The sequence below is a fragment of the Manis pentadactyla genome, chromosome 5 (assembly GCF_030020395.1).
Source record: "Manis pentadactyla isolate mManPen7 chromosome 5, mManPen7.hap1, whole genome shotgun sequence".
Lineage (NCBI taxonomy): Eukaryota > Metazoa > Chordata > Mammalia > Pholidota > Manidae > Manis > Manis pentadactyla.
This window is the reverse complement of record NC_080023.1, coordinates 63,369,050-63,441,138: the sequence shown is the minus strand read 5'-3', so window position 1 is coordinate 63,441,138 and position 72,089 is coordinate 63,369,050. Positions and strand designations below refer to the sequence as shown.

Sequence of the window (72,089 nt, the reverse complement as noted above, 5' to 3'; positions counted from 1 at the left end):
AAAGTCCTTTGTTTCACGGACCTTTTCTATTGTCCATTTAATTTCTATTCATTTATTACTGCTCTGATCTTTACTATTTCCTTCTTCTACAATCTTTAGGCTTAGTTTTTTTCCTAGTCATTGAGGCATAAAGTTAGGGTGTTTATTAGAGATGTCTCTGATTTCTTAATCTAGTCATTTATTACTATGAATTTCCCTATTAGAATTGCTTTCACTTAATCCCCTAAATTTTGGTATGTATTTTTCCATTTTCATTTGTTTCAAGACATTTTTTTCTTTTTATTTCCTCTTTGACCCATTGGTTTTTCAGTGGCATGTTGTTTAATCTCCACAGATTTGTGACTTTTTCCAGTTTTCTTTGTAATTGATTTCTAGTTTCATCCCATGATGGTTGGATAATTATGTAATTTCAGTCTATTAAATTATTAAGACTTGTTTTGGGGCCTAACATTTGATCTGTCCTAGAGAATGTTTCATGTGTTCTTGAGAAGAATGTATAGTCTGCTTTGGATGGAATGCTGTGTAAATGTCTGTTAAGTCCATCTAGCTACAGTGTTATGTCCAGTGTTTCCTTATGGATTTTCTGCCTGGATGATCTGTTCATTGTAAGTGGGGTATTGAAGTCCCTACTGTTAAGGTATTGCTATCTATTCTCCATTTATGTCTGTTAATGCTTGGTTTATATATTTAGGTGCTCCTATGTTGGGTGCATACATATTCACAAATGTTATATCCTCTGGTTGGATTGATTCCTTTGGCATTATATAATGACTTTTTTGTCTCTTTCTACAGCCATTGTCATAGTCTATTTTGTATGATGTGGGTATTGCTACCATTGCTTTCTCCTGGTTTCTATTTGCATGGAATAGCTTTTTCCATCCCTTCACTTTCAGTCTGTGTATGTCCTTATATCTGAAGTGAGCCTCTTTAGGCATCATAGTTGTGTCTTACTTTTTTTATTCATTCAGCCACTCTGTGTCTTTTGACTGAAGAATTTACTCCACTTATATTTAAAGTACTTGTTGATAGACATTGACTTACTATTGCCATTTTGCTAATTGTTCCTTGGCTATTTGTAATATCTTTGTTCCTTTATTCTTTTCATGTCTTACTTTGTAATTTAATGATTTTCTGTAACAATATCCTTAGATTCATTTATTTTTTGTGTATCTACTATAGGTTTTTGCCTGCAGTTACCATAGACTTATATAAAACATCTTATCTTTATAACATTCTATTTTAAACTAATAACTTAAGTTCAAAAGAATACTAAAGCTCTGTATTTTTACTCTCCCCACCACTTTTTATGTTTTTGATGGAACAGTTTACATCTTTTTACCTTGTGTGTCAATTGAAATTATTGTGGTTATAGCTATATTTACTATTTTTGTGTTTTAATTTGTACTTGATTTATAAGAGACTTACCTTCCCACCGCCATTACATTAGACTATTCTGAATTTAACTATATATTTATTTTGCCAGTGAGATTTATACATTCACATATTTCTGTTATTAATCTGTGCCCTTTCATTTCAGCTCAAAGAAGTCCCTTTAATATTCCTTGTAAGGCCAATCTAGGGAAACTCTTTCAGCATTTTCCTGTCTGGAAAACTCTTTATCTCTCCTTCAATTCTGAAGGACAATTTTGCCAGGTAGAATATTTTTGTTTGGCAGTTTTTTTCTTTCAGCACTTTGAATATATCATGCTATACCCTTCTGGCTTGTAAAATTTCTGAAAAAACTGATAGTCTCACAGGTGTTCCCTTATACATAACAAGTTTTTCTCTTGCTGATTTTAAGACTCTTTCTTGTCTTAACCTTTGTCATTTTAATTATAATGTACCTTGGTGTGGGTATCTTTAGGTTCATTTTATTTGGAACTCTGGGCTTCCTAGACCTAGATGTCTGCTTCCTTCCCCAGGTTAGGGAAGCTTTAGTAATTATTTCTTCAAATACATTTTATGCCCTTTTCTCTCTATTTTCTCTTCATGAGACCCCCCTATAATATGAATAATAGTCCACTTCACTTTGTCCCATAAACCCTTAAGCTATTTTTACTCTTTTTCTTTCTTTTTGCTGCTCCAATTAGAGGAATTCCTCTGCCCTGTTTTTGAGTTTACTGATCCTTTCTTCCACTTCATCTAGTCTGCTGTTGAACTCTGCATTGAATTTTTCAGTTCAGTTATTATATTCTTTAACTCTGTGATTTCTATTTGGTACTTTCTTATATTTTCTCTTTGTTGAAATTCTGTTTATTCATGCATTCTTCTGACCTTGGTGACCATCCTTACAAACATTACTTTGAACTCTCCCTCTGTTCCCTCGTTTTCTTTGACCTTCTGTGTTGGCTTATGCATATTACATAAAATAGTCACTTCTCCCAGTCTTGAAGGAGTGACCTCAAGTAGGACATGAACCTTACTGGCTTCAGTTCTTGGTGTCTCTCAAACCTTTGTAATTGTCCAAGCTACCTTCTTTGTCTTAGTGGCTCCCATTAGTTGAAGTGTGCAAAGACTTATCAGTGTTCCAAAGAGGAGGATCTCATTCATTGTCTAGATGCTGCCTGATTGGAAGTTAGACCCTCAGGCATCAGCTTTAAAGTATGCAAGTAGGGTTCTTTCAGAGAAAGACCAGGAGCTGGGCATTTCTGTCCGCTCCCTCTGCACTGAGCTCTGGAGAGATAGCTAGTTAAGAGATGATTCTTTCATTTGCTGCAGTCCTGTGGAATCTGTGAACACAAAGCTACCAAAAATATTCAGATTAAGGAGTATATCCTCTGGGCAGCTGCCACAAAAGTCAGGGCTCCAGATGTGTGCACAGCTCCTTTCAATGAGGTAACAGTGACCCATATTAGGGCAGAGGGAGAATGTGGAGATGGCTCCTGAAAGCCTCTCTGGTCTCTGTGGAGAATAGCAGTTGTCCCAGATGTGTGCTAAATTAGGAGGCTGACCTTCAGAATACCCTTTTAGGATATACAAATAGGCCTCTTTCAGTGAAAGACTGTGAGATGGGTATTTTTGACAGCATCTCTGTGCTGAGTCCTGTGGGGATAGCCATGGGGAGTACTCAGAAGCCTGTTAAGAACTGTTTCTTTGTTTGATATAGTCTGGCAGATCTGGTGGATGCAAGCCCCATTGGCTTTCACAGCCCATTTAGGGGCCTATCCCTGAGGTAGGAGTTTAAAAGTTGGGCATGAGATGTTGGGTTCAAACCCTCACTCCTCAAGGAGCAATTGGCAGTTGGAGTCCCCTTCCAATTGTATGTCACTGTGCCAAGGATAGGGTTTATGATGGAGACATATGTCTCAGCCTATTTGATGTGGGTTTTTTCTCATTTACCTGATATGCAGGAGTCACTCAGTTAGTTTCTGGATTTCTTTCAGAGGGAATTGTTCAGTGTGTAGCTATTGATTCAGCGTGTTTGTGGGAAGAGGTAAATTCAAAATATTAAGTCATCTTGGATCAGAATCCTTTGCACAGGATGCCAGTTTTTTAAGGCAATCTCCCTCAGCCTCTCAATCATAATCACCAGATAACTTATATCTCTCTTACAATCAAGGTAAAAGTTATCCTTTTAAAGAATAAGAAAAGACCAGTTCTGGAGGCCAGCAAAGACAGGATGGGCACCAGGAGTCATTGAGTCCTTCAAGATTAAAATGAAAAGTTAGAGGAAAAAACACTGACTGAGGAGTCATGGCAAGGCTCAAACCACACAAAGTGTGCAAGATATGTTAGAAGCCAATTTTCCTATTCCTGCACTGATGGAGGCAACTTAAAACACTGAATGAAATTTCCCTGAAGTCAAAATTATCTTCTCTTCTGGTCTCTTCTTTCATTACTAAATTGTGCCTTACTGTGGTTTTACAGATTATGATATACTTTTCTCTCACTCACCTTTTTGAATTATGGGGTTCTTTTTCTGAGTGACCCAAATCTCCTTAACTTAGGTCCTGCTCTTAATTTGGATTTCCCTCAAAACAGAGTCTGAAATACGGACTTGGAATTACCTCCTAAATAAATTGCCTGCACACAGGAAACAAGTGAAAAGGGATAAGCATGACATAGGGAAGGAGGAGAAGCCGGTGTGAATTGCAGTACTGACGTCTTCACTCCACCTTTCCACCTGCGGGAGGGGCTATATACTTCTCAGATTTGCCCAGGAACAACTCCTCATCTTTTCCAAGCTGCACATAGAAAAGCGCATGAATTGGCAAAGCCAAGCCCACTAAAAGAGGTTCGGTGCAAGTCTGAGAAGCTGCCAGCATGAACAAGACATAAATGTCTTCTACAGGTGTGACTGAAGGACATACCAGGGACATCTGGAGAGTGCTGTAGCCCATTTGACTCAAACACTAAGTATTCAAAATAAGTCATTTCTTTGGATCAAAACCATTCCGTTTAAACAAAACATAAGGGATGCCACATTGATCCGAATGTGGGTTGCCCCAAAGTCTTAAGGAATCAGAGGGAGTTCAACAAGTTGACAAGTTAGGAGACACCTGAGAACAGGGTATTATGAAAACACTGATTTAAAGACCTTTGATAACATATTTTACCCAGATCTGGCCCCACCATACCGCTTTCCAATGTAACCACCAGGACACCCCCAAAGACCCTTCCAGTCACTAATTTCATGACAGCTGAAAACTTCCTTACAGCCTTGGGGGCCAATTATTTTGTCCCATGATCTGGCTCTCTGCCTAGTGCTAGCTTCTCCCCCAGGGGGGTTTTCTGTTTGTTTTCTATCTGGCTCTGAAACACAAATATCTAAGAAGGCCAACATTGATCTTGCATCTTGACATTAGGAGAAAATAGCACCTACCGTTAGCATTGCAATATTTTAGACAGACTTCAAGAATGATTCATGTTCTGTAGTTGGATGTCTGGAGGCATTCCTGATGCAGAACCACAAGCTAGTAAGGGGGAGATGGAGCACCCATTTCTTGGGTCCCAGATCACCATCGGGTACTTTATCATAAAGGAATGCTCTAGAAGATTTACTAATGTTCAAAACTCCTACAGTTTGATGTGTAAACCTACAGTAAAAGAGCACAGAGGTGTGATTTCTGCTCACACAAACTAGATTTATCATGGTGTTGGAACAAAGTTCACTGGACTACATCAGCCCTGGGATCCAAAGCTGGTCCAACTCTCAGAACGGAGTTGCCTTGTGAAAGTAATTTACTCATTTGAAAGAATGTCCCCCAGTAAGTCACTGAGTACTAAATGAAATGATATAAAAATCTTTTAATAAGTATAAACCACTATTTCAAATAAGTATTAATATTAGTGTTATATTATTATGACCATGAGACAAAATAAAGGGAACCCAAGGCCATAAAGTATGTTTTTAATAAGTAACACTATATTCAATAAATATTTAAGACCACTGTTTTGTGAGTATAAACCACTCTTCTAGTAAATTATTTTCTTAGATATTTTAGCTTCTGGGCAAATCACGGAAGTTCACTAGGCTTATATTTTAGAACAAAATTTGCTATAGTAATACTGATGAACTTATTTTCTTTTTGTGGCACATAGTATCTCTTGTCTCATAAAAGCCCTACCCTCATCAGCACCATTTCCATTCTTGTAGACTCCAAATCACATTTAAGCCAGAGACCATCATGTTTTTGGCAAAATAGCAGACTCCAAAGAGGGGGGACCCACACAGGTGGGAGCCTGAACCACTGTCAGGAGCACCCTGCCCAGGGCAGCTGGAAGAGGTCGGGTGCCTTAACCAGAAAACAGTGATCCAGGACAGCGTGGACCATCTGTGTTGTACCTACCTGCTGCCAGCTATGCTAGCTCAGTATATGTTTGGAGCATAATCTCTTTATTTAGTGAAGAAGGAGACATCCACAGAGCCACAAGCACTAGTGTCTGAAATGCCGTCACTAAACTCCCCCACTGACAGAGCCAGTCTTTTCTCTGGCCTCCCTGGGATTGGTTCTCTTCTGAGACCTACACCTGTTGGTCCACCTCTGGCTTCTCTGGTTTGTCTTTGTTCTGCTCTAGCCCTGCACCATCTCTTCCCCTTCTTAGGGTCTTCTTCCTGCTGATCAGCCTCAGGTCAGGTCAGTCTGCTTGGCTTGCCCATTCTCCTCCCGAGAACTCTCTTCACCCACACAGAACCCAGATGCCCCTCCAAGACTACTCAACTCAGCCACTGCTGGTCATTTCTTCCCAGAAACCCTCTCAAGCTCTGTAGTTGTGCTCCATCGAGGCAAGGGGCCTCAGGCCCCAGTGAGCTCTGCCGTGTGATTAGGCACTGCCATCTCCTGGTCAAAACACCAAATTTGGTCCTAGCTGTTCTGCCCCAGCAGTTCACCCTTGGGTTTGTCTTCAATCCCCACATACACTGCCAGCCAGGGTTGGAAAGATGCTCCTGACCATCCCTCCACCATATCTATCTTATAAAACATAGAATTAGAGAATTAACTGCTAGTACTGCCCCATGGGCCCACCTAAACACCACACCTTCCTCAGAGTCCAAATGCATCCTCTCCATAGAGGGACATCAGCTCTGGATCCTGAACCTCATTATTTTGTCAACCTAGCTGGTCAAATGAATCATCTGAAAGAAAGAAATTTACAAAGTGCTGTCTTAGTTTTGGATGCTTACTTCACAGAGACTTCTAAGTAATTTCTACTAGAAACCAAGGTCAGGTTGGATTTCTATCCAGAAGCTTTTTGAGTTAGATTTCTGCTGGATGATCCCATATAAATATAAAACAGGCTCTTGTTGAGTTGCCAATCTGTTTGGTAGATGAAATCCAGCAGGTATAAAGAGCCTACTGCTATCTCAAAAGAGAAACTGGCCGAATGACATATTCAACATTTTTATCAAAGGTAAGGAACTGAGACCAAATGTGCTGACTCTGCATTCCAGTCAAAGCGCTAAGCTGACCCTATATTATCCCCTCCCGTTCCTCATTCCAAGATCCCAGTGGAACACAGGGATGGACCCTCAGGTGGAGCTAGCTCTTGCCTGAAACATTTCCCAGGACATGTGGAATCACTGGCTCTGCTTTCAGAATTTTCTCAAGATCACAAAGGGAAAGATCTCTGTTGCTCTGGCCAGAAGTACCCAGATGCCAAGCATAGGCCCTGAAAAAGAGGTGAGCCTCAGGACTTGAAAGAAACCGCCATGTAGGTTTCTAGAAGTGAGTAAAAAGAGCCTATAGCCTAAAAACCTAAATGTGAGGAACTTGGCTCTAGCTTATAATCAAGTATTCAGTAGACGCGGGATGTTAAAAATGTCCAGCTTCCCTCACGTGGACCTGCAAGGCTGTCCCTAAACAAAAGGCAGATGGAGATTCATCTGGATCAGAGGCCTTGGCTAAGCAACTTAATTGTCATGATGTTGAATATTAACTTTACCCCATGCTCAGTTGGCTTTTTTAAGTATTGGATAAAGTTTGAACAAGCAAAACAATTCTCTACAGCCTTAGAGAGATTAATTTCAAATTCTGCTGCCTCTTTCCAAAAGACTAATTGAGAGAAGTGGTGTTTGTGAAGAATTGATTGAACGTCATGCAGCACATCCAGTTCTTGTTATTCCACATTCCATCCTTAGACTGATCAGGACCCTCGTGAACTTGGACGATATTTTCTTGGCCTCACACACAGTCCTGTTTGCTGTGTTATATTTTGGTATTATACTTTCAGCTTTAATCAAGGGATGCTATTAAAAAGAAACAGGCTAATTAAATCCATTATTCTCTTTGTTCTAGGAACATAGAAGACATTGTCCACTACATCCTTCAGGTCTTGTTCTAGAAAAGCCCTCATGAAAATTTTCTGACAAAGTTGGCTGCTAAGAAAGGCTTTGTATGAAAGGCTTTGTATCACTTGAGCAACAGCATAATTTTTCTTCAGTTGATAAAGAGGACAGTAACTCTCTCCTCTGGAACTTAGAGCCTTATTCAAAGGTCAGAGATTCAGGATCCAATGGGAGGACATGGTTTATTTAGCATTGATGGAGTTACTTACTATCCCCCAGACCCAGGAGGCTAAAACGTCCTGCTCGGGGCTGCCCAGAATGAGATCTCAGTTCATAAGGCTTCTGAACTAAGTTGGCCAGTGGAGATTATCTCCAGTGAAGCTTTCCCTGCCAGCTGATGATGATGTCCCTGAACTTGGGGCTTACATAGGGTGATCTATCAAAGAACCTAATGTGTAGCTGTTGCTACACTGCCTTAAAGGGTTTGCCACAGGTGTTCTTTTGTTGTTGTGTTTTTGTTTTTGTGTTGTTTTCTTTTCTTTCGTAAAACAGGGTAGGAAAGGGGATACTATCTTCTGGCTATTTGCAAAGATACCATCTCACATGTACCCTGGAATGGCTATCGCAGATTTTCCTATTCCTACCTCCTCATCTGGCCATTCCAAGCTCCTGCTTTCTGTTATTGATCCTGATGAGTTCATCACATGTCATTCTTCTGGCACAGCTCTCTAGTGGGGACCCTCACTAACATCCCCCTTTCAAATTCAGAAAGGAAAGACTGATAACTACACGTCAAAAGTGACAGTCTTGCCGCTCAGTAGGAGGACCAAAACTCAGACCTGCTGCCTCGAGTTGGGAGGCTCATCCTAGAGGCTGCCTCCCAGATGCTCAGGAAGGGGTGGTTCTACAATGCCACTGCTGCCACCAAGAGGACATTGGGTGTTCCCTCTCACTCCTGTCTCCACATGGTGCTCACCCCCACCAGCAAAACTAGTCCAAGCCTCATCACTTCCCCTAGTCCAAAAATGCATTTCATTTCTTACCCTGGAGCCAATGTGGCAATATCTTTCCTCAATCCTCAGGATTCATGTTGTCATCTCATAGGGTTATTTATTATAATGTGGTCTTGTGGTCTTAGTGGTACTTTGGTATATTTCCCAAAACCTGCATCATTCCACTTGGCTATGATCAAGTTGTTATCCTACAAAGGGTCTCCTGGGGATGGGTCAGGGTTTTAACAAAACTGAACCAGTTATATATAAATAGTCCACATATAAATCCATGTTAATACTCCTAGAGTCAGTATATCATAATGTCAAAATATTATATGATCTTAAAGTGATGATTGTACCAACTACAATTAATGACTTTGTTTACTATGTCAATGTACTAATTTTAAAATTAGAGCAAAATCGAATTGTAACACAAGAACGAACAGTATCACTCTCCTTCATAGTCTTGAGTGCATGATCCCTCACTAGAGGATCCTTCCAAAGATATACTAAGTCTATACAATTTGATTTATGAGCCTTTATTAAAATCCTATAAATTTATGAGAGTTATGGATTTTCTGCAATAAGGCTTAACTTTAATATCTTGGAATGAGATATTTCCTTAGCAGGAATAACTAATGTAATCATTGGCAACCAGCTTGTAAAACCATACAAATATTATTTATGAATTGGCCAGTTGTGGTAGCACCCTCATTTAGATACTCTTGGTCTTACAGCAGTCTTCCTGATTTCCTGCTTTGGCATGCATTTCCCAGAAAATTAAAGTCTTCTTTAACTTACCCTCAAGCCTTGATGATCAAATAAACAATAATCATAAAATACATTTGATTTATAGAGTTCATCCAAAAGAAGAAGAATGTTCAACTTTATCTGGACTCTAATGTCTCAAATTACATAACATAAAACAACCTGGAATGTAATTTTTATCAACATTTTGTTATTGCCTGAGTAAATCTCAAATAAGCAACTAGATTTAAAAAGATTCCAGATGATGATTAAAAGCAACCCCCACCATCTAATGAATTCCACCACAAGGTTGATTTGCTCTCAAAGTATATGGGCAAAGCCAAGTCAGTGATGGAGATATCTTATTCTCACTCTCTGGAACAGATAACTCTTGGTCTTCCTTACACTGGACATTCCGGAAGGACAATCAGGGAAGTGAGTGGCTCAGGGACTCTGGGGTGACCTTGCTAAGCTTCTCTCTGAATAGCACTTGTCTAAGAAACTTCCACTCAGCCTTACTTCTTTCCACCTGAGGTTAGACATACATTGCAGCCTGATAGCTCTCTCAGCCTCACCTGGCTTCCCCTCCATTTCCTCTGATAAGCATTTTCTCTAATAAATTTCTTGCATATTTAATTGTGTCTTGGCATCTACTTCTCATGTGATACCAGAAATTATTTGAGGAAAAATATGATAAGAGTGATAAGAGGATTTGGAATGGACTCAACCCCTGGCCAGACGGGCAAGGAGGACCCCATCCTTGGTAGATGGGGCATGAATAGAATCTGTTACAAAAATTTCACCAAAGGAAGCCTAAAAAATGCCCTGCTGGAGGGGGATGCTGCAAGCGCAATGATGCAGGCTTTGAAAATACAGAGGGAGAGAGTCTATGAAGCCACGAGAGTTGACTACTTACTGTAAAGTTGTACTGATGTCCTGTAGTAGGAAAGGGAGAATCTGGGTCCTGTTAATAAGCAATTTATGGATAAATGTGAGTCATCCAGCCTCTGTGGTAGCTTACAAAGAGGCTCAGATCCCCTTCAGTGGAAGGGGCAGACACAACTGAGCAATAGTTTGCAAACCTAAGTTAGAGTGACAGAGCTCCAGAGACACTGGAATGTTCAGCTAAGGTGTTTTTATATGCAGAGATAAGGCCCTAGTGGGGAAAAGCTGGAACCTTAAAACATGGGATCTAGACATCTGGATGGATGCCCTTGAAGATGTTAGTTCTGTAAGAACCTCTGGGTTTGCAGAGGTGGCCCCCCTTCCCTAGGAAGATCTCCTCATTTGGCTGTGCTGGGAGATGCTGCTGATGTCTCTTCTCCATAAGACAACTGCCCCCAAACTCCACAGCCTCTCTGGCTACCCCTACTTCCTTTCCTGCCTTCTAGGCTGGTAATTAGAGTTAGTTAAGCATCAGCATAACCTACCTGGGGATGGGCTGGGCCTGATAAGGGAGGAGGAAACTATTCACCTATTGTAAAAATTAGCTAGCGTGCACCATCAGGATTCAGGAGAATACACCTGGGTTTGGATCTTGAGGGTGCCTGATTGAAGGGTGCTAAAATGTAAGCCTAGAAAACCAAGAATTCATTGATTTCAGGGCACTCTCTTAGGATACCAAGTCTAACATACTGGCAAGGATCCCAGGGGAGGGAGCAAACACATTGTGAGTGGCAATCAGAAGTGTAGGAAAGGTAGCAGGCAGTACCCAGTGAAGTGCAAAAAACCTGAATCATCCAACCAGAGGGTAGAGGAAGGAATATAGAAGCTAAGGGAAGTGGGCATGCTGGAGTATCCACTACCACTGAAGTCCTCAAAATGTTATTGATGCAGTAGATCTCTGAATCTTTCATTTATCTCTTACTCTCACCCGTAAGCATGTACCTTAGCAAGGTCTTCAAAGTATTAGCCAGTGTTTTCTCATCCAGTGAGATCACCATGATGTCATCAATGTAGTGCACCCCCGTTGTGTGCTGCAGGATGTCCTCATGGACAGGCTCCAAACCAGCTTGCAATACTCTGGCTGCAGCTGTGATCTTGCTGCTGATTACAGTGCTAGTGTCCACTTGGCTTCCGATGGTTATGCACTCTCCATTCCTACTGTTTCAGACTCTGATTGTCCCCTTTGCTTTCAATGTTCCCAGTCCTGTGATGGCATCTCCTGCTGTCAGCTCTGAGCTACAGACCGCTCTGGGTGATGCGGACGCCCCTCTCATCAGCACAGTTCGTGTTGCTTTGGTAGACAGTGTCTCCTCTGTACCCTCCTGTAGAGCAGTTTCGGACAGCTGGAACTCTTCAAAGGATCAATGACCTTTTTCTTCCACTCCATCCTTTGGTTAGAAAGGAACCAGATGCTGCCTTGGGTGTGATCTGAGCCAAAAACACAAGTGCCACAGTGATGAATGACCTGGAGGCCTGGGCATTCTGCTTTGCTCGTGCTTGACCTTGGATGTACCATTCCATCTAACAGTGGATTATTGCTGGGACTACTCAGTCTAACTGGGGTCTGATTTAACTCAACTTATGAAGCATAGTGTTGGCTGCATAGTCACTTGGTTTACCATCTTCAGTTGTTCCATCTGCAACAAGGCCCAATCACAAGCCAGAAGCTGTTTTTCAAACCATATATAATTCTCTGTTGCAAATGATATTGCTTCAGAATCCTAGAAGTCTGCATTTTGATTCTCCCATTAAGGTTTGTGTAACTCTACATAGCCTCTGTTGGGGTATAGTCCCTTACCCCTAATCAGCCCAGCACATGCCCAGCTAGGTTATGTTGTGACTGAAATCCAGTTATTGACTGAGCCTAGATCTGGAGCATGGGGGTGGGATGGGGTGGGAGTGGGGAGCTGCACTGTTATGAACAAGGAGACCATTAATCTTTAGTAGGGAAGACTGGATCTGTTCTGCAAACACATGGTTTCCGGGGGATCTGGGGATTTAAAAGGGACCCCATTCTGTCCCAGCCAGGACCCTGGCCTTGCCTAGCTGAAAACAACCTTCTATGGAGGTCTGCTATGCTTGTAAGTCCAGGGCATAGTCCGCCGTTTACTTTGCCCCCTGGCTGAAGGAGATAAGAGCTTCTTTACATGTTGTAAAGAGGGCCTCTGGCTTTCACACTTAGCTTTTAATTACTTATTTAATACACTTTACTTTTTGTTTTTATCCAATTATACTTAGCAAGAGCCCCCTGTTTCTACTGTACCTACGGTTAGCATTTCCCCATATTTCTCAAATGCCTGCGCCATGCACCTGCTGGCTCCTTTCCTTCCAGTTCACCCTCAGGGAACATTTTAACAATTTTAACCTTTTAATAACTTAACCTGTACTAGGCATTATCAGTACTGCCTGCCATTTGTGGTGGGGTCTACACTAGTTTCTGAGGGCTGCTGTAACAAATACCACAAACTAGATGACTTAAAACAACAGGAAGTTATTCCCTCACAGTTATGGAGGTGAAAAGTCCAAAATCAAAGGGTCAGCAGGACCATACTCCCTCTGACGTCTCTGTGAAAGAATTCTCCCTTGCTTCTTCCTGCTTCTGGTAGCAACGGGAGTTCTTTTATTTGTGGCAGTATCACTCCAATCTTTGCCTTTGCCTTCACGTGGCCTTCTCACCTGTGTCTCCCTTTGTCCCTTCTCTTCTTGCATGGACACCAGTCATTGGATTTAGGGCTTACCCTAATCCAGTATAACATCTAGATCCTTAACAATTTCATCTGCAAAGACCCTATTTCCAAATAAGATTACACCCCGAAGTTCTGGGTGGACATGGATTTAGAGGGACTATTCAACTCACTACAGGGTCCTCACTGCCAGCTGGCTAGTAACAATCAAGCTTAGGAATTCCAGAATTCCAGGAATTATCCAAGAAAATCAGTGCTAACTATTGCAGGTTGGGTCCCCAGAAGCCAACTCTGAGACAGAGACTAGCATGCAGGAAGTTTGTTAAGTGTTGCTCTTAGTCTGAATACATATGGAAGGAATGGGTAGAAAGCAGGATTTGGCAGGCGGGGATGTCTGACTACCATGCAGTTTAAACAAAGACCTCACCAGACCCCACAGGAGTCCCTGAAACTGAGATGAATCCTTACTGTTGTTCTAGTTGAGTTAAGGGGACAGAGGCTTCAATGAGATAGGTTAATCAGTCACTGAAGGTGAACTGTCCTGGGAAGGGGCTGTGCCCTCAGGCAAGTGCCTCTCTCCCTCAAGCAAGACAGAAAGACTGACAACGAAGAATTCTCAGCAAGGAAGAAAAAGTACTTTACTCCTGAGGAAGTGTCTGGTGGCACAAGACACCATCCACTCTACTTACCATCAATCAAGGCTGAAAATTAGCTTATTTTTATAAAACTCAAATATTTTAGAGAGGTCACTTTTTATTCCAGAAAGATAAACCAGAGGGAAAATATAATGCGTAAGAAACATTAAAAGGAAAGAAATCTTAGTTGCATGAGATTACTGAGGGGAAGTTATGAGATGTTCACTTTGGAGGGTAGAGGGAATATCCTAGAAGTGGAAGCTCCTGGAGGCTGGAGGCTGCACTTGGGTGGTGGATGGATTTACAGCAAGAACATGGGAGATGCTTCAGCTCCTTTCTCTCTCTGCTCTATCCATCCATAAGGAGAGCACGTGTGCTCATCTGTTCTGCTCCTCCATGCCATAAAGTTTTCAGGGGCTGGGACTGTGTTGGGGAGGCCTGCCAGCATCCAGCTCTGTCTGGGCTGAGTGTATACATTTACTTTTGAGTCCAATATTTGCAAGTGTTTTTTTACCAAAATTCTAAATTACATTTCTCCCAACGGCTTTATCATCAAAAAAAGAAGGTTTTTTGATCTTCACATCACTGACTTCTACCTCTATGTCCCAGACTGTTCTGAACTTAAGTGGTTACTATTCATAGGAACCTGTTCACACACCAACCGGGTCATTGGTATTAGTGAAGTTAAACACTTTTACTATAGTAACATTTTAGAGTTTGGGAAGTGAAGAGGAAAAGGAAGTGGCATCTCAGTCCAATAATATCAGTAACTATTTACTCATAGTTCAAGGACAGACAAGAGAGCCTACTCCTGCTTGTTAAAGCAGAAAGGGATTTTAAGGGTGTCAAATGGCTCATAGAATAATGGAGGAAACAGACCCTAGAATAAGCTTCCATGTATGACCTCCAAAGCCACACACAGAGTTGAATTGCTAAGGAAACTGCTTATATTACAAAGTTGTAGATCGGATGTTGCCTGCTGATTTGTGAAGTGGTCACTACATCTGCTGGATATAGGGTTAAGCTGTTTCTATCACAATCAATACCAGTAAAATTTGTTTTCATGGGTATTGAGAATACACAGGGCACCTAACCTGGACAACAAGGCTAGCTGACAAAAGGAACAAGTTTAGTAAGTGCTTATAAATTTGATTACATAAAAATATATTTCTGAGGGGCTAATTTCCCTACTTAAGCAGCTTCTATAATATTTACTTTCTTTAACCTCTAAAGATCTTTCTTTTACCCACTACTCTATATGAGTTTTGTTGTCAAAAGAAAGCTCATTACAAGGTGAAAAATCACAATGAGCTTTGGAATTTGGAATTTGATAATTAATAAACTGTCATTTCAAGACAGTTCATGACTAAATGTATTAGTTCATAATTCATAATTTCTACTTTATTTTATGGAAGTGTAGTTGACATATTAGTTTCAAGTGTACAGCACAGTGATTCAACATTTACATGCCTTACAAAGTGATCACCACAGTAAATCTAGCTACCATTTGTCACCATGCAAAGTTATTATATAGTAACCATATTCCCTATGCTGTCCATTGTATTCTCGTGTTTTATTTATTTTATAACTGGAAGTTTGTACCTTTTAATCCCCTTCCCCAATTTCACCCATCCCCTCACCACCACCTCTTTGGCAACCCCCAAACTGTTCTCTATACCTGTGAGTCAGTTTCTCTGTCTGACTTTTTTGACTTAGCATAATACCCTCTAAGTCCATCCACATTGTTGGAAAGGGCAAGATTTCATTCTTTCTTATGGTTATGCAATATTCCATTATATATATATTATAAAAATATATAGAATTATATATTATAGAGATTGATCTATTATAATATATGAGAGATTTTGAGAGAGCAAGAGCAGGCATATGCCAGAGCACTGTCTTTATCCATTCATCTACAGATAGATACTTAGATTGCTTTTGTATCTTGGCTATTATTTACAATAACAGGGGTATGTATATCTTTTCAAATTAATATTTTCATTTTATTCAGAAAATATCCAGAAGTGGATTTGCTGTGTCATATTGTAATTCTACTTTTAATTTTTTGAGGAACCTCCTTACGGCATCCATAGCGGCTGTACCAATTTACGTTCCCAAACAACAATACACAAAGGTTCCCTTTAACCCACATCCTTGCTAACACTAGTTATTTCTTCTCTTTTTGATACTAGCCATTCTGACTTGTGTAAGGCAATAATCTCATTGTGGTTTTAATTTGCATTTCCCCAATGATTTGAGATGTTGAGCATCTTTTCATGTCTGTTGGCCATCTGTATGTCTTTGGAAAAATGTCTTTTCAGGTCTTCTCCCCATTTTTGAATCAGTTTATTTTTTATATTGCATTGTGTGAGTTCTTTATATATTAACCTCTTATAAGATACATCTTTTGCAAATATTTTCTCCCATCCACTAGGCTACCTTTTGGGTTGTCGATGGTTTCCTTTGCTGTAGTCCCACTTGTTTATTTTCACTTTAGTTGCCCTTGCCTGAGGGGACAGATCCAAAAAATATTACTCAGACAGATGTCCAAGAGCTTACTGCCCAAGTTATAGGAGTTTGATGGTGTCTAGTCTTATATTTAAGTCTTTAGTCAATTTTGAGGTGGGTTTTTTTGTGTGTGTGTATGGTATAAGACAATGACTAGTTTCATTCTTTTGCATGTAGCTATCCAGGTTTGCCAACACCATTTGTTGAAGATGGTGTCTTTTCCATTGTTCATTCTTGCCTCCTTTGGGTTATATAAGCATGGGTGCAGTTCTAGGCCCTCACTTCTGTTCCATTGATCTATGACTCTGTTCTTGTGCCAGTACCAAACTGTTTTGATTACTGTAGCTTTGTAGTAGAGCTTGAAGTCAGAGAGTGTAATCCTCCCAACTTTGTTCTTCTTTCTCAGGATGGTTTTGGCTATTTGTTCTTCTTTTTCAGGATGGTTTTGGCTATTTAGGGTCTTTTGTGGTTCCATTTGAGTTTTAGAACTATTTGTTCTAGTTTGTTGAAGAATGCTGTCAGTATTTTGATAGGGATTGCATTGAATCTGTAGATTGTCAAAATAGCCATCCTGCCTAAAGCAATGTTAATTCTTCCTATCCTTGAGCACGGGATAGGTTTCTGTTTATTGGTGTCCTCTTTAATTTCTCTCCTGAGTGCCTTGTAGTTTTCAGGGTATAGGTCTTTCACCTCCTTGGTTAGGTTTATTCCTAGGTATTTTATTCTTTTGGATGCAATTGTAAATGGAATTCTTTTCCTGGTTTCTCTTTCTGCTAGTTTGTTGTTATTACATAGGAACACAACAGATTTCTGTGTATTAATCTTTTATCCTACAACTTTTCTGAATTCAGTTATTATTTCTAATAGTTTTTTGATGGAGTTTATATTGTTTAGTGTTTAGTGGAGTTTATATTAATAGTGTTCAGTGTTTAGTAAATTATCAGTGTTTAGATGGAGTTTATATTAATAAAACTATTAGTCTAATATATTTTTGGTTGAGTGTTTAGGGCTTTCTATGTATAATATCATGTTATCTGCAAACAGTGACAGTTTAACTTCTTCCTTACCAATTTGGATGCTTTTTATCTCTTTGTGTGGTCTGATTGCTGTGGCTAGGACCTCCACTACTATGTTGAATAGAAGTGATGATAGAGAACATCCTTGTCTTGTTCCTGACCTTAGAGGAAAAGCTTTCAGCTTTTTGCTCTTAACTATGATGTTGTCTGTGGGTCTCTCATATATATGGCCTTTATTGTGTTGAGGTATGTACCCTCTATATCCATTTTGTTGAGAGTTTTTATCATGAATGATGTTGAATTTTGTCAAATGCTTTTTCAGAATCTATTGAGATGATCATGTGATTTTTGTCCTTTTTGTTGATGTGGTAGATGATATGATTGATTTATGAATATTGTACCAAACTTGCATCCCTGAAATAAGTCCCACATGGTCATGATGGGTGTTCTTTTTTATGTATTTTTTAATTTAATTTTCTAATATTTTGTTGAGTATTTTTGCATCTATGTCCATCAGGAATATTGGTCTGTAATTTTCTTTTTTTGTGGTGTCTTTGTCTGGTTTGGGTATTAGAGTGATGCTGGCCTCATAGAATGAGTTTGGAAGTTTTCCCACCTCTTTTACTTTTTGGAGTACTTTAAGAAGGATTGGTATTAGCTCTTTAAATGCTTAATAAAATTCTGCCATGAAGTCATCTGGATCAGGCATTTTGTTCTTAGGTAGTTTTTTTATTACCAGTTTGATTTCATTGCTGGTAATTGGTCTGTTCAGATTTTCTGTTTCTTCCTGGGTCAGCCTTGGAAGGTTGTATTTTTCTAGGAATTTTTACATTTCTCTTCTAGGTTGTCCAATTTATTGGCATATAATTTTTCATAGTACTCTCTAAAAATTCTTTGTATTTCTGTGGTATCTGTTGTAAGTATTCCTTTTTCATTTTTAATTTTGTTTGTCTACTCTTTTTTTCTTGATAAGTCTGGTTAGGGGTTTGTCTATTTTGTCTATTTTCTCAAAGAACTAGCTCTTGGTTTCATCAATTCTTTCTATTATTTTATTCTCTATTTCTGCTCTGATCTTTATTATGTCGCTCCTTCTACTAACTTTGGGTTTCATTTGTTCTTCTTTTTCTAGTTTCTTTAATTATGTGTTTAGACTGTTTATTTGGGATTGTTCTTGAGGTAGGCCTGTATAGCTACGTACTTCCCTCTTGTAATTGCCTTTGCTGCATCCCCCAGATTTTGGACTCTTGTGTTTTTGTTTTCCTTTGTCTCCATGTATTGCTTGATTTCTGTTTTAATTTGTTCATTGACCCATTGATTATTTAGAATGTTTGTAGGATTTTTTGTTGTCTTCCTGTAATTTATTTCTAGTTTCATACCACTGTGGTCTCAGAAGCTGCTTGATAAAATTTCAATCCTTTTGAATTTATTGAGGCTCTTCTTGGGCCCTAGTATGTGATCTATTCTGAAGAACATTCCATGTGCACTTTAGAAAAATGTGTATCCTACTGCTTTCGGGTGGAATTTTCTGTAGATATCTGTTAAGTTCATTTGGTCTAATGTATTGTTCAATGTCTCTGTTTCCTTACTTATTTTCTGTCTGGTTGATCTGTCTGTTGATGTAAGGGCATGTTAAAGTCTCCTAAAATGAATGTGTTGCAATCTATTTTCTCCTTTAATTGTTAGTATTTGTTTTACATATTTAGGTGTCCCTACGTGGGTGCATAGATATTTATAATAGTTATATCCTCTTGCTGGACTGCGTCCTTTATCATTATGTAATGTCCTTTGTTTCTTGTTACTTTCTTTGTCTTGAAATCTGTTCTGTCTGACATAAGTACTGTTATTCCTGCTTTTTGCTCCCTATTGTTTGCATAAAATATCTTTTTCCATCCCTTCACTTTTAGTCTGTATGTCTTTGGGTCTGAAATAAGTCTCCCATAGGCAGCATATAGATGGGTCTTATTTCTTTATCCATTATGCTACTGTATGTCTTTTGGTTGATGCATTCAGTCCATTTACATTTAAGGTCATTATTGATAGGTATGTACTTACTGCCATTTTATTGTTTTGTTTTTGTAGTTTCTGTTCCTTTCTTCTTCTCTTATACTCTTGTTATTTGATGGTTTTCGTTAATGTGATTGGATTTCTCTTTTTTAATTTTTTTGCCTATCTATGAAAGGCTTTGGTTTTGTTGTTATGAAAGTTTCAAGGATAGCTTCCTTATTATACAACAAAGCAATCATCAACTTAATATAGACTATTTCAAAGAGTCTAAAAGTACTTTTTTTCTTCTTCCTCCTCCACACTTTATGTATTAGATGTCATAATCTACACTTTTTTTGTATCCTTGACTGATTTTGTGTAGAGTTGATTTTGCTTCTTTTATTTTAGTTTTGAACTTGCTTGGTAATTAACAGGTTTATTTCCACTGGTGACAGCTATTTAAGCCTTAGGAACATTTCCATCTACAGCAGTCCCTTTCCATCTCCTGTAATGCTGGTTTAGTTACAAATTCTTTGAGCCTTTGTTTATCTGGAAATTGTTTAATCCCTGCTTAAAATTTAAATGATAATCTTGCTGAGTAGAGGATTCTTGGTTGGAGGTCCTTCCATGTCAGTACTAAATATTTCATGCCACTCTCTTCTGGCCTGTAACATTTCTGATAGCCTGATGGGATTTCCCTTACAAGTAATCTTTTTTTCTCTGTCTGACTGCTTTCAATATTCTCTCCTAATCCTTAATCTTTGCCATTTTAATTATTACATGTCTTGGTGTTGTCTTCCTGGGGTTCCTTTTGTTGGGCTCGCTGCACTTCCATGATCTGAGTATCTATTTCCTTCCCCAGATTTGGGACGTGTTCAACAACTATTTCCTCAAAGAGACTTTTTATACCTTTGTTTCTCTCTCCTCTTTATGGTACCCCTATTATCAAATATTGTTTCATTTGGATTAGTCATACAGTCCACTTATCATTGTTTCATTCCTAGAGATCCTTTTTCTCTCTGTTCCTCAGCTTGGTTGTGGTCCTGTTCTCTAATTTTCATCTCATTGACTGTTTGTGGCAATCTACTATTCATCCCCTCCATTGTATATTTCATTTCAGTTGCTGTATTCTTCAGCTCTGACTGGCTCTTTTTCAGGTATTTGTTGAAGTCCTTCCTGAGATCTTCAATACTTTTCTGAAAATCAGTGGCCATGTTTATGACTTTTACTTTGAAATCTTTATCAAGATTGGTGATCTCTGTTTTAGCCCTCTTTCTGGTTCCTTCTCCTCTAGTTTTGTTTGGAACCTATTCCTCTGCTTCCTCATTTTGTCAGGGTTTCTTCCTTTGTATTAGACAGACCTGTTATGCTTCCTGGGCTAGAGAATAATAGCTTTAAAATGAAGGAGGCATCTTGTGGTGCCCAGAAGTTCAAGACTCTTTACTCTCTGGTGTCTGATTCTATTTTGCGGGCACCCCCATTGATGTTGTGTGTTGTGGATGGGGCTGCACTTCTGTCCAAGTCTGCAGTGCTGGAAGATTGCCTCAGCTACCTTTGTGATCACAGCAGAGGTCTTTGCTCAGATCCTGTGGGCATGGCTGCCCTCTGCCCTGCAATGATGGATCTTCAGGGTTAATGAGGTGAGTGGACACTAGAGGGGAGGGAAGGCACTCTCGAGCTGGTTCCTGCAGGCACCTCCCACACCAGGCTTAAACAGGGCCAAGGAAGCTGAGTCTCCATCTGCCTAACAGGCAGCAAAGTCTGATACTGCTGCTGGGCCGAGTCAGTTGGCTCACAGGCATCACATGCAGGGAGGTGCCTCGGAGTTGAGTTGACAGCAAGGGGAATGGAGTGTCTGGGGCCCTTGGAAGTTCCCGAGCTGTTGGGCTGAGGGAAGGCTAGGAGAAGTATGTCCACCTGCTCTTTCTCCTGGGGAGAGGGCTCCATCTAACTCTTGGCCCTCTGGCACCCCTCCCACTGCTGGCAAGTCTTTCAAACTGCTGCCTCTGCTTTTAGTCTCAAGACTAGTGGAGTGTGCCTGTCCTCCACAAGCAGCTGGAGTCTCAGCCTTCCAGAATGGTCCACCTGTCCCTGGTGTCCAGCCCCACTAATCACTGTGACCCAATTAATGTGGACTTGTAATCCCAAAGCAGATCTCCAAGGCCAGGTGTGCAGGGATCCTGGGCTACTGTCCCCTCCCTGCTCTGTTCCTCTTTCTCTAGCCTGTAAGCTGGGATGGGGCAAATCTGAGGTTCCGCTACTTTACCCTTTTCTGTGTGGTCTTCTCTTCTGCTCCAGGTGTATGTGGTCTATTCTGCAGTCTTCAGGTTATTTTTGGGTTTAGTTGTATTTGCTATAGTTTCTTCCTTTATGTGTTTTTGGAAGGAGGTTTCTGCCTTGCCTACCCACTCTGCTATCTTTTTCTCCCTATCCTATAAATGTTTGCCAATATCCTATTTTTTATCAGAGATCCTCCCAAAGGAAAAAATGGCAGGCTTCTGTGCTATAAGTTCACCAGACACCAACTTGAGAAAACGATCAAGGTTAACACCAGCAGTGGTGGGTGGACCACTCTCATGTGCCTTCTGAGGTGATGCACTGAGAAGAGCACAGCATTATTTCTGGACAGTAGTATTCATTCTATCAGTGTTGATAACCTCATTTGGATGGTTGCACTACGGCTTTATAAGAGAGGATTTTTGTGTTCCAGAAACACACATTGGAGCATTTAGGAGTGAAAAGTATGTTAGCAATTTGCTTTCAAGTGGTTCAGAAAGCAAATAATGACAATGGATATTTATAAAAAGAGGTTACAGAACAAATTATTAAACTTGGAGAATCTTGGTATCTTTTCCATAATATAAAATGGCTTGATTGTTATTCTTCCAACCCCTTGCCAAAATGCCAAGCACATAGATTTCTGGGTGGGAAGGTATAGAAGTACTGTTTGTTATGGAAGGCTGTTTGTCATCATATTTTAAAATGCATCTCTCTTTGACCCTGTAATTCTACTTTTAGGAATTGATGCTACAGATAATATAAATCTATGAATATGGGATAACCATAATACCCCCCAATCTCTCAAATCTGGATTTTTGTCAGTTGAATGTGGTAGAACTGAGTGCTCTGGTTCCAAGCCTAGGTATAGACTCCTGCAATTGCCATGATAATGTGTCCAGGGAATCTGATTGGAGGATGAAGTACACAGAGCGAGAAATTACAGCTAAGCCCATCCTGGACCAGCCAACACCCAGCCAATCATCAGAGTGAGCCTAGTCTAAAACCAAATGAACTGCCCTGCTAAACTCAGAAGAACCAATGGACCCGTAGTCTTGTGAGCATACTAAATGGTTGTTTTAAGCCACTAAACTTAAGGCGATTTTTAATACAGCATTAGTGTAGCAATAGGTAACATACACGCAGCATGAAATCCAAAAGTATATTTAATTTTCCCTTGTTCTTTGGCATGGGCACATGATCTAGGTTCAGTTAATCAAATGCTGATGTATTTTGAATGCTATTGAATACACTAGCAAAAGTTTCCAAAATCTCCAATGTCCTTGTTTCTTGGTATTGTTTGCTCCAGATTCGTTGCCAGTGGCATTTCCAGCTGCATTGAAGTCCTAGCACTGACGCCTGTATCTTCAGTTGATCCTTGTGTTTTTGACTCTGCCTCTAATTAATTACACAGTTTCTGAAGCCTCATTCTTCTATTCCTGACAATTCCATGAGCTTCCCAATAGATTCTCATTAAATTTATTTTCTGTTTTAGAGGGATCAGTGGGACATTTTGTTTTTAAGCTGAATGTCACTTATTTAGAAAATCTTTAAAACTGATTAGCCAAGGATTTTCTGGTGTGGACAGTCCAAACTCTCACATTGGTCAAATCAAGGGAAAGAAGGTAGGGGAGAATTTTGGGAGTGGGGTTGTTATTAATGTATCTCTGCACTATTTACCTTTTAAACATGAGCAAAAAGATAAGCTCAATATATTTCAGTCACTATGCTATAATACAATCAAAATAGAGATCATTGTTTGTGTGCCTTTGCATTGGGAATGAATTGAACCAAGACTCAAGTCCTAGCACCCTTTTACATTAAGAATGACCAGGATTCAAGCTTTTAACTCTTCTTAATCCATTACTTCCTTAGGGTTGTAGTTTATAACTTTTGACTGGTCTCACACTGTCCTGAAAAGAAAAATAGAATCTCAAGTTATTAGTGGTGTGCTTGAGTGTCTTTACTTTCTCTGAAAAAGTGTCTTGGATATGGAGCTCAAATAACTCAGGGAAATGCAATGAAATTGGAAAGCTACCAATTTCCCCATCTCTTGGCTGTCAGTTGTCTCCCAATTAGTTTGAGGCTCAACAGAACAAGGGCCCTGGATAAGGTTCAGCTGGCATCTGTTCCATCTTTAAAATCCATCATGTCTCCTTCCATAGTTTAGACCCTTATCTAGAAGCAAGACTGGAGGCAGGGAGACCAAGTTTATAACAAAGGATAGGCCTTCTGTGATTTGATTCCTGCTTGCTTCCTACTGCAACTCCTGCTAATGCCAGGATAGAAAGTCAATACTTGCCTGATTATACCAATTTTCAGAGCACATGCTGTTCTCTGATTAGAATGCCCTCCCTACTTGATAAATGTCTACTCCTCCTTCAGTTCTCACCTCAAGCATTACCATGTTAATAGCCAAGTACAGCTGATCTTTCACCTACTTTTGCAGCCCTACTATCTATTTAACCCTGTCTCTACCTCAATTTCCTTGTTGTCTCTCCCATTGTTCAGAGTTCTTTTATATGTCCATGCCATAGGCTATTATATTACAGAACTCAAATTATATCTATGAAGGCCTTGGAGAAATAGTGACTATAACAGCAAAAGAATCTGAAGTCTCTATTCTACAAACAAATGGTAAATGTTCATCCTGCCAACAAAATTGTCCCCTGATATTTAAGAACCATACTTAGAAAAAGTGACAAGATTAAAATGCATGGCAATTACTGCCTAGACTTTCAAACATTTCTCTCAAGAAATCTATCAATCATATTAATTAACTCTTCCTTGTTAACTATATAAACTGAAAGGATGGCCGGATTTCATGGAAATTATGATCACTGGTGTCAGAAGTCATGGCTGAATCTGGACTTAGATAAACTTCTTGCCCTCTGAATTTCAGTTCTTGAATTAAAAGGATTGCATTGCACTGCAAGGAATCTTTCTTATAGATATACTCACATTTATATCCTTATACAGTTTTCCAGTTAACAGGCTTTTAAAAGTCAAAAACTGAGCACAACTGATATTTTTATTACATAGGAAAGGTATAAAAAATTATGTCTATACCATCCAGTCTCATGCAGCATTTTAAAAAATACTGAGTTATACACAGAAATTCTCAATCATAATATAAGTTGGTCATAAGCCAATGATTCTGTAACATCTTCCTGTGTTGACAGATAGTACCTGCACTAGTTGGGGTGAGGATTTAAGAATAAGGGTAAGTATTAGAATGACCAGGACCCAAAAGGCAAGAACAAACAAATGTTGGCAAGGATACAGAGAAAGGGGAACCCTCCTATACTGTGGGTGGCAATGTAAATTGGTGCAGCCACTGTGGAAAACAGTATGGAGGTTCTTCAAGAAACTAAAAATAGAAATACCATTCAATCCAGTAATTCTACTTATAGGAATTTACTTGAAGAAAGCAAAATCCCTGATTCAAAAAGATATATGCACCCCTATGTTTATCACTGTACTATTTGCAATGTATCCTAAGTGTCCATCAAAAGATGAATAGATAAAGAGAGGTGGTACCTATATATAATGTAATATTATTCATTCATAAAAATACAAGAAATCCTGCCATTTGCAACAACATGGATGGATCTAGCAGGTATTATGCTCAGTGAAATAAGCCAGGCAGAGAAAGAAAAAGGCCATATTATTTCACTTATTTGTAGATATATAAACAAGGCAAAACAGAAGGAATAAAACAGCAGTAGACTCATAGACAATGAGAAATGACTAGTGGTTATCAAGGGTGGGGTGGTTGGGGCAGGGGATAAAGGGGCACAATAATTCACAATCACAATATAAGCTGATCACGGGGATGGTAGTACAGCATGGAGAATATAATCAATGATTCTGTAACATCTTTCTATGTTGATAGATAGTAATTGCACTAGAAGGGGTGAGCATTTAATATGAGTAACTGTTGAACCACTGTGTTGTATACTTGAAACCAATACAGGAGTGTATATCGATGATACTTCAATAAAAAGATCCTTTTGCAATTAAAAAAAATACTGAACCATAACTGTATGTACTGATTTGGGAATCTAGTGGGGGAAAATATTGTAAGAGAAAATGAATTTTAATAATTTCATTTTGATTGAAATATTTTTTTAAGGACACTGTCTAAGAAGTCCATTTAGGTTGCTTTAACAAAATACCACAGACTGGGTACCTTAGGAACAACAAATTTATTTTTTACATTTCTTGGAAGTCCAAGATCAAGGCACCAGCATGGACACAAAGAAATTGCTGACCAAGAAGCCTTTACCCAGCAGAGTTATCCTTCAGTAATGAAGGTGAGATCAAGTTTTTCCTAACAAAAGCTGCAAGAGTTTAGCACCAGTCTAACTACCTTATAAGAAAGGCTAAAAGGAGTTCTTCAAATTAAAATGAAAGGATGTTAACATTACACATTAGATTCAGAATACTCTAATACTATGGTATGGTGATGTGTTAACTATTTAACTCTAGCATAAAGGTTAAAGGAGATAAGTATTAAAAATAGCTACAGCCACATAATTTTTAATTTTTAATTTAAGGATATACAACATAAGACTTATCTGAAGGAAGTAAAAGGGCAGAGCTTGGTATGTGACTTAAGTCATTATCAGCATAAAATACACTATTATAAGATATTTCAAATATGCCACAGGGTAATCACACATAAAAAAAACTATAGTAGACATACTATTGAGAATCAAATGGAAAATCACCAATTTACAAGAAGAAGAAAGGAATTACAAAGCACAGAAAGAAGAAGTTTTCTGTAATAATTACATTAAATGTAATGGATTAAATTATCTAATCAAAAGGCATAAAGTCACTGGATGGGTTAATAAAAATAAGACCCAACTATATGCTGCCTATAAGAGACACATGTCACTTTGAGCCTATATATGTCCTAGAAGCTGAAGGGATATAAATATATATTCCATGCAAGTGGAAACCAAAAAAGCAGGAGTAGGTAGACTCATAGCAAAGAAGGTCATTATATAATGATGAAAGGGTCAACTCAGCAAGAGGATTTAACAATCACATATGTACCAAACATCAGAGCACCTAAATATATTAAGCAAACACTAACAGACCTGAAGGGATAAAGAGACAATACAATAATAATAGGGGATTTAAATACCCTACTTTCAATAATCCAGACAGAAAATCAATAAGGAAACCTCAGGCTTAGACCAAAGAGACCTAACATTTACAGAACATGCCATCCAACAGCAGACTACACATTCTCAAATGTACATAAAACCTTCTCAAGGATAGATCATATATGAGGTCACAAAACAAGTCCAAGAAAATGTTAAAAGACTGAAGTACCAAGTATCTTTTCTGACCACAATGGTAGAAACTGAGAAATCAGTAATATGAGGAAAACTGGAAAATTCAAATATGTGGAAATTAAACATATCCTGAATAACCAATGGGTCAAAGATGATATCAAGAAAATCTTTAAACTAATGAAAAAACTGAGGGGATGCAGCAAAAGTAGTTCTAGGAGGGAAAATTATAGTCTTAAATGCCTACATTAAAAATAATGAAAGACCTCAAACAACTTATATTTACACCTCAAGGAATAGAAAAGCAAGAACAAACTAATACCAAAGTGAGCAGAAGGGTGAAAATAAATGAAATGAGACCAAAAAATAATCAGCAAAATGAGAACTGTTTTTTTTTTTCAGAAAGATATAGCTCACAAAGTTTTATTCAAGTAAATTATCACAAATGAAAGAGAAGACATTACAACTAATACTATAGAAATACATAGGATCATGAGAGACTAATTATAAGCCAACAAACTAGACAACCTGTAAAATCTGGATAAAACATACAACCTATCAAGACAACACCAAGAATAGAGAGACAGTATAAGCAGAGCAATAACAAGTAAGGAGGTTGAGTAGAAAACTACCACCCAATACAAAAAAAAACAGAACTAGACAGCTTCACAGATGAATTCATCAAACATTTAAAGAATAATTAATATCAATCCTTCTCAAATTCTTTCCAAAAAACTGAAGAGGAGGGAATACTACCACATTCATTTTACAAGGCTAACATTACCTTGATACCAAAGCCAGATAAGGACACTACAAGAAAAGAATATTACAGACCAATATCCTTGAAGAATATAGATGAAAAAACTCTCAACAAAATATTTTCAAATCAAAATCAAGAGCATATTAAAAGAATCATATACCATGACCAGTTGGGGTTTATCCCCAGTATGCAAAGATATTTCAATATATGGAAATCAATAAATGACATACAGTACACTACTAGAATAAGAGAGAGAAATCATATGCTCACCTCAAATGTGGAAAGAACCTCTGTCAAAACACATCCTTTAAAGAAAAAACACTCAACAAATTGGGTACAAAGAAACATACCTCAACATAATAAAACCCATATATAACACACCTATAACTAACCTCATACTCAAAAGTGAAAGGTTGAAAACTTTTTCTAAGATCAGGAACAAGACAGAGTATACGTTCTCATCACTCTCTTCAACATTGAACTGATGAGCAAGACAAAAGGCACCTAAATCAGAAATGATAGGCTCCTATATATGGAAAAATCCTAAAGACTCAATTTAAAACACTGTTGGGACAAATCAATGAATTCAGTAGTTGCAGGATACAAAAATCAACACACAGAAGTCAGTTGCTTTCTATATACAAACAAAATATCTGAAAGAGAAAAATTCTCATTCACAAGAGCATTGAAAGCAATAAAATACTTAAGAATAATCAAGGAAGTGAAAGATACATGAAAACAAGACAGTGTCTTCAATTTCTTTAATCAAACAAATGGAAAGATGTCCTGTGTTCACAGATCAAAAGAATTAATATTTAAATGTCCATATTACTCAAAGCCATCTACAGAGTCAATGTAATCCCTATCAAAATGCCAATGACATTTTTCACAGAAATACAAAAAACAATCCTAAAATTTGGATTGAACTACAAAAGACTCCCAATAGCCAAAGCATCCTGAGAAATAACAAAGCCAGGGGTATCACACTTGATGATTCCAAACTATATTAAAAGGCTATGGTAGTCAAAGCAGTATGGTACTGGCATAAAAATAGATACATAAACCAATGGAACAGAATTTTGAACCCAGATGTAATCCCTTGCATATATGGTCAACAAATGATTGATAAGAGAGCCAAGAATACATTCAATGGGAAAAGGATAGTTTCTTCAGCAAATGGTGTTGGGAAAACTGGATAGTCACATGCAAAAAAAAAAATGAAATTGGACCCCTATCATACACCATACACAAAAAAATCAACTTGAAATAGATGAAAGACTTAAGCCTAAGACCTGATACCATAAAAATCCTAGAGGGAACAGGGAAAAAGCTCCTTGAATTTGGATTTATTTTTGTTTCTGTTCCTTGTGCTCTTGGTATCATATCCAAAAAATAATTGCCAAGACCACTTATTAAGTGGTTAATATTCAAAATACATAAAGAATTCACACAACTCAATAACCAAACACTTGATAGACATTTTTCCCAAAAGACATACAATGGCTACTAGGTACATGAAAAGATGCTCAACATCTCTCATCAGGGAAATGCAAATTAAACCAGGAAATATCAAAACTAATATAATGTTATATGTTAAATATACATCAGTTTTAAAAACCTTAAGATTGTAAATACACAAAATATCACCTCACACCTGTTAGAATGGCTATCAACAAGAAGAGATAACAACTGTTGGTGAGGATGTGGAGAAAAGATAAATCTTGCGCATTGTTGGCAGGAATGTAAATCGGTTCAACCACTATGGAAAACAGTATGGAGATTCCTCAAAAAATAACAAAACTATATTCAAGGGAAATGAAAACAGGATAACACAAAGATATCTACACTTCCATATTCATTGCGGTATTATTCACAATAGCCAAGATATGGAACAACCCATGGATTGTTTTCTACAGATTGAAATAAGTCAGTAAATGAATGGATGAAGATGATGTGGGATATATATGTGTGTGTGTGTGTCACATCTCAAAATTATAATTTCTTTTTTATGGTGAGAACAATGAAGATCTAGTCTTTAGCAACTGTGAGATTTATAATACAGTATTGTTGACTATAATCACTAAGCTGTGCATTAGATCTCCCAAAATTTATCAAATTGCAAATTTTTACCCTTAAGTAACCTCTGACATAGTAAGAAAGCAGTGACTTTGAATTTCAAGAGAGATATATAAAGCTTTCCTACAGAGAATGTATTGCTTTTAATATAAACAACTAAATATTTATTTTGACTGTTGCCACAGATGTTTACATTCTAAAGTATGTTGTTTTCAGCAAGGAAGGTAACACATTGTGTGTTAAGGTATTGGAAAGAGAAATACAATTCACTGGTTGTAATCTTGGTATAAGTACATATTTTCTTATGGTTGCTTAAGAATTTTGAGGAGCATTCCTTGCACAGTTGTCACTATAAGCTTCCAAATATCACCAAAAGCTGGTAAAAGAGGATACATCATGGGCAACTGACACTGAAGGCTCAGACATGTATGTCATTTTCTCCCTGTGTGGTTGGAACTACCATTGTCGGAAAATTGTTTTCAATCCTAGCAGTTAAATAATTAACAAGAGGATATGTCAGGGTTCAACAAGAGAAAAAGAAACAATAGGAGATATATATTAAGATATTGATTACAAGGAATTGGGTTATGCAATTGTGAAGGCTGGTAAATCCAAGACCTATAGGGCAGGCTGTCAGGAAGGGTAGGCTAGAACTATTAGACATGACTGCAAATGAAACTCCACCTGTGGAAAAACTACAGAGAAGCTGCAGCTCTTAAATATAAACTGATGGAAGCAGGCTCATAAAATTATCTAAAATAATCTCACTTACTAAATGGTAATTGATTATGGACTTTAATTAATTACATCTAGAAAATATTTTCACAGAAACACCTAGACCAATGTTTGACTGAGTAACTGGGGACTGTAGCTTGGCCAAGTTGACATATCAGAAGACCACCATAATCTATCCCTTGTCAACCTGGCACCCACACACATCATTTTAAAACACACTTAATCTCAAGTGACATCACCAAAATGACAGTATTAAGAAACCCCAGTCTCTATCACCCAAGAAAGATCAACAATTAGATATCCATGAACAGAAATAGCTCTGGAAAAGTTCTGGAGTACATTTAAAAAAAAACTTCAGCAACACATTAAAACAAAAAATCCTGAAAATAACTACACAAGAAGAAAAGGATTATGCCATCATACCATCCCCCCAGCAGTTGTTGCTCAGCTCTACAAGGGAACTTCTCACCTAGAAATAGTTCCTTTTGCTGGGAAAGGAAAGCAGAACCAGCATCTTCAGCTGGGGGCACTGCATGCAAGTCCTGCTTCAGTTCGATTCCACACAGAGACAACAAAGCTGAAGTGTATAGAGGTAGCTAAGAACAAAGAAGAAAAGCAGAGGCTACCAGAGATTGCTAAAATAAAAATAAAAAAGATGGTGAGGTAAATACAACTAAACCTGAAAATGACCTGAAGACTGTAGAACAGACTGCCTACACCTGTGAAGATCACATAGATAAGGGTAAAGTGATAGACCTGTGATTGAGCAGAACCCAGACCATCCCTCATCCCAGCCCATAGGTGAGAGGAAGAAGAATGAAGCAGGGAGGGGGTAGATGCCCAAGAACTCTGCACACCTGGCCCTGGAGATCTGCTCTGGGAACACAAGTCCACATTGCATTGGTTTCTGGTGATTAGCAAGGCTGGACAGCAAGGGTACTTGGAGCACTTTGGGAGGCTGACACTTCAGCCTCTTGTGGAGGACAGTCATGATCTGTTGGTCCTGCTGAGAACCAATGCAGAGGTGGCAGTTTGAAAGATTTGCCGGCAGCAGGAAGCGTACCAGAGGAGTAAGGGTTAGATGGAGTTCTCTACACAGGTGAAAGGGCATGGGAACGATATTCCACAGCCCTCCCTTGGCAGAACAGGTCAGGCACTCTGGGAAACCCCAAATGCTCCATCCCCTTCATTGGTGGCTCAGCTGTGAGGCACTTCCCTGTGCACCCACCCACCCCAGTGGTCAGACTTTACCACCTGGCAGGCAGAGAGAGGCTTTCTCAGCTTTCTTGGCCCTGTCTCAGCCCAACTAGGAGGCACCTGCAAGAGCCAACTCCCAACACTCCTTCTTTTAAGTGGGCAGCTGAGCCCAGTGCCTCATGACCCTCCTCTGCTGCTGTACAACCACATGCCCTGGGGTGTGACAGCTGCCACTGAGTAACCATTTCATTCAAATTTGGAGCAGAGATTAAACAATTCCCAGATAAGCAAAGGCTCAAAGAATTTATAACAACTAAACTGACATTACATGATATGTTAGAGAGATTGCTGTACTTGGAAATGTTCCTAAGGCTGTCACCAGTGAAAACAAACCCAGAGTAAAAGTAAAAGACTGACGGATTACCAAGCAGGTACAAAATTAAGACCAAAGTAATAAAATGAACTCTATCCAAAATCAGTCAAGGGATATACAAAAAGTGCAGATTATGACATATATAAAGTGAGGAAGAAGAAGAAAAAAGTACATATCGATTGTGTTTGAAATAGTGCAGTCATCAAGTTAATATAGACTTTTATACAGCCAGGAAGCTGTCCTTGAACCTAATGGTAACCACAAACTTAAAGCCAATCACAAATGCATAAGAAAATAAAAAAGAGGAATCCAACACTAAAGAAAAACCATCAAATAACAAGAGTATAAGAGAAGAAGAAAAGAACAGAGAGGAACTACAAAAACAAGAAAACAATAAAAATGGCAATAAGTACACATCTATCAATAATTATCTTAAATGTAAATGGACTAAATGCACCAGTCAAAAGACATACAGTGGCAGGATAGATAAAGCAAGCAGACACATATATATGCTGCCTACAAGAGACCCATTTCAGACACAAAGACATAAATAGACTAAAAGTGAAGGGATGGAAAAAGATATTTCACATAAACAATAGGGAGCAAAAAGCAGGATTAGGAGTACTTATATCAGACAAAATTGATTTCAAAACAAAGAAACTAACAAGAGACAAAGAAGAACATTACACAGTGATAAAGGGGTCAGTTCACCAAGAGGATATAACCATTCTAAATACCTATACACCCAACATAGGAGTGCCTAAATATGTGAAACCAACAGTAGCAGTATTAAAGGGGGAAATAGACTGGAACTCATTCATTTAAGGAGACTTGAACACACCACTCACACCAATAGATCAACCAGAAAACAAATAAGGAAACAGAGTCACTTACCAACACATTAGATCAGATGGACCTAACAGAAATCTATAGAACACTCCACCCAAAAGCAGCAGGATACAAATTTTTCTAAAGTCTACATGGAATGTTCTCCAGAATAGATCACATACTAGGCTACAGAAAAAGCCTCAATAAATTCAAAAGGACTTAAATTCTATCAAGCAGTTTCTCAGACCACAATGGTATGAAACTAGAAATAAACTACACAAAGAGGCTAAACAATATGCTTCTAAATAATCAATGGATAAGTGAGCAAATTAAAACAAATCAAGCAATACATGGAGACAAATGAAAACAAAAACACAACAGTCCAAAATCTGTGGGAGGTGGCAAAGGCAGTTCTAAGAGAAAAGTACATAACAGCACAGGCCTACCTCAAGAAAAATCCCAAATAAACAGTCTAAACACATAATTAAAGAAACTAGAAAAAGAAGAACAAATGAAACCCAAAGTTAGACAGAGGGACATAATAAAGATCAGAGCATAAATAGAGAATAAAACAATAGAAAAAATTAATGAAACCAAGAGCCAGTTCTTTGAGAAAATAAACAAAATAGACAAACACCTAACCAGACTTATCAAGAAAAACAGAGGACACAAATTAACAAAATCAGAACTGAAAAAGGAATACTCAAAACAGATACCATAGAAATACAAAGAATCATTAGAGAATTCTATGAAAAATTAAATGCCAATAAATTGGACAACCTAGAGGAAATGGACAAATTCCTAGACAAATACAACTTTCCAAGACTGACCCAGGAAACAACAGAAAATTTGAACAGACCAATGACCTGGAATGAAATTGAATTGTAATCAAGAAACTCCAAAAAAAACAAAGTCCAGGACTACATGGCTTCACAGCTGAATTCTACCAAACATTTGAAGAGCTAGTACCCATCTTTCTCAAATTATTCCAAAAAGTAGAAGAGGGGGAAACACTTCCAAACACATTCTATGAGGCAAGCATCACTCTAATATCAAAACCAGAGACACTATTAAAAAAAAGAAAATTTGAGATCCATGTCCCTGATTTGAAAAGACATATGCACCCCTATGCTTATTGCAGCACTATTTACAATAGCCAAGATATGGAAGCAACCTAAGTGTCCATCAGCAGATGAATAGATAAAGAATGGAATATTACTCAGCCATAAAAAGAAAAGAAATCCTACCATTTGCAACAACATAGATGGAGCTGGAGGGTATTATGCTCAGTGAAATAAGCCAGGCGGTGAAAGACAAGTACCAAATGATTTCACTCATTTGTGAAGAATAACAAGGCAATGCTGAAAGAACAAAAAACAGTAGCAGCCTCACACACTCCAAGAAGGGACTAGCAGTTACCAAAGGGAAGGGGCTGGGGAGGGTGTGGGGGGAGGGCGGGAGAAGGGGATTAGGGGGCATTATAATTAGCACTCACAATATAGGTAAGTCACGGGGAAGGCAGTATAGCACAGAGAGGACAAGTAATGACTCTACAGCATCTTACTATGCTAATGGACAGCAATTGCAGTGGGGTTGGGAGGAATTGATAATATGGGTGAATGTTGAAACCACAATGTTGCTCATGTGAAACCTTCATAAGATTGTATATCAATGATACTTTAATGTTTTTTTAATTAGAAAAAAAAATGGCAGGAGGGATGGAGATGTACATGGTAAGATAGGGAGATGTACCCCCAGCACAACCCTGGAGCCGGGAGGTATATCACTGAGTAAAACAACACAAACTCACCTGCCCTGGGGCACAGAAAAGAGGCTGTGATGGAGAGTTAAAAGCAGAGCATTACTATATTGAAGCAAACCAATTTTCAGAACTCAAACACCCACTAAATGGCAGGAGAATGCTGCAACTCTCTCTGGGACTGGAGATGTTGATGAATACCATAGTTTGTATAACCTCTGGACACTGCTAGCATGGAGGTAAGCACCATTGTTTATATTCCCCTTGGACACTCTTAGTGCAAATGGTAGCAGGGTGAACACTACTGTTTATATTTCCCCCAGACTGTTAATGCAGATGGGAATGGGGTAAACTACATCATTTATGTTACCTCTGCACATTGTTAGAACAGACAGAAACAGGGTGAGCACCACTGTTTACATTCCACCTGCACACTTCTAGCATGGATGGGAGCAGAGTGAGCAACATCATTTACCTTCCCTGTACACATTGTCAGTGTTACATCCTTTATGTTACCCCTTCTTGTTGCTAGTGTGGACAAGAACACGGTGAGCACCAGCTTATTCCCCTTCCATCTCCAGCTGCCCCATTTGCACAGCCCTAGCCCAGTACCACTTGGGAGACTCCACATTGCACTCATCTACTCCCAGATGCTCCATTTGTATGGCCCTGACTGGTGCCCACCTAGAAGACCCACAGACCATGGACCTCTGCCCCCAGTCACCCCAGAAGAGAGGGCCCAGGCCACTGCCCACCCAGGAGGTCTCCAGACTGAGCCCCTTTAATAACAGCTGCCCCACCAGTAGGGCTGCTGCTGACAACCACACAGGAGACCACAGCCCATGCCCTGAGAGCCATAGCATGGAGGAAACCCCAGTCCATGCCCACCAGCCTCCATCTAGCTAGCCAAAACTGCCAGGCACATGCAGTCTACCAAGAGACATTCCTAAACAAGCTCATGCCTTCAAGACTGGAAGAGGTAGCCCTTTCACCTAATCTATAGAAACAAATGAAATAAATCAAAATGAGGGGACACAGGAATATTCTCAAATCAAAAGAACATGACAAACCTCAGAAAAAGAACTGATAGAAACAGATTTAAACAATCTACCTAACAAAGAGTTTAAAGTAGTAGTTATAAATATACTCACCAGTCTTGAGAGAAGAGTGGATGAATTCATTGAGAAACTCTGCAAAGAAACAGAAAATATAAGAATAAACTAGGGATGAAGATTAAATGAACTGAAAAATACACAAGAGGGAATCAACAGCAAATTCAAGAATGCAGAGGAACAGATCAGCAATTTGGAAGACAAAGTAATGGAAAATAATCAATCTAAAAGGCAGAAAGGAGAAAAAGAAATAAGGACAGTTTAAGGGAGTTCTGAGATAACATCAACTATCCTAATATGCACATTCCAGGAGTCCCAGAAGGAGAACAGAGAGATAAAGGGGCAAAAAATTTATTTGAAGAAATAATCACTAAAAACATCCCTAACCAAGGGACAGAAACATCCAGGTCCTGGAAGCACAGAGAGCCCCAAATGAGATGAAACCAAGGAGTTCCACACCAAGGTACATAATTAAAATTTCAAAGTTCAAAGACTAAGGGAGTTTTAAAAACAATGAGTAAAGCACTGAGTTACCTGCAAGGGAAACCCTGCAAGGCTATCAGCTGATTTTTTTCAGCAGAAACTCTGTAGGCCAGAAGGGAGTGGCATGATATATTCAAAGTGCTGAAAGGGAAAGCCCTACAACAAAGAATTCTCTACTGAGCAAGGCTATATCACTCAGAATTGAAGGAAAGATAAAGAGTTTCTCAGATAATCACAGGTTAAAAGAGTTCACCACCAGTAAACCAGCCTTACAAGAAATGTTAAAGGGACTTCTTCAGGAAAAGGCAGTAACTAGAATAAAAAAAAGAAAAAAAAATTTCACTAGCAAAATCAAACAAATAGCAATGGTAGTTTAACCATCACTTAAAAGCTACTATGAAAGTAAGATGACAAATGTAGTAAAGTCATCTGCTTCTAAAAATTAGTTAAGGTATTAAGGATATCATATACATAAAACATGGAGGAGTTAAAAATGTAGTGTTGCTGGAATGCATTCAAACTTAAGTGATCATCAAGTTAACATAGATTGCTACACAATCTAAGTCATCACAGATCATGAAGACCCCAGATTAGATTCAACATGGCTTCCAATGGATCTCCAGTTGAAGAAAATGGTCATAATGAAGTGAAATAAACAAAATGGGGAAGAGGAAAGGGAATACAATTGCATAGATTTACTAAGGATGAATTGCACATAATCAGACATTTGAAGGGAATCTGTACCCAGATTTTACCACTTGTGAAGAACCAGCTGAACAATTCCCATTGTCAAGTTTATGTAACTGATAACTAGTTCCAGAACAAAAGAGCTTGACTACCACCTAGAGAGAGGCAGAATATTTGCTGCTAGGAAACATGAGTTCCCTGTCTAGTGTCAATCACTTTTAGGCCTCCAAGATATCCAGACAGAATCTCCCGGTGAGGCTGCTGAGCAGGCCTTGTCTACCCGGGAGGCTGCAATGGGAAGAGCTCCAGAGATGCAGGGAGCTCCCAGCCAACAGCAATGCTCAGGTGACACTGTGATCCCAGGCATCAAAAAGGAACCAAGCTGTGCTTTGGAGTGTCAAGGTGACATTGAAAGTATACTTTGCCATCTATCCATTTTACAGCTACAAATCAGTGTTCTTTCATCCTCCTTGTCCAACTTCTGTGCAGCATTTTGAGAGGGAAAACCCTGAGGGAAGGGAAATCCAGAAAACAAGGCCCTTCATTCTGCACCATGTTTATAGCGTGCAGAGAGGAAGGCAGCAAGAGCAGAAGGCCCACCACCATTACTATTTCAAAGACAGAGGCGGAATGGTTGCTGATTCCTCTACAACAGCCTCAACACTTTCAGAATTATCAAGAGAAACTGCTGTTCTAGAATCACCTTCTAATATACCTGAAACATTGTGATTTAGGGCAGCACGTGCCCTCCCTTCAGTCATAGCAGCAGAATGGGTATTTGTTAAGCTAACAGTGGTCAGGGCTCTGTCAATGCCTCTTGGGCAAGATACACAAGGAGCTGCAGAGTGACCCAAATCCCAGAGGCAGCAGCTTTGGGGTGAGGGGTCTGCATAGGTCTGCTGCTGGGACCAAGAATATGGCTCCAGTATATGGTTTTAAGCATCAGTTCATCAATAGTCATCCACACAGCAGCCCAAGGTAAGGGCCTCTCCAGAGCCTGCACATAAATACTGCCTTCAGAAAAGCTCCATGAGCTGTTGTTCCCTTCTGGTAGGGCAGGAACATCCACCAGTGTTACAGCCCCTGAGAAAGCTGGGCTGGACTATGGAGCACAAAACCAACAAAGTCAGCAAGCAACAGTTGCTGAATCTGAAGCAATTTGTGCTGCAGAAAAAAGAGGTTGCACAGCACCTGCCCCAGATACTGTCTTCCCTTCAAAGGCAAGACACCCAACAAGAAGCACAAGAAGCAGAAGAATATGAAGGACCCCCTGTAGCAGCCTTTGGATGAGGATCCTTTAAGGCTGCTATTGCAAATCTCTCTACTCTGCAGAGCCAAGGCAGCAGCCATGTGTCCTGCAGTCAGCCCCTCTGAAACCCTGACTGTAAAGGTCACCCCAGTATCAGCCTGGCTCCATGCATCTAAAAGGCAGCCCTTCACCGAAACCACCTGAGATTCCCCACTTAAGGCAGGAACTCCTGATGAAGTTGCAGGCCCACTATTGCACTTTGAAGAGCCCAGGAGGATCCTTTCTGCAGCCCTTACCAGCTCCCTTAGACAGGAGCTGCTGCCTGGGAATCCAGAGTGTTGTGACCTTGTTACCTGTGGATGTGGAGCAACAAGATGTGACAAGATCTGGGAGTACCAGTTGAGTATATCTAAATGCCATGTTGTTATTCTGTTCCTGAAGAAAAGCCTGGTATCTGTGAACCTCCAGCTTTGAAATGATTTTCATCATCTTGAGCTTTAGCATACAGAATCATCTCTCAAGTATGGCAGAGTTTTCAGTCAGTTGGAGGAAGTTCTGCCAGGGCTGCATACACAGCTGTGCAGGTGGCCCACTCACACAGCAGTGAGTCTAAGAGAACTAGCTCTTCCCAAATATCAGACTTGCCTCCAGGGGTGTTTTATGTAAAGGCACACCAACAATAGGTGCTCTTTGTTATTTCTTTATATTATTTTTCCTTGAAAATATTTAATAACAAAATATATGCTATTATAATAACTCAAGCAATACAATAACTTCAAGTTATAAAGTAAAAGCTTAGGTTCTCTTATTCTTACACTCCAAGTTCATATTCCTGAAGCAACCATTGTAAAGAGTTTGATATGTAAAACATTACATAATATAGGAGAAACCATATTTCATATTTTAACCCAAATTTTAGTCATACTAATTTTCAGAATAAAGCATATCTTGTACATCTTTTTTTCCAAAATAATAAAATATATAATCTACTTCACTTTGTAAATGTCTCCCATCTGTTAGTAAAATAAGGTTGAGAGAAAGTAGTTGGAGAAATAGCAACTCTTAAGCATATGTGATGGTGTGATTTGCATAATCGCTTTGGACAACCACTAGGAATATTTAAGTTGTACATGCCCAGCAATTCTGCTATTGGATGTGTCCCATAGAGAAACTCTTGCATGTGCTTATAAAACAGAACCCCAAATAAGAAATATATAAAGTAATAAGCTGGCAGAGTTAAGTAGACTAGGTCTGTATTGAGAGAGTTCTGGGATACATGTCCAGTGAAAAATCAAGTTGCCTAATTTGCTTTATAGCACGATACTGATGAATGCAAACGATAAAGCAGCAAATACAGATTATTCTTGTATACACATACATACATATCCAGCAAAAATATAAAAACAGACTGGGTTTATATTATTGAGAGTTGCATTTGGGTAAGGAGGAAAAAGAAATACATTTTATATTAAACATAGCTTATAAGTGCGAATAAATCTACCATCTGATTGGATTTCATATGTATGCAATTACATCTGTTGTTAACAGCATTTTTATTTCTATACAATCCTTATTCTTTTTATTTCACTGCATTAGGTGAGAATTGCAATATTAATATACTGAGAATAGCATGAAGTGATATCATTGTCCATATTTCCCAGTTTTCCATTCAATATGGTATTTATTTCATATTATCAATTTCTGCCACAGGAATCCATTTATTTCTAATTCATTCAGTTTCTTTCCTCTCTGTATAGACTAAAGTTTTTAAATGCCTTTTTCAATGGCCATAATGATTTTTTCTCCTATAATCTGTGCATGTGGTGATTTAAATTTTTATATTAAAGAATACTGTGTTCTTGGAATTACTCAGTTAGGTCATGATATATCCATTATGTACTTCTGGATTAGGTTGCTGATATTTTTATTAAAACCATGGCATCCATGTTCATAAATGAGATGTCCTCTAATAAATTTCTTTACTGGTTCTATCTTTTGGGTTTTGGATGTTAAGTTAGCATTGGAATGAATCAGAAATACTACCTTTACTGTTCTCTAAAATCTTATGTAAAAATTTATTCCTTCATTAAAAAAATTTTGCAGTTGGGGTGGGTAAGTCATCACATACAAGGAAAGAGAGGAAAGGAAGAAAAAAGGACCAAAGAAGAACAAACTCCATTAGAAAATGTTTTTTTTAATGGCAATAAGTAATACCTATCAACAATTGCTTTAAATGTAAATGGACTAAATGCTCCAATCAAAAGGTATAGGGTGACTATATAACAAACAATATTCAGGTACATGCTGCTTACAAGAGACTCACTTCAGATGCAAAGACAGATGGAAACTGAAGCGATCGATGAAAAAAAATACTACATGCAACTAGAAATTTTAAAAAAAGCTATTGTATGTGCATCAGACAAAATACTTTAAAACAAAGACTGGAACAAGAGGCAAAGAAGTACATTATATATAATGATTGAGGATTCAATCCAGCAAGAAGATAATAATACTTGTAAATATCTATGCACCCAATAGAGGAGAACCTAAACACATAAACCAAACATTAACAAACATAAAGAAAGAAACTGACAGTAATGCAATAATGGTATGGAACTTAAATACCAAACATATCAAGGGATAGATCATCCAGACCTAAAATCAATAAGGAAACAGTGGCTTCAAACTACACATTAGACTAAATGAGCCTAAATAGATATATACAGAACATGACATCAAAAAATAGCAGAATACTCATTCTTTTCAAGTGCACACAGAACATTCTCCAGCATAGAGTAAAAATTTAGCAAGCCTGAAACCATATCAAGAATCTTCTTCAACCATGATAGTATGAAGCTGGAAATCAATTGCAGGGGAAAAAACTGGAATAAACAAACACATGGAGGCTCAGCACCTACTAAACAACCAATGGGTCAATGAAAAAATTAAAGAGGAAATAAAAAAATACCTGGAAAATAGTGAAAATAGAAATTAAAAATGAAAAATCTTTGGGATGCAGGAAAAGCAGTTCCTAGAAGGAAGTTTATAGTGTTATAACAGGCCTACCTCACAAAGCAAGAAATATTTCAAATAAACAGTCTAACTCTACCCTGAAAGAAGCTAGAAAAAGAAAGCACAAAGTTAGTACAAGGAAGGAAATAAAGATCAGAGCAGTTATAAATGAAGTAGAGACTAAAAAAAAAAATGCAAAAGATCAGTGAAGAGCCAGTTCTTTAAAAAGATAAACATAAATGATAAAATTTAAGCTAGATTTATCAAGAAACAAAGAATTCAAAATCAGTAATTACAGAAGTTACAGAATTTACAACTGAAATGACAGAAATACAATTATGTGAGATTATTATGAAAAACATGCCAACAAACTGGACAACATAGAAGAAATGGATAAATTCCTAGAAATATGTAAACTCCCAGATGAAACCAAGACTAGAAGTCTGAACATGCTTCTTACTATAATGAAATTAAAGCAGTAATCAAACTCCCAACAAAAGTCCCAGAACAGATACAAAGGAGAATTCTAGGAAACACTTAAAGAAGAGTTATTATCTATCCTTCTCAAAGTATCCCAAAAATCTGAAGAGGAAGAAAAAAACAGACAAGGACACTACCATAAAAGAAAATTAGAGACCAATATCTCTGATGAATGTGGATGCAAAAATCCTCAACAAAATATTAGAAAACTGAATTCAAAAATACAGTAAAAGGATTATTCACCCCAAACAAGTGAGGTTTATTCCAGGGATGCAAGGATGGTTCAGTGTACTCAAAAAAACAATGTAATATACCATATTAACAAAAGGATAAAAACCATATGATCATCTCAAAAGATGCTGGAAAAGCATTTGACAAAATTCAGCATCCATTCATGATAAAGACTCATACTGGGTATAGAGAGAACGTACCTCAACATAATAAAGGCCTTATATAATACATCCACAGCTAACATCATATTCAATAATGAGAAGCTGAAAGTGTTTCCTCTGAGATCAGGAACAAGACAAGGATGCCCACTTTTATTCAGTGTAATGCAAAAAGTTCTAGCCATAGCAATCAGACAAAAGGAAATAAAAGGCATCCAAATGGTAAAGAAGTAAAATTGTCACTTTGCAGATGACATACTATATACAGAAAACCTAAGACTCCACCAAAAACTATTAGAATAAATGAGTTCAGTAAAGTCACAGAATACAAAAATTACAAAAATCTGTGTTTCTGTATGCAAATAAACAGTAATTAAGAAAACAATCCCATTTACAATTACATCAAAAATAAAATACCTAGGAATAAACCTGAGGTGAAAGACCTATACTCAGAACTATAGACATTGGCGAAAAAACTGAAGATGACATAAAGAAGTGGAAAACTATTCCATGTTCATGAATTAGAAGAATATTCTTAAAATGGCCATACTACCCAAAGCAATATATAGATTCAATGTAATCCATATCAAAATACCAAAATACCAACAGAATTAGAGCAAATAATCCTAAAATTTGTATGGGACTGCTAAAAAAGTTGAATTGCCCAAGCAATTTTGAAAAAGAACAAAGCTGGGGATATCACACTCCCTGATTTCAAACTATACAAAGCTACAGCAAACAAAACAGTATGGTACTGGCACAGAAACAGGTACAAAGACCAATGGAACAGAATAGAAAGCCTAGAAATAAACGCATACCTATGTGGTAAATTAATCTACAACAGAGGAGGCAAGAATATATAATGGGGAAAGGACAGTCTTTTCAATAAATGGTATTGAGAAAACTGGACAACCACATGCAAAAGAACAAAACTGGATCACTATCTTATAGGATATACAAAAATATACTCAAAATGGGTTAAAGACCTAAATATAAGACCTGAAAGCATAAAACTCTTAGCAGAAAACATGGGCAGCAAACTCATGGACATTAAATTTGAATGTCAGCATTAGTAATTTTTTTCTGGATATGTCCCAGGCAAGGGAAGCAGAAACAAATGGACTAAATCAAACTAAAAACTTCTGCACAGCAAAGGAAATGAAAAGGCATCCTACTCAATGGGAGAACATATTTGCAAATGATGTATCTGGTAAGGGGCTAATACCAAAGTACAACTCAACACCAAAAACAAATTTGATTAAAAAATGGGCAGAAGACCTAAAAGACATTTTTCCAAAGACGACATACAGATGGCCGACATTATGAAAAGATGCTCATCACCATTAATTAGGGGAATGCAAATCAAAACCACCATGGGGTATCACCTCACACCAGTCAGAATAGCTACCATCAAAAGACAAGAAATAATGTGTTGGCAAGGATGTGGAGAAATGTATACACTGTTAGTGGAATTTCAAATTGGTGCAGTCACTCTGGAAAGCAGTATGAAGGTTTCCCAAACTAAAAATAGAGATACCATATGAGCTAGCAATTCCATTTCTGGGACTTTCCCCAAAGGAAACAAAAATCACCAATCCAAAAAATATATGCACTGCTGTGCTTATCACAGCATTATTTACAAAAACCAAAACATGAAAACAACCTAAATGTTCATCAATAGATGAATGGGTAAAAAAGATATATACATATACACAAAGAAATATTACACAGCCATTAAAGAGAATGAAATCTTTCTATTTGAGATAATGATGGCCCCAGATATTATGCTAAGTGAAATAAGTTAAGACAAATACCGTATGATTTCACAAATGTGGATTCTAAAAAAAAATGAATAAAACTGAAATAAACCCAAACACGAAGAACAGATGGGTAGTTGCCATAGAAGAAGGAAGTGGGGGATAAAGGGGAAAACATTAGTGTGAATGTTTGATACCTTGGTCTGGCAATGGTTACATGAGTGTTTATACATGTCAAAATTCATTGAGCTGTGCCCCAAGATTTGCACATTTTATCATAGGTACCTCAATATAAGTAACACATGTGGCTCACATTATATCTCTCTTGAACAGTACTGCCTTTGAGCAATTAGGAGGTAGCTTCCTGTGCTAAAAGAAGCACAATTCCCAAGTATCAGAAGGGTGGCATCTACAGTGAAATAAACAGATGGATAGCTCAGGCTGTGGATATTCAAGCAAAGCCCTGGCATGCTTACTATTTTGTCATTCTGGTCTCTACCCTGGAAGGCTGTCTGCAATATACCCACTTCCCCCACCCTATCCCATTTTCAAAGACTATGCCAAGATTTCTTACCTGATTAAGGCAGTCATTCTATCTGGGTGTAAATAGGTTTTATCCTGTCAACAGATTATAAAGAGAATTAAGTAACCGAAAGTAAAGGACAGAGTGGAAAAAGATGTGGGCTGGCACCATTCAGGATATGGGCCAGGAATTGTATTTTCTAAACTGCATTAACACCAACCTACTCAGAACTCCACAGCCCTTTACAATGTCATTGTGAACTAAGAGAAGATTTCCATGCCCATGAGACTGCTCCTATAGGCAATCATTGGCTTCACCTAGGAGATCCTCCTTTAAGAGATCACTGGATCCTACAAAAGACCCTGAACAGCCAAAGCAATACTGAGAAAGAATAACAAAGCTGGGAGGATTATGCTCCCTGACTTCAACCTTTGCTACAAAGCCACAGTAACCAAAACTATTTGGTACTGGCACAAGAGCAGACTCATAAATCAATGGAACAGAAGACAAAGCCCAGATATAAATCCACAAATATATGGTCAATTAATATATGATAAAGGAGACATGAATATACAATGGAGAAAAGACAGCCTCTTCAACAACTGTTGTTGGTAAAACTAGACAGCTACACATAAGAGAATGAAACTGGACTATTGACTAACTCCATACACAAAAGTAAACTCGAAATGGATCTAAGACCTGAAAGTAAGTCATGAAATCATAAAAAATTTAGAAGAAAGCATAGGCAAAAGTCTCTTGAATATAAACATGTGCAACTTTTTCCTGAACACAAACATCTCCTTAGGCAAGGAAAACAAACTCAAAAATGAACAAATGGGACTACATCAAACTAAAAAGCTTCTGTACAGCAAAGGACACCATCAGCAGAACAAAGGCAATCTACAGTACAAGAGAATATATTCGTAAATGACTCACTGATAAGGGGTTAACATCCAAAATACATAAAGAGCTCACATGCCTCAACACCCACATATAATCCAACTAAAAAAAGAAAAACAGGCAGAGGACCTGAACAGACACTTCTTCAAAGAAGAAATGTAGATGGCCAACAGGCACATGAAAAGATGCTCTACATCACTAATCATCAGGGAAATGCAAATACAGTGAGATATCACCTTACACCAGTTAGAATGGCCACTACTATCCAAAAGATGAGAGACAACAAATGCTGGTGAGGATATGGAGAAAGGGGAACCCTCCTACACTGTTGGTGGGAATGTAAATTGGTGCAACCATTGTGGAAAACAATATGAAGTTCTTCAAAAAACTAAAAATAGAAATACCATTGACCCAGTAATTCCATTCTCAAAGAAAATGAGATCCCTGATTCAAAAAGACATATGCACCCCTATGTTTATCACAGCACTATTTACAATAGCCAGGATATGGAAGCAACCTAAGTGTCCATCAATAGATGAATGAAGAAGATGTGGTACATATACACAATGGAATATTATTCAGCCATAAAAGGAAAAGAAATCCTGCCATTTGCAACAACACAGATGGAACTAGATGGTATTATGCTCAGTGAAATAAGCCAGGCAGAGAAAGACAAACACCAAATGATTTCACTCATTTGTGGAGTGTAACCACAAAGCAAAACAGGGAAAAATATAACAGTAGACTCATAGACACCAAGAAGGGACTAGTGGTTACCAAAGGGGAGGGATTGGGGTGGGGGAAGCAGAAAGGGATTAAGGGGCACAATAATTCGCAATTACAATACAGTAGGGCACAGAGATGGTAGTGCCGCACGGAGAATAAATTAATGACTCAATATAACATCTTACTACATTGATAGACAGTGACCACAGTGGAGGAGGTGAGGACTTGATAATATGGGTGAATATTGAACCTCTGTGCTGTGTACTTGAAACCATCATAAGATTGTATATCAACGATACTTTAATTTTTAAAAAATCACTGGTTCCTATACACAGCCCACATGGCCCCCATTAGGCTTCCATGTTTATTTACATTAGGACAGTATTTTCAGGCAATAGGAGCCATTGTAGGCTCTTCCACTTCTGCTGAGCTCAGTTGAAGACTTATGTTATCATGAGGCAAGCAAAGGGTTAAAGTTCTGGGCCCCTCGGGTTGAGCCACTTTGGATTCTCTCTCTTGTGCCTGTTAGACCACTGGCATAAGACTTCAACAGATTGGAAGATATGCCAACGTGAAGACCTAGAAAGTGGCCTCGAATGCTCCTCTCCAGGAACTGCGACAAATTCTCAACTTTTCACTGGACTTTTCAAAGTAGGAAATACAGAGGGTAACCATTGCACATCACCTTCCAGAGGTCCAAGGACCTTAAACTCTTTGACTAGGACAGAGAAAATAAGTCTTTCATGGGGGCCAAAACCTCTGGGATGTGGAAAATAACATGTTAAACTATTTTGTACAAATTACAGAAGTTATACTCAAGAGGCACACAGACTATTCCTAATATACATGCTCTAAAATGTCCCTGAGAGTTAGATTCCTACAAATTAGATTTTCCTACCTTAGTTTCCAGGTGGGATAAAAGAATGAAGGTTGAAAAGATAGTCATCCCCTGTACACTTTCACCTCCTACTTAGAACAGAACTTATTCTAGTTCCCCATGGCTTCTGTCTCACTTGCTAAGCATCTAGTACTTAAGATCAGATTCCATTTTGGGGGCTCTGTAGGAAAGGCAGTGGCCCTCAGGAGAAAACCTGTGAACACAGCCATATGTAAAAGCAGGCCAGACACAAGAAGTCACTGGATATGGAAGACTTGGAAAGGTAAGATTGTTGTCGCTCCAGCTGCTGGGAGTGCTGTCCACAGCCTCTAGCTGTCACCTCCTTGGAGTTTGTCTCTGCTACAAGGGCATGCCCTTCCCTGAGCAACCAACATCCCATTATAGAGCGCAGAGGGCTACAAAGGCCGGCCACTTCAGGCCACGATGGAACAGTTCTGATGAGCCACATACATGTCGGTGCTCCTGGGGCCTGGCCGAGGCTCCTGTTGTGCCTATACTATAGTTAACAGCAACTGCTTCCCATTCCTTCTTTCCCATCCCTTTTATAGGATTTCATTGCTCATTTCTCATGCTAAACTCCCCCTCAACATCTAATTCTAAAAAGCCCAGCCTGTTACACTAGGCAAAAGGGGCTTGGAGGAGCAGGATTCCACTCTTTCTTGCCCAGGATGCCTAACCATCATTATGACCGAGTTCTGAGTACTAACCTTCTCAAATTGAAGAGATTGGTATAGTTCTGGCATTTCTAGGATATGTTGTGGTGTCCACATCCCTCTAGTTTCTAGTTACATGCAAACTCTTATAGCTCTTTATGGACCTAGATTTCAAGAATTTTATCCTTTGGTGTGTTTTTCTTGCCTCATGCTTGCTCTTCACATGGAGATTCTGTGTCTCCCAACCCGTCCACTTCAAACACAGAACTGTCTAAACACTGAAATTATATCTTCTTCCTAAAGTTAGGGAAGAGCACCACCCACTAAGGACTATCAATGGTCTGGCTAACGTTCAAGACCTGGCTTCACAGGTTCTGTAATTCCAGGGAGGATCCCAACATGGTGTCACCACTAGCAGAGGGAGGTTACCAGACATCATATTTCCAGCAGTGGATTGTTCAGAGAAATCAATCTCTGTATTGCTAAATCTTCCAAGACACTTAAAACATGTAGATATGTTTTATTATGTAAATTTAAGGGTATCTATAAAATATGCTAGACCAAGGCAGAGAATTGGGTTTTATACCTAGTCCAACACCAGGCTGAATTACCTGAAGATGTTAACCTGCATCTTCCAGATGTGGAACAGACCATAAAAATCATGTAGGATTCAATAAGAACTGCCTCAACTAACAGAGTACTCCAGTGTTCCACCTTATGATTTCCCACCTTCTCTGAAGAGCCAAAAATTCAAAAACTTTTTGAACCAAAGTTCAATAGATTCCTTGCAATCTCAACTCATCATCTGTAATGTTACAATGATTGGCAAAATGTCCCTAGCCAAATTACTATGCAAACTGAAAACACACTAAAGTGAACCTGTGGGTGCACAACAGCAAAGGTAGGTGCACACAGGGGCAAGGGCAAATGGCAAGAGCAGCAGTATTGTTTCCCACAGTCAATACTTCATGTTCACATTATTTACTGTGCTTTTTTTCCCCACATGAGAAAAATTAGATGGACCCTAGAGGCCTAGAAAAGCTCCTGTGTTCCAGGAAGAGTTGTGTGTGATACAATATCCTGACAGGTGAATCCGTAGAATACACACTTAGCCGTGCACTTACTTTCCTGACAACCCATTTTCTCTATGCACAGCAGAAAAACATGAAAGTTAGGTGTAAAAAAGGAACCACATTATGTCAAAGATACTTCAATTACAAAAAAAAGAAAAGAAAAAATAAAATGCCTTAAGTCAAAGCAAGGGAAGGGAAGGGAAAAGAAAAAAGAGGGAAGGAGGAAAACAGGGGAAAAGGGAGAAAGGGGGAAAAGGGGGAAAATGGGAAAGAAAAGAAAAGGAAGCACGCTGCTCACGCAGAGGTACTTTTGAAAACAAGATAACCTCCACTCTGTGACAATCCACCCACCTAGGTGTGCGCCACTGGTGCATGATAACAGCTATGGCTTGCCTCTCTGGGGCACTTTGTTTTAGCCTTCAGAGCCCATTTCCCCACTGAGGTCCTCTTTGTTCTTTCTGCTAAACAGCCTGTTTTGCATCATCTACAAAGAACCATTTTCTATTTCAATTAACTCATTCTCTTTACCAAAAACTGCCTCCATCCAAGGCTGTATACCTGGGATATCCTGTGGGATCATCTAGTCAATCATCGATGGTTCCTTCTACCCCAAAAGCCCAGCGGAGGCTCCAACCCCGCTGAGGTCTCAGGGAGCACAGAGCTCTGCTCTGTGATCAAGTGCTGCCATCTCTTGGACAAAGTGCTGAACTCAGTCCCAACCTGTCTACCCCTCAGGTCTCCCCTGGGCTTTGATTCTCCCACCTACATTTACAGCCCGGATGGGAGAGGTACTCAGAAGCCCCCACATCTTATAAGGCATAGATCTTAGATAACCAGGTAAAGCAATATCCCATAGACCCAGAAACCTTGTCCTTTCTGGATTTCACAAGTATTTTGCTCACAGAGGAAGAGGGGCTTAAATGGAGTAATCTGGTTTTGACCCACTTAGGCAAATAAGCCAGGTGAGGGTGTCCACAGAAGAGCTATCCAGCTGTTAAGTGCAGACTTGCCTTCCCATGGAATCCCAGGCTTCATTCGTTCTGCTAGCTGGCGGGTAAGGTTGGTTCCTGAGTGAGCACTTAAAGGACAGATCTTCTCATGGAAGGCTCCGCAGAGATATAGAGCAAATCCTTCGTAATCTGCATGGGTAGGTAAGCTCTTGTTCCCCCTTGTTTCATCTCAAAGACAAACAAATGAAAAGCAACATTTCTACCAAGGAACCAAAGATCTTCTACCAAGACATAACCAAGGCTAAGTCTTCAGCATGACCTACAATTATTGATCAGTTTGAAATGGTTATTTTAAAAAATATGTCTTAACCCCAGTCGTAACATCAATAAAATATCACTCTGTAACCTAATCAGACTGGCTTGATAGGGTATCTCCCATGCAAGACCAGGTACCCACTGCAGTTGAGTAGACCTAGACCCCTTCATCAATCAGAATCATAGGCCTGGCTTTGTTTTAGGATTCTTCCAGATAGAGTTACCAGCTCTGGATACACTTTGGCACACTGACCTAAGAGACTGGAAAGGCAGGTATGTTTTATGTCTGCTAAGCCCAGATATGTTTATCCTGACCTCTCAGAGATCTTTTTACCCATGGAATTCTTGTCTATTAGGAAATGCAAAAGATAAGCCTTCATTCTTAACTAAATATACAGGGTGTCCTAGAAAAGGACTTTAGACCTTTAACATAATTTGTCACTGCTAATTTCCATCCCATTCTGAAGGGCAAGAATAATGTCACGTCACTCCCATCTTACCTGTTCACAAAAGGAACAGGGCTTGAAGTCAGGGTGAACTAACTAGACAAGAAATCCATCTCTACCACCACTCCCTGCCCCAAACTGATGTCACTCAGTCCTCATTCCCTAAACTACATGGTACATAGGACCTTCCATCAGGCACAGTCAGTATTGATCAGGACCAGCGATACCCCAGGGCCAGCTTTTATCTTTCAACTTTTGCCAGTAAATGAGAATCATGATTTACCTTCAGTAACTTCCTCATTGTCAAGTAATCAGAAGATCTCTCCCAAAACCTTCATTGTAAGGGTCCAGATACACCACAGGCAGGTATTTTACTGAGCCACATATTTAGATTCTTCAGGCATTTAAGAAACTTTATCAGCATCACTAATAGTAGTTTGGCATTAGGGAAGAGGCAGAGTTATGTTGGAAATGGTAGCTAACCACTAATTCTAATACCAGAGCATCTTCGCTGTGTTCTATGGCTGTGGCAATCTTGAAATATGCCTTTGGGACTGCCTGATTAGGGTAATTGACTGACAGATCCAGCTGCCATGCTACAAACCAATATTAAGTGGGAAGAAAAGTACATATACTGATTCTTGGGTAGTGTTTAATTGACGGGCCATCTAGTCAGGGTCCAGATGGAAAAGGAGTAAAAAATTAAAGAGACTAGGAGCAAGCATATGGATATACAAGATATGCATATTTTCATATCTCATGTTAACACCTACCACAAAGCATCCACCCCAGAAGAGGCTTAGAACAACCAAATGGAGAAAGTGGCTGCCAGCTGACATTAGTCAGCCTTCATCAGCAGACAGGCAAATGAATGAATAGTTATGGTTACAGACATGGAGGCTACCTGGGTGCCCAACTACTTGGAATGCCACACTCTAGAGCCAGTCTAGCTACTGCTGCCTCTCACTGCCCAAACTGTCAACAGAAAGGAGTGTTGAATATTCATTACTGCACTATTTGCAAAGAAGACCAACTTATTACTAGCAAGTTGGCTACATTGACTATATAAAGCCTTTCTCATTTTAGAAATCCAGAAATTCAAGCTCCCAGGAACAGATACCTAATCTTGGAATGGGATGGTATTTCCTGCTTGCAGAACCTCAAACAGTACCATTCTGGGGGCTTCTACCATGTGTCAGGGTCCAAGGGTTGCCATTGAGGTCTTGGGGTGATGTGAAGAGCAAAGAAAGAGGTGGGAGTCGTCATGGAGGGTGCTCAGAAGAAGCCACTTTATTCTGCATAAAGCTGTACTTTTTATACTGCTATAGTGCTAACTCAAGGTTACCCATAAGAATTGAAGACACACATGCGTGTGGCCTTCATGGCCAGGTGTCTGGCCTTCAAGGCCCTTATCTAGCTCCTTACTCATGGGTACAACACACTGTATTTTCAAGGTTTCTCAAGGCCAGACATATCCAGGATGAAGCAGTGGACAGCTGTCCTTACAGAACAGTAGGAAAAGTGGGGGAGGCAGATAGCCCTACCCTACACCACGTTCTACCCATAGGCGATCCCAGTCAGCAAAGCTCCTATCCAACAGGCTACCTACAGAAAAGGCGCTGAGTGGGCCCCTGATCATGGGGTCCGTTGGTCATATCCCAGTATAATACCTAGCAGCTAGCTTTTCTTTCAACAGCAAGTTTATAGACCTTTCAGAAAGCATAGCAGAAGCACTAACAGCATGCTCTAAGTTTAGGACACCTTCCTTCAGGATAGTATTTACATTAGAGACATCTACATGGTGCTCTATCCCTAGTAGCGAGACTCTTTGGGTCTAAGAATCAGGAGGTGAAAGCTAAAACTGTCCCACATTCCATTACATAAAATGACATACTGAGTCATTTTATGAGTCATCACTGTTGGTGGGATAACTGAGTGATCAAAAAGAGGAGGTTGGGCTGCATTTACATGATAATGGGTAAAACTGTATGTTGAACCCTGTGGTCCACTTGACTATCCCCTTGTACCTCCTTTCTTGTCCCTAAGGATGACCACCTAAGGGTCACACCACCAGGGAAGTTGAACTGCCGATGAGGTGGAGAGTGCAGGCAGGACAAGATGGGTATCAGCTGTGACCCAAGATCAACTAAGCAATGGTTTCTGTGTCTCATCCCACTTACACCCTTTGAGTTTTCTCTCTGGAAACGAGGCCCTTTGGGTACCATGAAGCTGCTACTTTGTGGACCTGGGTAGAAAAATAGATCTGTCAGCATAAAAGGCAGACTATGGAGGCTGTTAGAAGTTCATACTTCCCTCAGGCTGATTCCAACCAACCACAGAATACTGATGAAGACCCATTCCTGGGAGACTTTGGGACTCCTCTGAGAGGGGATTTCTGGTCTGTTAATCCCTGACCTTGCCAAGGCATCTAGTATTACGCCACAGCCTAAGACGCCTCTTACCCAGCCTTTCTTCCTTTTCTTTCCTGCACACAGACCTGTATTGCAGTTGCTGGCTCTTCCAAAATCCACCAGATCTGTGACTTTCCTTCCTTCACAGGCCTTCCTCCCACCACAAAAGCTGGTGAACATAATTCCATCTTAGCATCTTAGATGATGTGAGCCAACAGTATAAAATTTTTGAGTCCCAACTGAATAAGTAAGCTTATAGATGTCTGTAGATGCTCCCAAGACTACTACTCCATTCAGAGGGGAGATGACCACCCAAGGCAGAAGAGGTGGCTAGTGCAGATCCTGAATTACCTCAACACCATGGGTATTAGCTGTACCCCATATTGATGGGGTGCCCAAGGTACATGGTTACCCCTTTCCAAAAGTTTTTCAAGTATAAGGATTAAGAAGCATGATAACTATTTGCCAAGTTTCCACCTCATATCTGCTTGGGCCCACTTATTCTAGGTTCTTCTGTCCCAGTCTTCTCATGTTCTACCATATGCCATTTTATTCTATTGACCCAAATGAAACCCATCACCATCACAGGTACTGCTGTCTGCCTGTGACACTCATCACCTTCAGCCTGCCCCAGGGAGAAACTGAAAACCAAGCATCTGAAGCTTAGGTGGCCATAGGAACCCAGACAGACCAATGAGGCCAGGACTCAGACCTGCTTCCTGGGGTGAGAGGCTCACTGGGTCCAGGCCGACTGGCACTTGGGCAACTCCATGTCCAATGGCCAGTTTACAGCAATTCCTTTATCCCAGTACATGACGTCAGGTGATCAAAAACATTTTACGACATACTCAAAGACAAATTGGCAGAAGGGAAAGACATTAATTTTTATATTTTCTCCATTATACTCACCTTGTTTCTTCTATGAATCCCCTGTATGGTGTGGTTCACATACTTGGGTAGAGCCAAGATGACCCCAATTCCTCAATTAACACCAAAGGAATCTGGTCATGTTAAACTTCAAAGTTGAACAAAATCCTCTGGGCATTTCAGCAAAAAGACCAAAGAACTTGTGATTTTAACAGCAAGACTGAGTAAGAAGATAGTACAGAAACTTTAAATATTATCAAGAAAATGTGACCCCATAATTTACAAAAAGCAGAACTGATTTTCATGAGTGAGTCCCCAGGATATTGTTCTCAAAACTCAGAGTACTGTTCTGACAATTCCTTCCTTTGGAATCCACTGGAGAAAAAGCTTAACAACCAAAATGACTGGTGAGACACCAATAATAAAACTAGTATCCCTGCCAGCTTAGTACTAGGATATACAGCCTACAGCAAGACACAGAATTTCTATACTATTTTGTTGGTACCTCATGTCACTAAAGACCTATCTCAGCCTCCTGGTGGCTCCCTGACAGAAGGCCATCCAGCTATGGGACCCCCTCTGGAAACATCTCAGCATGCTCCCAGTCAATACTCTGGAGCATTCCAGAAGATGCTGAATTAGACTTGTAAGATCAGAGCAAGGGACTTCACAAGTCTGGAGATAATTTTTTTTCCTTGTGATTAGGCCCAAAGGCAGCTCTGAACAATGAGGGGTCACAGTCCTAGGACAGGCATGTAGGGAGGTATTACATGAAGGAGCAGAGGCAACAGAACCTTACCTCCCACCTATTCTTTGTCCTTTTCTTCTTTTAACCATTAAGTCATTAATGAATCATGTTGAGGCCATGTCCATATCCCCTCAGGTTTCTTTTTACCAGTTATCCATATCCCCTCAGCTCTGGCTCTCATGTGACTTCCAGGGCCAGGTCCTGCTCTGTTCTGGAGAGCTGTCCTTGATTGGAACTGTTTTGCCTGTACACCCAAAGATCCAGAAGTGCCTGAGGCTTTGTGCTTCTTTGCCTTTACCAAATAAGAGCAGCTAGTAACTAGTGACTATTAAATATACTACTTTGAAGGCCCAACCCACAGCTGAGTGTGACTTACACTCTGGTGCTCTCCTGTGGAAAATGGATGGAGAATAGTGCACAGGATTTTGCCAGAGATCAGTCTTCCTTGGCTTACCTACCAACTCCTGTCCTACCTCCCCACTCCTTGACTTGTTTCTCTTGGAATACTCCCTTAATTACTTCTCTGCAAATATTCCACTGTCTTTTGTGTGGACCCCAAACAAAATCTAGCATATATTGGTCTCTTGCTGAATTCATGACAACTCATGGCACTTCCAGTTTTGCAGATTTGCTTCTTGATTTACCAGTATTTGGAAAAATCCGAGGGGAGGGTTTTTCCCTTCTAGCTCCAGACTTCAGGGAAACCCTCTATCAAAGACTATCAGTGCTCAGCTGACCTCTCTGCCATATATGGCACAATAGCTCCTGGTTATTTGACTGCTAACAGCCAGCCCTTGTGTCTTTGCTAAGGGTGCTGCCAAAAGGGGGTTCAAAAGGCCTGGGAATTTATGTCCCCCTACTGACAGATTTTGGCTAATGAGAGATGGGTTGAGAAGATAAAACCTTCTGCTCTCTTGCCTTTGTTAGATAAACTGAAGTATGACCTATACTGTCTCCAGAGGTAATCTGCCACATTTACACATGTTTACCATCAGCAGGACTCCATCTGGTATCACACCCTTGTTTTGATCCTCTTGTGCAGTCTACTTCTGTATTACCTACCCAATTTTTCTTAGTTATAAATCCTAATCACTCAAATTCTCACTTAGGCTCTTGCTTCTAGAGAATTCAACCTAATACTCCAAACTCCTGGCCAGCCTGTAGCCCAGCTGTAGCTTTCACAGAAAGCACCTGACTGACACTACAAGCTTCCATGTACCCTGGGGAGATCCCACCCAGAGAATGCTGCCAACCCCCGGCCAGTTTGATTATGAGCACCCTCTAACTACCACGTACTAGACTTGTACTTCAGCCACAAGAATTCAGCCCTAGATGGCATGAACCACTTCCTCTGATCTAGCAGAAGAAATGTGTGAAGACACCAAAGGTATCATGAAGTTGCTAAGTGAGTTCATCAATTGCACCCTCTTCCCAGAATGAATGGGGTCACACTATGTGCCACAAACAAAAATCAGAAACCGGTCCTGTTGGACCCACATACTCGGACCTCTGCAAACCATGAATATGCCCACCCATGTGATTTCTTGGAGAACCACTTTCTGAAGAAGGTGAAACACCTTAAGATGAGTGACCTCCTGACCAGACAGTGTGGACAAGGTGAGCCTCAGACTAGCTGGGAGGTACTTCCCAGTAGCTCAAGAACTGGAGCCTTCTGAGTTCAGCTGACTCTACACCCATCCCTCAAACCCATCCATTTGTGGCCTGTACCAGCTGGTTTTAAATCAACCCTTAATATACCCAACATCATATCATATCCACAAATTTACTCTTAATTGAAGAAATAGTCATTTCTCCACAAGAGTTATAATACTATATCCATAATCAAGGGATAGAAGTAGGCTGGCTCCTGACACCATTACAAGCTAACACCCACTTAGTGATGGGTATTTCCTAACCCCACAAGTTCAGACCCAATGGGATTAGAGGTTCCAATCTCCTGGAGAGGAAGACTTCCATCAAGAGTATAGAATGAGTTCCCTAAAAACAAAGGCTGCAATTGGTCACTCTGTGTACCTCTTGCCTGTAGACAAGCAGGCAAAGCAAGGAGTCCTTGTTATGAGAGGGGTCGCCCACCCTGAGCATCATGAATAGGGTTCTGCTGCAAAATGGAGGAGTATGTCTAAACTTGTGGGGTTGACTCGGTGTCTCTTAGTGATACTCAGTGGGGACAGTTAATGCAGCATCCATGACCTGACAAAAGCAAGAAAACTAGGTAGTCAGACTCCCAGTGAATATAAGTCTCAGAACCCTTACTAAAAAAGCAACTAGGATCAGAAGTACTGACAGAGGATCAAGGGGAATCTATAAAGAGTAACTGAAGAGGGAGAAGATGAATACCCATTACTTGTAGGGAATTGTGACCTCTTGAAACAGTAGCTTGTCACACTAATCATGTTATTATAAGTTTCTTTGTAAATATTAAATCAAGCTGGTGACCAGTCAAGACAAAGCAAGTGAACTCCACTTGGGCTCCAGTAGATACAAATGTGTACGTGGTAGACTGAGCAGGCCCTCAGCTCATCTTGCTTGCTTGCTCAGGCCACCCAGAGGATGCCTACAGACAGTTCCACATGCCAGGGGGTTCCTGTCTCTGTGCTCTCCTAACACAGGACCCGGCTTATCTGTGTGAGTCCTGGGCGTGAGTGCCTAAGGAAGAACTCACAGCTAATAAGGGGAAGGGGTAGGTGGTCTACCTAGACCATTGCCCAGAACTGTCCCACTAGATGGTCCTCAGAATTGGCTTAGGTTCCCCACAGTGGTCACCTACTGAGGCATCTTTAATGGTTTTCCTGTCTTCCCTGTCTCACTTAACTCCCCCACTGTGCTTCCTGGAATTACCCTTCCTGTAGTTTACTTGACCTAAATCACTGTTCTCAAGGTTGCTTTATGAAGAACTCAGACTAAGCAGGAGTTAATCTGAATGGGCTGATATTATTTGGAAATAAGTTTTAAGCCAGATATGATTCAAATAACTGGCTTGAGTTCAGTTTACAGGTCATTTTAAGTATATGAAATCTTGATTTATCTATGTTTTTTCTTTTTTACAAAATATAGAAAAGCCTGACCTGGTTTTTGCCTCAAATACTTAAATAACAGTCTTGTAACTTCATTATACAGAGAAGGGCAATTTGAGCACTGAAGCTCAAAAGACAAATCTGATGTGAGGAGGAAACCACTCAGAATCCACAAAGACATGAACGCTGCCATATACAAAGCTAAAGAGAGAAACATGGTCAGGCCATAGGGGAGGAGTCTAGGCACATGTCCTTAAGTCCTATTAGACTTACAGACACAAGGGGTAGAAAACAGCAAGTCCAAAAGCCCCTCAAATTGCAACCAGACATTAGAGAGCTAGGCAGCTTGTGGAGATACCAGGACAGGCTCACAGGTCACAGTAAAGGAAGATCAGAGAGACCACGATGTTTTCCAAACCAGGGAAGCACAGCCAATACTCCCTTCATGAGCACCTGCCCCTTTCGGGGGAGATTGCTCCCACTCTTTTCTGTGTTAGGCAGAATAATAGCCCCCAAATAGATCTACAAACTAAATCCCAGAAGCTGTGTATAGGTTAGGTAACATGCTAAGGGGGAATGAAGATTATAGACGGAATTAAGATTGCTAATGAGCTGACTACAGAATACAGAGATTATCCTGGATGGTCCCAGCTGGATGGTGTAATAAGAGTATTTAAATGTGGAAGAGAGAAGCAAAGAAGTCACTGTCAGAGTGACGGGACATAGAAAGACCCAGCCAGCCATCACTGGTTTTGAGTGGAAGGGGGCCATGGACCAAGGAACACAGGCAGCCATGACAGCTGGCAAAGTAAGAAAAACAGATTTAGTTTCCTCTCTAGATCCTGCAGAAACAAATGCAGCCCTGCCAACACCTCCATTTTGACAAGGTGAGACACTTCAGAACTTAAAGGGTAATGCATAAAATGGGATCTGTAGTATAATTTTATTCCATGGAAATTTAAATGTATGCATACAATCTCTAGAAGGAAAGAAAAGTGGTTTCTTCTATGGGGGAGAATTGGGTCACTCAGGCCATCATGGAAAAACTCTGATGAGCTGCTATACACACGCCAAAGTTCCTGTGGGACTGGCCAGTCTCTGCTGTGCCTACACTACAGTGAACTACAGCCACTTCCCAGTTTTGTATCCTTTCCCATCCCTTTTACAGGATTTCAGCTCTAACAAGGCTTCTTCAAGCTAAATTCCACCTCAATCTCTGATTCCAAAACACCCAACCTACAGCATTAGGTAAAAAGGGCATGAGGAAAAGCAATTCCCTTCTTCCTGCCCAGGTTGCCTGCTCACCAGTACAAAGCCCTTCTGAACCCTAAACCCTCTCAGATGAAGAGATCTGCCTGGTTCGGGCACCACCAGGCTTGCCATCTCTTTCCAGATTCTTCTAGTTGCTAGTTACACAACAACTTGTACAGCTCCTTATGGACCTAGATTTGAGTAATTTTGTCCTCTGGTGTCATTTCCTTCATCTTGTTAGCTCCTCACATGGAGATTCTGTGCATCTCTCATCTATTTAGCCCCAAAATCAAATGTCTAAAGCATTAAATTGAATCTTCCTCCTAGAATTAGGGGAGACTACTGCCCACTTAGGGCCATCAATGTTCTAGACAGAGTTCAAGAACGGGTTTCATATGATCTGTAATTCCAGGAAGGATCCCAACACAGACACACACTAGCACAAGGAGGTGAGTTACTAGACATTCATGTTTCCACTAGTAAAGTAAGTCAGAGAAAAGTACTGCCACATCTTCCATAACACCTGGGAAAAAATGTAGATTTATTCTGTGTACATGTAAGTTAAATGCTGCCTAAAATATACTAGACCAAACCAAAAAATTAATTTATGTTGAGTTCAACACCCAAACAGAATTACCTTAAGATGTTAATCTGTAACTTCTAGATGTGACAACATTTAGACCAGCACCAGAGGAGTCAACATCACAGGATTATAAAAACTGCCTCGACTAACACAGAATACTTTAGCATTCTATGTCATAATTTTTCAGCTTCTCTGAAAGATCCAAAAATTCAGACTCTTTTGAGCCAAAGTTCAGAGATATTCCTTGCAATCTATATTCACCATGTGAAATTTGTTATAATGATTGGCAAAACATTCCTACCCAAGAGTCACTATGCACATTGAATAATGCTAAACTGAAACTGTGGGGGCACACAGGCAAATTCAGCTGCATAGGCGGGCAGGGGTGCATGGCCGCTAGCTGTAGTCTTCTGTTGCTTCCCACAAGGTCTCAGGTTCACATTATTCATTTACTGTGCTTTATCCCTTATCTTCTCCACATGAGGAGAAAAAGTCCCTGAGCCTCAGAGGCCTGGAAAAGCTCCCATGCTCAGGGAGGAGTTGCATGTCATGAGACGCCAAGAGGTTGAACCCAAGGAAGACATGCTTGGTCATACACTTATTCCATCAGATGACCTGTTTTCTCTATGCATAAGAGGAAAATGTGAAAGTATTTGTAGAAAAGGAAGCATGCTGCTCAAACAGGGGTACTTTCAAAAACAAAATAACCTCTGCTACTGTGACAATCCACCCACCTAGGTGTGTGCCACTGGTGCATGACAAGGCTTACCTCTTGCTTCTATGGGGCCCTTTTTTCAGCCTTCAGAGCCCATTTCCCCACTGAGGTCCTTTTCTTTCTGCTAGACAGCTTCTGTTTTTTATCATCTACAAAGAACCATTCTCCTTTTCACTTAGCTTACTCTCTTTACCAAAGCTGCTCCATCCAAAGCTGCATACTTGGGATATCCTGTAGCACTATCTAGTCAATCACCCATGGTTCCTTCTACCCCAAAAGCCCTCTCAAGGACAGCCCAGCTGAGTCTCCAACCCCGCTGAGGTCTCAGGGAGCACAGAGCTCTGCTCTGTGATCAAGTGCTGCCATCTCTTGGACAAAGTGCTGAACTCAGTCCCAACCTGTCTACCCCTCAGGTCTCCCCTGGGCTTTGATTCTCCCACCTACATTTACAGCCCAGATGGGAGAGGTACTCAGCAGCCCCCACATCTTATAAGGCATAGATCTTAGATAACCAGGTAAAGCAATATCCCATAGACCCAGAAACCTTGTCCTTTCTGGATTCTGCAAGTACTTTGCTCACAGAGGAAGAGGGGCTTAAATGGAATAATCTGGTTTTGACCCACTTAGGCAAATAAGCCAGGTGAGGGTGTCCACAGAAGAGCTATCCAGCTGTTAAGTGCAGACTTGCCTTCCCATGGAATCCCAGGCTTCATTCGTTCTGCTAGCTGGCGGGTAAGGTTGGTTCCTGAGTGGGCACTTAACAGGCAGACCTTCTCATGGAAGGCTCCACAGAGATACAGAGCAAACCCTTAGTAATCTGCATGGGTAGGTAAGCTCTGGCTCCCACTTGTTCTCCCCCAAAGCCAAACTGACAAATGAGGGCAACATTTCTACCAAGGATTTAAAGATCTTCTACCGAGGATCTGTAACCAAGGCTGTCTTCAGCACGGCCCACAATAAAACAGTTGATCAGTTTGAAACATAGGTAGAAAATATGGCTTTTCCACAACAGTAATATCAGTATGCCACCCCATATCCTGTAACACAAGACTAGCTTGATAGCAGCTCCCCTGTGCCCATCAAGGCATCCACCACTGCAGCTGAAGGAACCCAGGCCCCCCAATCACTGGAAATCATCGGCCTGCCTGTGCTCTAGGATTCTTCCTGACTCAAAGTTGCCAACTCTGGATATGATTTGGCAAACTAATCCAAGAAACTAGAAAGGCATGTATTTTACATGTTGTCCAAGGCCAGACATGTTTGTATGTGCCTCTTACAGAATTCTTCTTAGCCTTGGAGATCTTGTCCATTAGGAAATTGGGAATATCAACCTTCATATTAAACTCAATACAGGGATTCTGTAAAAGGACGTTAGACTTCTGACATAATTTGACACTATCAATTTCCATCCCATTCTAAAGGATGATGACAGGTGACACACTTGTTCCCAAAGGGAACAGGGCTTCAAGTAAGCATGAAATACACATCCACCACCAGCCTGTCTACCCAAAACTGACAGATGTCATGCAGTCCTCATTCCTTAACCCACATGGTGTATGGGAACTTCCATCAGGCCTAGTCCTGACCACAGTCTAATAGCCCACAGCCAACTTTTTTCTTTCCACTTTTGCCAGTAAATGAGAATCTATTTCAAGAATTCCCTCATAAACCATTTCCCTCACAACCCTTATCATAAGGGCCCAGATACCAAAGTATATTACAGAAACACATACCTAGATTCTTCAGACATATAAGAACTTTTATCAGAGTTTCTAATACTGTTCTGGGGTTAGAAAGACAGAATTGTGTTCCAAATGCTAATCACAACTTCCAGTTCCAGAGCATCTTGGCTATACTTTAGAATTGTGGCAACCTTGAAAATCTGCTTCTCTGATGCCCCTACTTAGGGGAGAGTAATTGGCTGACAACTCCTGCTACTGTAGGACAAACCAACTTGAAGTGGAATGACAAGGGGCCCAAACAGAGAATATATATTGATCCCTGGGAAGTGACACAATAGAAAAGGACTGGACAATTAGACAAAGTAGTCTAGCAAAGGTTGTAAGGACATCTAAGATATGCCAGCTTTCATATCACATGTTAACACCCACTATCAGCTCTGACCATGGCAGAGGCATTGAACAATGGGTTCAGATGAAATGGCTTTGCCAGTTGACATCAGCCAGACTTCATCAGCCAATGAGCAAATGAATACATTGGCGTCACTGCAGAGATGAAGGCTGCGTGTTCCCAATTACATGGAATACCACTTTACAAAGACAGTCTACTTTTGCCTCTGAATGTCCTGCCTTCAACAAAGAGGAAGTTGAGTTCCAATCATTTGCTAAGGAGACCAACTTGCCACTTGATAGCATCTTGACTACCTTGACTACATTAAAGCCTTTCCACTATAGAAGAACCAGCAGTTCATCTTCACAAAGATACCTAATCCTGGTATTAGTTCATCTCTCCTGCTTACAGAACCTCAACTAGCATGACTGTCTGGGGCTTCTACAATACTCCATCATGGCTACCCAAGAGCATTGCAACAATTTGACCAATGGATTCGCTTCACAGAAAAGGGAGTATAAAATGGCCCCTGAGACTAGTGGTTACCAAAGGGGAGGGGTGGGGGAGGACGGGAGAAAGGATTGAAGGACATGATTGGCATACATGGTGTGGGGGGTCTCGGGGAAGTCAGTGTAGCACAGAGAAGACAAATAGTGTCTCTGTGGCATCTTACTACACTGACGGACAGTGACTGTGGCAGGAATGGGGGACTCGATAATATGAGTGAATGTAGTAACCACAGTATTGCTCATGTGAAACCTTCATAAAATTGTATATCAATGATACCTTTAAAAAAATGGCCCCTGAATCATGGGGGCACTGGTCATATCACAGAACACCATTCTTAAGCAGTTAGCATCATAAAGTTGAAAAAAATCTTCAGAAAGCATAGCAGAGGCACTCAGTTAACATGCTGTAATTTGGAGTGCCTTCCTCAGGATGTTCTCTATACATAAAATAGACACCTATATGGTATTATATCCAGTAGGCAAACTACTTGGGTCCAGGAATCAGGATGTAAAGTATAGTCCCATGTCCCATAATTCCAAATGACACCCTGGTTCACTTTGTCAGTCATTACTTCAGGGATCACTGACTGATAAGTAGGAGAAAGAGGTTTGACTACTTTTAAATGATGGAAACAGGTAAGAAGTGTGTGAAACCAGGTGACCCACTTGATTATCTACTCACACTTCCTTCCCCCATTGTAATTCAGATACATTCAGCAGCTCTGGCTAGGAAAGATATGAATAGTAAGGGTTCAGACCCCTGAAGAGGAAGGTTGGGGTTATACCACAGGTAAACCACTAATCCTTAGCTGGGATGTCAGCCAAGGGTAGAGGATCAAGATGGATATCAGTTGTGACCCAAGATAAATTCCAGGAACAGCTGTATTCATCCCACTTAAATCCTCTGAGTTTTGCCTATAGAAGAGAGGGCTGGGCAATCATGGAGTTGCTACTCTGTAGGCCTGGGTTGACAGATCTGCTTCTGTGCCCAAGTAGCAGACTGGTTGCCATTAGAATGCCATACTTCCCATGGGCAGTTTCCAACCTACAACTGAATGCAGCAGGGATACTGAGGAAGGCCCATTCCTGGGAGATTTGGCAATGGATGCTTTGCATCCTTGTGCTTACCATTGACCTTGCCAAAATGCTTTTAGCTCACTGAAACCTAAGGCTTTCTTGTTCTCTTTCCTTTATCTGAGTCAGAACTGCAATTTTGTCTGATGGGTATCCCAGAAACTTCCAGCTCTATCCTCAATTTCCCTTACAGGTTCCCCCTGCCACCTCAAAAAATTGGTAAGCATCTAATCCCATCTTGATATTTGCTTCTCAGGGATACAATCTAGTAGAAGTTTGGGGTCCAAATAAATACTGAAACATTAGAATATACCCAGTTGTGAAAACGAACTTGTATATGCCATAGATAACTGCAAAACTACTTCACTGACAGGAAAGATACTATCAATCTAAGTGAGAGTGGTGGCTAGACTGGGCTTCCCAATTACCTTAACACCACATATATTACCTTTACCCCATGCTGATGTAATATCTGAGGATATAGACCCAAATTTCCAAAGTTAGTGAAATATTGGGATTAGCAGAGGTGGAAACTGTTTGCCAAGTTACCACCTGACCTTTGTTTTCTGAAGCCAGTTATTTTGGATTCTTCTAGTCTTCTCACGTTTTAATATGTGTCATTTTATTCTGCTGTTTACTCAGGAAAACCTATGGCTATCCTGGATATAGGCATCTACCTGTGACTGCCATCGACGTCCTCATCCTGCCTCCAAACAAGAGGCAGATCACCAAGCCTCTGAAATTGGCTAGAGGAATCCAGGCTGACTGGTGAGACCAGGACTCAGATCTGTCTCTTTTGATTGGAGGCTCACCGGATCCAGGATGACTGGCACCTGGGCTACTCTGTACTACCTTTGCTAGAAAAAGGGCTGGTGTTATGAGCCATAACATTACTCAGCCAATTCTTCTTTTACCATATTCCATTTTAATCTTCCTTTGCTTTAACATTCATCACTTATGGACAGGAGTCAGATAAGTAATGGTAGCTTCCTAATTTCTAGGCTTTTATTAGTGTATTGTATTTAAACACATTCTGTTTTCAAAGCACTACCTTGTCTTTATTTTAAAATGTCACTTATAGTAGTAAACTTATGGGCAGAATGACCTTTGGCTATGGGATAATTTTCATTTTTATTGGACTTGACATAGCTTTTCCAGCTACCTTTAGGTGACCTATATAAAACCTCATCCATTTTGAAGATTTTAGTCTGAAAAACCATTAGTATTTTTCAGTATTTCTACTAACTACCTCCTCAAACTTATTAACTAACAGGTTGGTTTTGACATTGCAAATTATGAAAAAAACACACTTTCTCCTCAGTGATGTTCCATTAGGCTAAACCATTAGGAATCAGCTGGTTCCAAGTGACAGGAAAACCCCAACTCTGTTTTTAAAAACAGTACACATTACTTCATAGACAGTAAAGTCAATGTAGTATTGCCTCTAAGTGAGGCTGATTCAGGAGGCTCAGTTTAATAAAAAACCAGGATCTCCTTGTCTCTAGTCTCCCCTTGTGGTATCAGACTCATCCTCAGTGTCTAAAAAGGGCCTCACCACTACCCTGAGAAGTTCCAGACTCCCCCATGAGGGTATAAAGTACTTTATTATCTTTCAAATATTTCTTCCAAAAGCTCCTCTCAAAAAGTTGTTGCTCCTTTCCAGCAGTATCTCCTGGATTTTAATGCCTGATTAGATAGCACACCCATCCCCGAACTAGTTACAATAGTCATGGGTGTGTGAGTAAGAGAACAGAATAGCTTAAAAAAAGATAAAGTCAGTCACGTATGGCTGAGAATGACCAAGAACAGAAGCAGCCTATGGAATGTAGATTTCCCCAGAAGAATGTCAGAGGTACTTTTGCCTGAGAAAATAGGAATAAATGTTGAGGAAAGATGTTCCCTATAAGACCGAAGCCCAGGGTAGGATGGTGAGCCTCCTGAGCTATCAACGCCTTTGTGCTGCGGAGTTCCTACCTCAGGGGCTTTGGCTTCAGTTGTTACGGCTATAGACCTGTCAAGACAGCCTACCTGACTAAGGTCAAGGGAGTACAAAACCGAGCAATTTGGTGTTAGTTTGCCAACTCAAAAATACAAAATTCAGCTTCCTGATCCATTTCTGGTACTTCTTATGATGGGATATTATATTTAATGGCTCCTTAGATAACTAAGGAAATTGTGAGTTTACTCCAATAGTTACTTGTGGGTATGTTTTCACACTTCCCTACCAAAGTAGCTACCCTAACAGATTCTGCAATATCTCTAGGACAAAAAGAATAGTTATTACATTGCATTTTTCTGTACTTTTGAAACTAAACATCAAGCTAAGTGACCACTTTACAAAAGACATATTGAGTTGAAACCAATGACGCATGGAACCCAGGCACATAGGTAATTGGTAGCATCTCTCAATACCAGGTACAGCTGGAATCAGGAGCCATTAAACCAGCTTACTACTTACAGGGTTAAAAATTTGAAGATTCAATCTCTGCCTCAGATGTAAGTGGGTTTTCAAGCCTCTTTTCGGAACTCAGCAGTCTGCTACATAGCCCTAGGCTACTTCTTTCATTTCATGCCCTATTCCACTACCTATACACCCACATCCACACCAACAGGGCACCAACAGTAGAAACAAGGACAGTAACTCAGGGAACTGCAAAATAACTCATAGCCAAGGACTCTTCCTCCATTCCCTCCTCATCCCCCCTTGCTAGTACCAAGCACTCGCCTCTGAGCCCTCTGAGGACAGAGCAGAGAGCTGCACTGAGGCATCAGCCCCCATTGTCCACTGGGAACAGGGAAGGAGACCTTCCTCCTGACTGCTAATCAGTTCTATCCCCCTGTGTGCATCATGGGGCGATGATATCTGAGACCCTCTCACCTGCTTCAGAGCAAGAGCTGCCTCATTTCCCCATCACATATTTTGTACACAATGTGGATATATCTTCAAAACAGAGCTCCTTGACTTTTTCCCCACAAAATCTGGTCTTCTTGGGTCCCCCACCAGAGAAAAGAACACTTAGGTCCTATCATGTCATAGCAGACAATGCTTTGCCCAGATTAGCTTATAATACATAAAATATGTTGTTTTAAAGCTCTATTACCTCTTTGTTCACCATCCTTCTATGCCAAAGTTTAATTTTTCCTGAGATACCTGGATCTCAAATTGTTCTGGTTGTAGAATGAGCAGGTAGTATTCAAACTGGTGGAAGGAAAGTTCTCCGGTTTCTAGTTCTACATCTAAGGACCTTCAAAGTTGTCATTCCTAACAAGTAAAAACCTGAGCAGACTGAGAAAAAAAATCAACTCTTTTTAATTCAAAAGAGCAGGGAGGATACAGGGCAAATTGCTGCCCCCTAGACTGGGGAGACTGATGAATATAGGGAGTCTCTGATTTTAAGAGCATAGACTCACAAGAAGGAACCACAGAGGTAACAAGCAAAGATAAAAAACTAAACTGTACTTTACCAATTTCTAGAATTTCAGGGCAGAGAAGTCTGAGATTTTAAAACTCCAAAGGGACCCAGTCATAGGGACCCCCCACTGTACTATGAGATTTACCTCTAGAAGCTCGATTCTAGGTTCCCACAGTACATATATGAGACAAATTCCCACCTGTTTCTGGCAGGAGGAGAATAAGAATCGTTTAAAGTATTTCAGAGCAGTCTGTTCTTAAGGCCTGACCTCAGGGTAAAATAGTATGCTAGAGTTTAGCCTGCTGGGTTATTATCAGATCGTAATTGACCTGGAGGGGAAATACCCCACTTTGACCCACTCTAGCCATAATGTCCCACCTACATCGAAGGAAAAGTAACTGATAAATGTGTCCAGTCCCAAGGTGTAGGCTCTCAGAAAGCACGACACCTAATATATGACTATTGAATGCTGCTCTTCCACACCTCATTAACTCATTATCAAATCCTTTACAGCAGTTCCTTTTACCTAGTTATTATCTCTGGCTATCACTAAAAAAGATACAAGGCACACAAGAAAGGAAAAATTGGACCTGAGGTACAACCTATTAGCTGCACCCTCTTCCCAGAATGAATAGGGTTCAGAACAAACATCTGAACCTGGCCCTGCTGGACCCACATACCCTGAGCTTTTCCAACCATGAAGATGCCCATCCCTGTGATTACCTGGAAGGCCACTACCTGAAGGAAGTGAAAGGCCTTAAGATGAGTGGCTTTCTAACCTCACAGTGCAGAGAAGATGAGCCTCAGACTAGCTGGGAGGTACCTTTCCAAGAAGCTCAACCTCAAGAAAAGCTGGGGCCACCTGACCCCAGCCAGCGTCACTACCACTCTCCCTTCTTTGGCTCATGGGACCCACGATCAACATGAAGCAGAAGCCTAGGATCCTGGATGTTTCAGCTGGTTTCAAATCAGCCCTGAAATATAACCAATATCATATCATATCCATCAAGTTATACTCTAAAAGTTGAAGAATCAGTCATTTAGCATTCTGTCCCCAAGGGCTACAGTACTGTATCCACAACCAAGGGGTAAAGTAATAGGGCTCCTGTCACCATTATACCCTCAGACCTATGTCTTAGGGTATAATGGGTGCTTCCTGTCCCCACAACTTCAGGCCCTGCAGAATTAGTAGCTCTGATCCCTGAGAGAGGAAGATTTCTGCCAAGAGATATAGAATGGGTTCCATAAGACCAAAGGCCACAATTGGTCACTGTGTACCTCTTGTCAGTAGGCAAGCAGGCAAAGGGGGGAGTTATTGTTATGGCAAGGGTCACTGACCCTAAGCATCATGGAGAAATAGGTTTCTGCTACAAAATGGAGTATGTCTAGACCTGTGGGGTTGACTCGGTGCCACCACAGTGGGGCAAAGATCCATTACTGCAGCCCCATGACCTGACAAAAGCAAGGTAACTAGGTGATTGGATCCATTGTGGATGTAGGTCTGGTGCCCTTAAGTAAGCAACTAGCCCACCAGAAGTACTGACTGATAATCAAGAAGAATCTAAAATGAGTAGATGATGGATATTCATTACACCATAAGAACTCATTGGGGACACCCGCTTGTCATACCAACCACCTTATTGTAAATTTCTCAGTAAAGGTTGATTCTTCAAGATGGTGACCAGTCAAGACAAGTGAACTCAATTGGGGCACAAGTAAATCCATATGTTTAAGAGGTAGTCTAAGCACCCAGCTCTTATTTGCCCAGAGGAAACCTTCAGGCAGTTCCACATGCCAATGGCTTTCTGTGTCTCTGACCATGTTCTCCTGCCACAGGTCCGTGCTTACCTGTGGGCAGAGCAGGCTGACATCCTAGAGTGCATCAGGAAGAGCCCCTCTGCCAGAGGGGGTGAGTTTTCAGGCACGCCCCTTGGGAGTCTACCTAGATCATTCTTCAGAATTGTCCCACTAAAGAGTCCTCTGCAGAATTGTTCCAAGTTACCCAAAATTGTCACCTACTCACTAATGTACTTTGAGTGGTCTTCCCTATCTCACTTTCTTAACTGCCTCATTGTCCTTCCTGGAATCACCCTCCCAATAATTTACCTGTGCCCAAATCCTTGTTCTCATGGTTACATTTTGGGGAACCCAACCTAAGAAGGAGTGAATCTCAATTAACTGATTTTACTTGAAATTAAGTTTTAAGCCAGAAATGACTCACATAATTGATATATTTAAATGGGGTTTAAAGGTAGAGGTCAGTAAGTAGTGACTTCAGGATGTTATGTTTTTTTCCACCCAAGTGTAAGAAGCATTTAGGAGTAGTAGGGTTGACTATCTGCTTTTGCTTCATATATGTGAGTGACTAGTCCTGCAACTTCATTAAATAGAAGGGAAATTTGAACACTGAATCTCAAAAGAAAATCTGATATAAAAAGTAGACACCACTCAGAATCCAGAGACATGAATGCTGAAGTACACTAACCTAAGAAGAGACAAATGGTCAGGGTAGCACCTGTCTTTAAGTCCTATTGTTCTGTATATAGACAAGTAGTAGAACCAAGTCCAACTTCACCCTAAGTTACAACCAGACATTAGAAGAGCTAGGCAGATCATGGAAACCCCAAGATGAGCTCACAGATCAAAGGGAAGTGAAATCAGAGACCCATGACCTTTTTGAAGAGTAACCACAGACCCACTGGTTCTCAGATCTGTCCCTTTCAGTGTCCAAGCCCAATGAGCACTCAGTGCCTTTGAGTTCATGTCTACTGAGGTGCAGGTACCCAATGTATATCATTGGCATCACCACAGAGAGGACCATACTCAGTGACTCCTTTCGTGAGCTCCCGTCCCTCTCCAAGTGGAGATTGCTTCCCATTCCCTTCTGTGGTAGACAGATGGGCCCCCCAGATTGAATGTCCCAACTCCCAGAAGTTATAAGCAGATTAGGTTACATGACAAAGGAGTATTAAGATTACAGATGGAATAATGTTGCTGATCAGCTGACCATATAGAATAGGGAGATTCCTGGGTGGTCCCAGTTGGATGGTACAACCAGAGTCTACATGTAGAAGATGGCAGAAGATCCAATGTCAGACTGCTGGGATGTAAGACTTAACCAACCACTGGTTAAACCATCATTACTGGTTTTGAAGCTGGAAGGAGATGGTGAGCCAGGGAACACAGGCAGCTATGGCGGCTGGAGAAGTCAGGAAAATGGATTCAATCTCCCATCTAGACCCTCAAGAATGCAGTCCTGCCAGCACCTCAGTTTCAGTGAATGCTGATTTCAGACTTTAAGGATAATGCACAAAATAGTGACCGTAGTATGATAGCATAATTCTCCTTTGTGGAAACTTACATATATCCATAGAATCTATGGAAGGAAAGAAAAACAGTTTCTTCTATGGAGGGCAATCCGGCTGCTTAGGGAAGAGATAGGGGAACACTTTTCTCATTGAGTAATTTGTCCATGATGAACATAACAAAATTCAAGAGTTACAAGAAGATGTACAGCAAAAATTAAGAGATCAAGCCAAACTGGGTTAGAAAAATGTATGTTATAGACTGAGAGTGAATAACCCTAGTATTAAGAAAGTCTCACAAGTAAACTACTTAAGAGGTATGGAGTCAAAACCCTGGCATGGGTCATTTTTAATAAGTACCCATGAAGTATATATAAATGTACTCAATTTACAGGTAAGCAGAATTATGCTTTCCTATTTCTAATTCAAGTATGGCAGGGACTAGAGAATGCTACTTAGTTCTGGCTACATTGCAGGAAGACATGCACTCCTGTTGGTAATGCAGTTTGTAAGGGAAGTTACTAGGAAGCACTGGAAAATGTACCTCCAAAAAAGGCATAGGTCGTCTCCAACAGTAAAATGAGTTGAGGGTACTATAAGAATCTCAGTTTCTAGAACTGTTTTGTTGTAAGCACATGAATGTATAACCTTCATATCTGTAGCTCATACTTGACATGGGGGAGGAAACATGGAGGTTTTAGGGCAGGCCCATCATGAGCCTTGAATTTAAGATTAGGTCTCATTCAGAATCTCCTCACTGACATGAAGCAGAGAATAAGGTTCCTTCTGAACCATCCAGCAGTTAGCCATTAGTGAAACATATCTCCACATTGACCCTCCCACTGTAATTCCTTAAAATCACCTCCCAGATTCAAGAGAGACCAGGTACAGTGTCTCAGAAACACAAGCACGTCCATTCAGATGCACAATCATAATAGCCATTGTGTTGTTACTGTGGCAAAATAAACACCCTCAAATCCAGAGAAGAGTGCTCAGTGACATTAAGGAGTTGGGGAGGCACTCCTAAGGAAGAGAAGCGTTGGCAAATTAACCAACTGTTTGGTTAAATTTGTCTCGTTCATTTATGCCCATACAGAGACTCTCACCCTATAGGAGTCTCCATCAAGTTGGTTTACTTTTGAGAATATCTGTCTTTACATAGAAACCAGATTCCCCTCATTACACCCTCTCCTCATGTATAACATCACTCACTAAGATTCCCCACCCAGAACCCAGTTCTGCCAGTGCTGTTTCCTGCCCTCGTCACATCCAGCCACCAGCTCTGCTGACTGTGCCTCCTAAACACTCCCCTGGACTTCCTCCATTTCCAATCCAGTTCCTCTTGCCCATTCCATCACTTATTTCCACAGCACCAAACAACCAAATTCCTTGGCCCATATCCAACCATTTAAATTTTCTAGGAAATGAAGAATAGTCTTTTTGAAGGAAGTCTAATGAAACCACACAAACCTCCACATCACCCCACCACTTAAAATTCTTTAACAGTTTCCCTGTTACATATAAGAGCATCCAAAGTCCTTAGCAAGAACTCTATTTAGTGTCCAGCTTCCTCTCTGCCAGTTGAGCAATTAAATATCTATGTTTCAAATGCAGAGCCATATATATATATATGTATATATATATATATACATATACACTTAAGTGTCTTGAAAAGACCTGATCTATCCTTATGATGCTCAGTCTGTTGGGAGGAAAGTAAACTAATAAATGAAAATATGGTCACACTCTGTGGCATCTTACTATACTGATGGACAGTGACTGCAATGGGGTAGGGGGGACTTGATAACATGGATGAATGTAGTAACCACAATGTTTTTCATGTGAAACCTTCATAAGAGTATATATTAATGATACCTTATTAAAAAAAAAAAGAAAATATGTCAC

General features: G+C 40.1%; 1 long non-coding RNA gene across 2 annotated transcripts; it reads left to right on the top strand.

Moving 5' to 3' along the window:
- Positions 1 to 45,519: 45,519 nt before the first annotated feature.
- LOC130683799 (uncharacterized) lies at positions 45,520 to 65,572 on the top strand. 2 transcript variants are annotated; one of them, XR_008997766.1, is made up of 2 exons: positions 45,520 to 53,338; positions 64,109 to 65,572. It is a non-coding gene; the product is annotated as an uncharacterized LOC130683799 (long non-coding RNA). The 2 variants fall into 2 exon arrangements; XR_008997765.1 differs by lacking the exon at positions 45,520 to 53,338 and adding an exon at positions 59,067 to 63,685.
- Positions 65,573 to 72,089: the final 6,517 nt, after the last annotated feature.